This window comes from Dipteris shenzhenensis, chromosome 4 (assembly GCF_047967505.1).
Source record: "Dipteris shenzhenensis isolate YYH24624 ecotype China chromosome 4, Dip_SZ_1.0, whole genome shotgun sequence".
Taxonomy (NCBI): Eukaryota; Viridiplantae; Streptophyta; class Polypodiopsida; order Gleicheniales; family Dipteridaceae; genus Dipteris; species Dipteris shenzhenensis.
The window spans coordinates 4,308,925-4,381,013 of NC_141599.1; the positions used below are offsets into that span (position 1 = coordinate 4,308,925).

The 72,089-nt window shown below is 43.9% G+C and overlaps 3 protein-coding genes across 3 annotated transcripts; all 3 read left to right on the forward strand.

The window, feature by feature from the left end:
- The first annotated feature begins 5,134 nt into the window (after positions 1-5,134).
- LOC147902352 (tubby-like F-box protein 3) lies at positions 5,135-31,502 on the forward strand. The gene is made up of 4 exons (XM_087373429.1): positions 5,135-5,946; positions 21,465-21,552; positions 30,206-30,335; positions 30,458-31,502. The coding sequence occupies exons 1-4, from the start codon at positions 5,587-5,589 to the stop codon at positions 31,128-31,130; spliced, it is 1,251 nt and encodes a 416-aa protein (XP_087229555.1). The 5' UTR covers positions 5,135-5,586; the 3' UTR covers positions 31,131-31,502.
- On the forward strand, positions 23,554-26,093 carry LOC147902353 (uncharacterized). The gene is made up of 3 exons (XM_087373170.1): positions 23,554-23,831; positions 23,946-24,125; positions 25,952-26,093. Exons 1-3 carry the CDS (start codon positions 23,554-23,556, stop codon positions 26,091-26,093), a joined length of 600 nt encoding a protein of 199 aa, XP_087229296.1.
- A 17,485-nt stretch (positions 31,503-48,987) lies between the features above and the next one.
- On the forward strand, positions 48,988-52,087 carry LOC147902354 (pentatricopeptide repeat-containing protein At2g13600-like). Its single transcript, XM_087373125.1, has 2 exons — positions 48,988-49,304; positions 49,445-52,087. Exons 1-2 carry the CDS (start codon positions 49,289-49,291, stop codon positions 51,121-51,123), a joined length of 1,695 nt encoding a protein of 564 aa, XP_087229251.1. The 5' UTR covers positions 48,988-49,288; the 3' UTR covers positions 51,124-52,087.
- The last annotated feature ends 20,002 nt before the right edge of the window (positions 52,088-72,089 follow it).

The window sequence follows — 72,089 nt, forward strand, 5'->3', positions numbered from 1 at the left end:
GATGACAGCTATCCTAATGTACTCTAGTTCGTGGCTCAGTTAGTATGCCACCTTAGTTAGCTGAGTTTGGTTTGAGACCCACATATAGGGTTCTTCTATTTCTTTGTACTATAGTTCTTTTGGCTTTCACAACTAAGAAGAGGAAGACTGTTTTCAGCATCCACCTTTGTCTGTATTCCCCCATTGTGTATGTGAGAAAGCCGCAAGTGAGACTCCTTCCTTCTCTCCCACTATCTTCACAAGCTTCACTACTAATAGCTATGAGTTTGTTATTGCATTGGATGCTTGATGTATTTCTTTGAATTCATAAGGCGTTCTTTCCTTCTTTGAATTTGCAAGTACAATCAATTGTGTCTTCTTTGACATATCAAAATTAGACAATCGCTCTCTTATTTCTCCTTTTCCATAGTCATACTTAAAAATGAATTTAGAGCAACTCCTCTAAAACAAGCAATTGACAAACAAAGGAAAAATTTCCCTTAATAATCCAAAAAACGAGGACATGTTGAAATGCCTTCTAGAATTTTTTCCAAATTTTGGTACGACCAATTGCTAGGCATTTTTTTCGACCACATTATGTGCCCACCCATGGCAAAATAAACCTCATGGCACAAATTGTCTTCAAAGACTAATAAACAATTGCACTTATGTGTTGCTAATGTATGGGCTTTGCTAAGTAATTCATTAGCATCCTATGCATTGATTGTGGATACACTTCAGTGCTTCAACCAAATATTTGGATTGGCATTTGCTTTGTTTTGCTATGACGGGATGAATCTCTCCATAAAGGCAACAATAGGGAAGTGTAGGCATCAAGATACAAAGTACTTACTCATCAATGAATCACCTGATGCTTTCACAATTACTCCTTTGTCATGTTTAAAAGGGAAACGTGAGTACATTGTGTGGTCCCAAGAAGATGAAAATCTCTTGCAAAAATTGGTAAGAACAAATGCAAACTTGCCCACAAAAGAAGCTGTTCATATGCTCTCCATTCAAGTAGGCAAAAACGAGTACACTCTTCAAGGTACACTAAACAAAATCTACAAGACGAGAAGGATTATTTTGCAACTTGTTGCAGCTATTGCCATGTCTAACGTGGAAGAGCAACCATCACCTTTCCAATGCAACAACCACAATGTTCATACCAAACAAAGAGAAGACAAGAGCACGGCCACACACAAGAGAAAGAGAACTCCACTAACACTCCAAGAACAATACGCAAACAAAATCTTGGATACTCCTAGTTTCTCATGCTATTGTTGCATATGTTGAAAATTCATTATGAAGATGAAAAGACTAACTATAGACATGGCAATATTCCTCGAACAGAAAGGGATAAAGACATCCTCCACAAGAGAACCCAATAGGCTCTTGTGCTCTCTATGCCACAAATAAGTAAAAAAGCACGCACTGCCTCTGTTGTCATCCTTGAACATGAAAATGGCTAGAAAAATATTCTACATGAGCAAACTCAATGACGTTGAGGCACGCTGATGTCCATTAGAATACCATTTGTGCAAATTCAAGAGTTGACATATGAAGGACAATATGGGTTGCATGGAAGTGTTGTCAATGTCATTGCATACCTTGACAGAGCCGAATCCATATTGCCGTAGCTTTTAAGCAACAACGGTACAGTTGCAGTCGCAATTAAATGCAAACTCTCGTACAAGCATAGCTACATGAGTGGCCTACTCAAGCCAACTTTCACAATGCTTTCTTTGAATGAGCTTTTAGGAACACCACTATACAAAGATTACAAGGTTAGCATGAACCGAACTTGGGAAAATCATATAAAGCTAATTCAAGCACAAGAGAGAGAAGATGTTGACCAACCCAACAACCAAATTTCAGTAAATGTGGATGACAACGAGGTCAACATGGACACTTTGGTACATGGGATCTATACAAACCAGCAACAAGTGGTTGACTTTGAAGGCCAAACCATTGCTATTGCTTCTTTGTAGGGTTTCTCTCCCGTAAGCATATTCAAAGACAAACATTGCGAAGAGCTCGCTTACACAAGGTTGTTCTATGGCACAATCCACGAAACTACAATCTCCCTAATCAGAGTTCTCTTACCAAGACATTGCCTCTTGGGAACTAACAAATGTGGATGGGCAATTTGCATTTTGCATAGACAACCTTTTCTTCAAAAAAATGAAAATCTTGGTTCGCCAAGTTTTATTGTCCTCGTGTGTCCGCATGTGCAAAGCGTAGACAAGGAGAGGAACAATTCAAGTAAAAGATGCACTTTTGGACACGAACATTGAGAAGTTACTGCAATCAAACATAGCTTATCGAGACTTCACTCATCTCCATACCTCGGGGGACTACAAGTTCCACCTAAAGAAAAACATTTTTTCAATGTTGAGGCAATTGGGGCCACCAACCTCTTTTGTGACGGTATCCGTTGGCAGAGAAAACATGGACTCTATTGATGGATTGCCTCCACAAACTGAATCCTAGACTAGAGGAGCAGGTGAACAGAAACCCAAACATTAAAGCACACCACCTCATATGTTCTGATCCAGTAACAACAGCTCAGTATTATGTCCACCGTTTCCAAGCATTGAAGAACTTGCTCAAGAAAGACGCTACCATTCTTGGGAAGGTAGTCGATTTCTTCTTCATGATAGAGTTTTAGGATAGGGGGATCTAGCACGATCATAGCCGATTGTGGATTGAAAATGTGCCTATCTTTGGCATATCAAAAAATTTAGAGATCGAAGCATTTGTCGACAGGTTTATCAATACTGACATATCTACATTTCCCTTTGAAAGGAGCGAAATCCAAACGCACAAACACCACAAAACATGTTTCAAAAGAAGGAAAGACTGTTGCTACGGGTTTCCTTGCCCTCCCATGGTAAAGACTCAAATACTCCTCCCTTTTAAGGATTCCTCCAGCAACAACGTTCTAAAGAACAACATGAAACACATCAAACTACTTCTCGCGCAAGACAACATGTTGTTGCTAGACTATAATTCATTCTTGCACAATCTGAATCTAACACATGATGAATACATACTAGCTCTTTGATCGTCGATCTCTCAACTAGCATTGTTTTTTAAAAGACATCCAAAAGCTATATTCACAAACAACTTCAACCATGCATTGTTAGGACTATGGGAGGCCAATAGGGACGTACAATTCATACTCAATCCCCATGGAGCTGAAGCATATTGCACATTATACATAACCGAAATAGACAAAGAAACAACAGAGGCAGTCAAGGTGGCCCTAGCACAAAGTGCAAGTTCTAAAGTGCCACCAAATGAACGAATACGTTGCATTGGCAATGCAAGACTCAATATGCAACACATAAGCTCCCAATAAGTAGTGTACTTAGCACTCTCCTTACCACTCACGAGAGCCACAAGGCAATTTATTTACATTAACACAAACCCTCCTGAAGAAAGAACATTGTTGCTTAAGCGATGATAACAATTACAATGCTTTTACACCTAGAAAGCATTGATGTTTTCTATAGCATCATCGCTAAGTACTTGAAATGAGAAGCAACTCTCCATTCTATTTGTTTGTCAAGCTTTGCTGGTGACTACACAATTGTGGGAGCAAAGGCAAGAAAAAGGAAAACCACAAAAATAGTGAGGTTCAATACTTACAATTAGATCACAAACCTAGAGAACCACTACAGAGAATAATGCCTTCTCTTCTTGCCATACCACAAATAAGAGCCAATGTTGGATCAACAAAACTGTATGTGGCATGACATGTACAAGGCCCACTTACACATCATTAGCACAAACAGAGATAAATTCATCAAACTCATTCCTAAAAATTGCACAAGATCATCAACCATATTTACTCTCTTGTCATCCTCTAACTATGAGTCAACTCACATTAACAACGATGCATATGACATAGGCATTGAAATGAATAATCAAACCAAGGCAAATCAATTTCGCACCACATATTCGTTGACGTACAATTTCTTAACAAACAAGGATTGCTATAGTATGATGATGAAACTAAATATTGAATAGTGCATCCTTCTCAATGGCATGATGCTCAAGAAAAGAATAAAGCCAACCAAACAATTGCCACTTTTCCTTTCAGGAAATGCAGCAACGGGGAAAACATTTAAGGTGATGGCAATAGTCCAAGCACTTCTAAGGCACTACTCGCACAAAGAAAGCTCCGATGTGAGCCTACCAAATGTGCTGTTGCTAGCTTACATAGGCAAAGTTGCATTCAACATCGGAGGCACGACAATTCATTCTGCACTACATCTGCCACTAATGGCATCCCACTACACAAGCCTCTTGGCAGAAAAACTTCAAGATCTATTGCAACTCTACAAAGACTTGAGCTAGTTGTTTTCGATGAGGTTTCCTTGATAGGGCATAGCACATTAGTCGGCTACAGACATGCGCTCAAGGGAGATCAAACACAATCAACTCAAACCATTTGGAGGAATAGATGTTCTCTTATGTGGAGATCTATGTCAAGTTAGCCCAACAAAAGATTCATGGATTTTCATGGGACAAACAATGAACACAGCGATGACATCATCATTCTGGCAAGACAAAGTATCTTTGTACGAACTTCACACTCCAATGTGACAAACAAATAGCCAATACATTAAGATTCTCAACAAAATTAGAGTTGGAGAACAAACGTTGAAAGACATCTCATACATAAACAACCAATATCTCAGAACACCATTGCAAAAACAAAACGTCCCACATTTGTTCTACACCAATGCTACAAAACATGTTCACAACAAATAAATATTCGAATTAATCCAAGAACCCCCACACATTCTACTAGCAAACCTTCACATCCAAGAACCACCAAGAGCGCTTCTTCAATCGTTGGAGACTCTGCTTCATCATATCGATCCAACAACACCAACAACAACAAAAGGGGACTTTAACATCAACCATGTAAGTGTAAGCGCAGCCATAAAAAGTCTTCATGCATGCAACATCATGAAATGACGCAATTGATTGACTAGCCGCAACATCATGAAATGACACAATTGATGGACTAGCAAATGGGTCCACAATCGACCACATTTGGACAAACAACAAAACGAGAGGAGGAACTAATTTCATTTGGTCATGCAGAGAGATACTTAGACATAAACCAAGGGCAGGCCTCTTGAATGTAATTCACCTTGTTTTTAAACACTTAGCTCCTTCCCCGTGTTCTCATCAGAGCTCGCAAGCTCCCCACTTTCCCTTGATCATCAACAATACTGTACTTTGTTCATCCCTTTGTAAACTCGCAGAAACGATGACAATCTCCGTTTTTGCTCGGATCATGCTTCCCTCTTGAATTTCCCCTTTTGCATTTCTACTTCTCCCACAACCGATCTGCTCGAATTCCCCTTCTTCCAACCTTTTCGGAGCCTTTTGCATTCGCCGGCAGCAGCACCTTCTATGAAACGCACTCCTGACCTGGTCAGCGCGCTTCAGATGAATAGTTTATGGTGTGCTTGCTGACAGCACTGCTCAAAATCGGGTTTTTCTTGTGAGTCGTTTGGGGACATATGTTATCGTATGCGCGGAGAGTGATATAAAAGCGTAGCTGTGCGAAATAATTGCCTATCAATGCCCTTCAAAGGTATAATCCGGGAGTTTCAGGAGATGAAAGATGGCATTGGTAGCATCTCCAGAAGAAGCTTCGATGTCAAGTTTTCTTATCATCACAGGTCTCGATCTCTTACTTCGGTTCTCGATGAAAGTCAAGTAAGCAACCAGATTCAACAACAGAGCTGCTGGGCAAATATGCCACCGGAGCTTCTTAGAGATGTGCTTCAACGGGTCGAAGCCAGTGAAGGCTTGTGGCCGTCTCGGAAACACGTAGTAGCTTGTGCTTGCGTCTGCAGGAACTGGAGAGAGATAGCGAAAGAACTCGTGAAGACACCGGAACAGTGTGGCAAGCTGACGTTTCCCATTTCATTGAAGCAGGTGATGCACTCATTCCTGGCCGAAAACACAATCGCAGGGTTTTCTGGCCACGTTTCAATGATTTTGTTTCTTGAAATGGTTTCGTGAGGTGGATTGGCCTAGATAATTGTGCTCGCGTGCTTTTTGCTCTACACCTTAAGCCCCACTTTTCCGAATAAGGCAGAAAAATGTATTCTGTTGACCGCTGGGACTCCAACATGGAAAGCATTCGGTGCTGTCAGCGGGGATTGCAAATCCCATGCTTCAATATTGTGGATGGTATTGTGCGATCCCCTGGGGCTGCATGCAATTATCATTTCTCGACACCTCGTCTACACTGTACAGTAGTCTACATTAAGTAGGTCCGTATGGGAGTACTTGATGTTCTTCGTCCATGTCTTTATGCTTTCCCAGGAGCTTCAACCTGAGATGTCTATAGCGGAGAATCACAGGGTTATGTATAGTGCATGGAATTGTGAATAGTTGCTAACGGCAGGAACTTACGAAGAAACACCATAGAATTGATCTACAAATATATATATATATATATATATAGGCTTTTCTCAGAGACATCATCCAAAGAAAACTTCTCTAGCGGCGTGTGATGTGTCAAAGTGCTGATGAGCTATTCGTAGCACATTGTTCAGCGTAGCCTTCTTCTGACTGATAATAGTGCAAACTTTCTACATGGCCATCTATATATATATATATATATAATGTCTGGTCCTCTATAGCCCTTAGCCGGGTTGTTTGGATAGGATTTTGCCACTGGTGCCCTTTTTATGTCTTACTGGATCTTTGATTGAAGATTTTTCGTTCTGTCCAAGCCGAGTTCTTGCCTTTGATGCCAGCATTTTGCCAAAGAAAGTGGTGCTTGTTTGCTAAGTTGTGTTTCCTTTTATGTCTATGTGAAATGTATTATTGATCCTAGAGCAAAGAGAGAGAGTGACCTTATGTAGGAATTCGTTTAGCTTTGCCAATGCCCTAAGGGCTGAATACAACCATATGAAGGGGCTGGAACCCTCAATGCAAAACTGGAAGGAAACTATACTACCTAGAGGAGGTGAATCCTCACTAGATCTTTGGAGAGGCTGAGGCACCCTGCTGGTCTGCTGCGGTGAGGCCTAACTGCTGCTGAACTGAGGATAGGATGCCCAACTGTGAGATGGAGAATGAAGCTGCCTTTTATAGGCCCCCCTTGGGCGTAAAACTGACCGACCAGCAGCTTCCTGCCACCGACCAAGCTGCTCCCTATTCACCAACCTGCTAATGTGGCACCTGACACTGCCACGTGGCTCTTGCTGATGTCATTGCTGATGTGGCACCTGTGCAGTACGGATTGCTGAGCTGGCTGTTGCTTGCGTGGTGGTCCACGTGGGAGCCAGCTGACATGGCTGCCTGTGGCATTCCTGCTGCGTGCTGATTGGGCAGCCCACGTGGCAGTCCAGCATGCCAGTGACATCCCCTTCTGCTGAAACTAGAACCAATATATGAAACTGCCCTCCCGTCGAGCTGATGGAGGTGATGGGCTGTGGTATACCTGGCTGATAAATCCTGTTCTGGAGACCTCTATCATGAATCCAGAAATGGTTGCTAAGCTCATGAATCCTGATCTGCAGGTACTGAATTCCTGGATCTGGTGCTAACTTCTGGTAAGGATATGTGCTGTGGGTTTATACTCTAGGATGATGCTCCTTGTGGTTTTCCTCAGTGCATATAGCTGATAGGGACGGAGGAAGACTGGGTTTGAGAGAGGCATCTTGGTCTTGTTGTGACTTTGTTGCCTGCTGTAAGACTGTATTCTGCTGTAATACTATTGAACCCCTTGAATGACTGATATCAAAGGTCGAGGCGGAACACCCTTAATCCAATAGATGAACTTGGACCCATGGCTTGGGATTTTGACATCCAAGCCTTGGTGCTGATATTCTGGTCGGACTTTGAACTAGTGCCACCATCGTGCTCCCAAGATGACATCCGCTGCCGGAGTAGGTGCGAGCCTGAGTGGCCGACTGTGTACCCACCTTGATATCTTCAGAGTGGCTGAAGCCACCTGCATATTGCTCTTTATCTGCTGCCCTGGAAACCACACATGACCTCAAGCATAGCCTTTTGGGTATATCAATGGGTAGTATTGTTGTAGGGAAACTCTAGTAAATGTAGATATTGATACGGTAACTTAGGCTGATCCTTCTCAAAGGCCGTAATCATACTGTCTATGGCTTTATTGGCTGCTTCAGTTTGAAGCTTAGTACTGTGGTTCTCAAATAAGGCTGTCCAAAAATGACTTTAAAGTTTAGAATCATTATCGAAGTAATGGATCTAGGTAAGCCATGAAGTCTATAGATATATCAAATGAAAAGTTTGGCTATTTCAGGAGCTCATATATCCTTGTTAATGAACCAAAGGGAGCTTGTTTACTAAGGGGGTCAATTGTAGTGAGTTTTGGTCAAACAAGGCGCTCTTCGCTGATCATACACAAAATCCATTTAATGCTTTTCCCATCTTAATGAAGGTATGGGCTGGGTTGTGGTCGTGGACGTGGGCAAAGTAGACCAAAATCATGGGGTCATGTATTGAAGTGGTACTTTGTCATACCGTGGGGATTCTGGTTGGGTAAGTCGAAGACAAGCAAAAGTTAATAAAGGACCAAGTTTCCACTATGGTGCCATATCCAAAACCACGTATCTAAGGCAGCCTACATGTGAAAAGTGGCCTTGAACTTGAACACCTTGAATTTTTGTGTGAAAATGAGTGCATATAACACTTGGGCAAGCCAAGGGTGTGCCCATGAGTGGGTGTCAAACACATGGAAGACACTAGAAGCGCCCAACTCACACCTATATCCATGGGAAGGGGAGGGAAGAAGAGCATAAGAGTGACACTTTGAGACTTCTTACTTATTTAAAAGTATTGGCATCCCTCCTCAAGTTAGGCCAATGAAAATTGTCTCTAGATTGCTAAGGGCTCCTTGAATACATCTATGACTATCATACAAGTTGTTAGGTTGTTCACTAGGTACCATCCAACTAGCACCAAAGGTTTATGGCACCACCATTCTCGATTACGAACCCACCAACGTTCCTTAGCAATTTTGGTCTATCTATCTGTCCGCCTCAGAATCCAAGCACAGCATGGATCCTGCCAAGCACCATGCTCCCAAGGTATGTTTTAATCCATCTCCACTCTTGGCAACATCTGCACCCATGTGCTTCACCTGAACAAGGAAATCCCAGTGGCTGATCCACATAGATTTCGAAGGCGAAGTGTTTTTCGAGGAACCCTGGACCATAAGCTCCAGACGAGCTCACCAATGAGAGTGAACATGGACCCTTCTTGGAGGTAGCTAACAACGGTCCTCCACATGAGTCCGATTGGATTGCCCCCTTTGAATAGGCACGTTTCAAAAGAACTATCTTGTTTTAACAATATACTCTTTAAAAGAAGGGCTTTATATAGGGGCTGGATGCTCCCTGCTTTAGGCGACCAGCCCACAGACTGGGCTGACCTAATCTGTGGCAGATCTGCAACAGACTGCCGACTGGAGTTTCTCCAAATAAGCCGCCTGGCTGCCACGTGGCAATCCTCATTGCTCACGCCTTTTTGGCACTGCCCCGACCTCCTGCCCTTCTGTCGATCTGATGCTGTCTGCAGGGCCTATAATGCTTGCCCTTATGCAGCCTTTGCAGCTGCGGGGCCCCTGTGCATGTACCGATCTGCTGTCCTGATCTGACAGTATGCTGCTCAGCACCTGTACAGCCTCTGTATAGCCTGCTGTAGCAGGCCTGCGCAGCAGACTCTGTATCCTCTCAGATCTGTCCCTGTGACAGTCCACCTGGACTCTAACCTATGCTGATGGTCTACCTGCCCTCATCTGGAGGCTCAGCGGGGTGACCCTTAAAATACCAACAACCTCATGTTTCAATTGTACACTCATCCAGCTCCTTTGTCCTGACAATGGGTCTATACTTTTTGGTACTCCCCCTTTTTTCATTACTTTACACAAATCCAAGAGGGGCAATGCTAACTTGGCATAATTTCAGATAGAAGTCTTGAAGAAATTGACAAATCCAAGGAGGGGTCAAAATTGTTCTTAAAATAGGTCACTCACATACCTTTTTGAGCTTCTCAAAGTCATGCAGACACCATCTCCAGAAATGATGTGTCCTAGGTAGGTGAGTTCCTGTTTCAAGAATTTACACTTCCTCTCTTTCACAAAGAGTTGCTCTTTTCGAAGTATGGACAACACTCTCCGTAGATGGTGCCTAGATTCTAAAAGAGACTTGCTATAAATCAAGCTATCATCAAGAAAGGCACAACAAACTTTTCGAGATTTTGATGAAAGAGATCATTTATCATCTAATGGCATATTAGTGAGTCCAAATGGAAGCACCAAGAACTCATAATGACTGAATCACATGCGAAACACAGCCTCTTTCCCACATGTCCTTATCTAGTATAGCTTGTTCTCAAATCGATCTTCATCAAGTAGTCTTGATGGTCAATTTATTTAGACCCTTATAGAATATGCATAAACTCATAGATGTGTCTTTTTTCTTAACCAAGAGCACTGGTACACACCATGGTGACTTACTAGTTCTAGTTGGAGGTAATCTTGAAGTTGTCACATAATTTCATCCTCCTTAGTTGAACTGGTCTCATACGAGTGCCTGAACACAGGCTGCACATGTAACAAAGGTGACCCTTAGTAGGTTCTTTTAAAAAGGGCTTGTAAGTGAGTAGCATTCAAGTGGGCAGCCAAATGTTGCCACGTGGCATCTTAGGGAGGCTGTCCCATAAGTCATGTTGCTATTGTTGCTGGGCCCAAACCTATAAAAGGGGGGGGTGTTTCCTGGCTGTTCTCTTTCCAGCTGAGCCTACAATGCTCTTGGCTGTTTGAACTAGGACTGGTTTCCTAGCCTGTTGCTAGTGCAGCCCATCACTAGTGGTAGTTCTACATGTATTTCCAGGTACCAATATAGATCTGCACGCTGTCCTTTCCCATTTTCACTATCTACTGTTATTCCTGCTATTATTCCTGCTTACTTAGGCTGTGAAACTAGAGTAAACTAGCAGGTAGTAGGCTAGCTTCTCTACAGTGGTATCAGAACACTTTTCTAGGGAATTTCATCGGAAAATGTGGTTATTTGATTCTGAAAATTGGAGCACATCATCTTGAGGTTGGGGCCTACCTGTTTGCAATATTCTGTCACGGCCAGGTGTCTAGATCTTCAGATATACACGTGGCAGCCCCTGATTGGACCAGGATTCAATGTGCTCAGAATTGAACAATTCTTACATCATTGTGTTCAGCCTGATCAGCAGATCAATAGCCCTCAAGAAATTCCAGGGTTTGAGTCAGCATTACTCAGGTTCTATGAGCGCTGCCAGTTTCACTGATTCTGCTGTGAATTAGGGTTTTACTGAACCAAGTGGCGATTTTCCTGCATAGATGGATTCGACCCAGCTGATTATACTCCTGTATCAAGTTTCAGACTGATCAGAGTTCATTCACTCCTGAAATTGCCTCGAAATGTGTTCCAGCAGGTACTAAATCAGGGTTTTCTTAGCCTCACTACCATCTAATTTGGGGCTTTTCAGCATTTCCTGTATAATTTGAGTTGTCTCAGCTGCTGCAAGCTTTGCACCAAGGTGGAGGTCCATCAGAGACCATTTTCCCCATCAGGTACCTCGAAATCTGCTCCAGCAGGTGCATTTCTAGCTTTCTGGAGTTATGGTTTCTCTGAAATTTGGGGCTTCCTAGTTTTCCATGCTAAATGGTTCTATTCTTTGCTATATAACCCTAAATGGAACACTGGGTTGGAGATTGGAGCCCTAGATCTGTCCATTTGGTCAAATTGTGAGCTGTCCAGTCAGCATTTGCCACGTGGCAGTGAACTCTCTGCCCTGGACAGTTATAATCTACTGTTCAGACACCAACAATGTTCTAACAGTGCTTTTATATGCTCCTGTGTACTTTTGGATCCTAAACAATGCTTAGATTGGTCTTTGATCTTCTCTATGGCTCCCAAGAGAGTTGGATCCCAATCAAGGAAGATACCAGTAGAAGATGACCCACACGTGGAGAATGTTGGTGGTTGATGCAATAACATCATGGGGTATTGCCATGGATGGAGACCTAATGATTGATAAGGATCAAAATGTCATTCCTGCTGCCAAGTGAGCAAGCTTAAATGGAGGGACCTTCTCAAGTGCAGACTGCTCTAGGTATGGAACCTCAAGGAGGTGGTCCACTTGATCCCATAATACAGGCACTTCGAGAAGTTACAAATGAAATAAAAGCAAATGGAGTGAGGATGCAAAACTCATTTGCCACACTCAGCAGGAAATTGGACCAGATCAAGAAGGTTCAGATACATGAGGGGAAGAGACCTTTGGAGCAGTTTTGTGGGGATTCAGATGATGAAGAAGAAGTTCCTAATCAGGATACTACTGGAAGACCAGTGGGTGTCATGGCTTCTGCAAGAACTGCCCAGCCAAATGTCCACCAATGCAAGGAGCTTTCACGAAACACTCCTACTATGGAAAACAGTCATGAAGTGGATGTTTTATGTCACAGATTCAATGGATATAAGTCTCTACGACCTGATCTTAGGGCTGTGAGGCCTTGTCCCCAATCCAAACAGTGAAATCTGTTGAGGCTAAGGGTCTTTCTCATCAAGACAAGGATATCAAGGATAAGATTATTCTATCAAAGTTCAAGGGGGATACCTGCACTCCTATGGAAGACTATTTCCTGTTCTATCCTAGGAGTGATCAAAGCAAAATCAGATTTGCAGCCCTACACATGGAGGACTATGCTCATTCCTGGAGGAGGAATCTTCAAAACGAGGGGTCACTATTCAATCTTGGGAGGAATTTAAGGAGCAGATGTTTCAGAAATTCGTATCCTCTATTGCTAGATATAAGCTTGTTTTCCAATGGTATGACTTATCTCAGCAAGGTTCTGTGAGGAACTATAATAAACAGTTTTGGAAATTGTCCTTGTTTGCTCATGGTATTGATGAGAGAAGTAGGCTGCTCAAATTCATCTATGGACTTCATCCAAGCATTGCTGCTGATGTGACAGCCCTCAAACCTCTTACTCTCAAGGAAGCAATGCGTTTGGCAGAACTTTCTGAACCTAAGTACAGTTTGAAGGAGAAAGGATTGGGCATTAGGCACATGGACAGTAGGCCTAGCAACAAGAGCGATTTTCCATTGGTTCCCAAGCAAGTACCCCCTACTACAGCATCCATTCCTATCCCGAGATATCCTACTGTTTATGGCAGCAATGGGGCCAAGGTGAAATCTCTCAGGTTAGGAGATATGCATACCTCTAGTACACGTAGGTCTAAGGACCCCAAGGACAGGAAGGATAGAGTGGTCAAGCGATTGTCACAAGCTATTATAGAGGACAGAAAGAAGAAGAATTTATGCTAATTATGTGGAGAGAAATGGACTCCAGACCATAAGAATGTGTGTAAAGCCAAATCAGGTGCCAAACTGAGTATGATCTTAGAGCTTGATGATGACCCTTCTTATGAATACTGCAGAGGTTGAATTCCATGACTGTGTAGGTGATGATCATGGAGACAATGATGTTTCTCATGATTCCAAACGTGAATGTGGAGAGAAATGGGCTCCAGACCATAAGAATGTGTGTAAAGCCAAATGAGGTGCCAAACTGAGTATGATCTTAGAGCTTGATGATGACCCTTCTTATGAAGACACTACTGCAGAGGTTGAATTCCATGACTGTGTAGGTGATGATCATGGAGACAATGATGTTTCCATGATTCCAAACGTGAACCCTCTTTTCCATTCGACCCAGATTGGTGTATTGTTTCTAATACCACGACTGATGGTGAATTGCAGTCCAAATATTCACGTAAATGCCATCAATGGAGGGTTGAGGTAATTGATGATCACTTAGGGGTGGACAGAGAATCAGATGGGAACTCTTGTGTGGATGATGACGAGTTGTTTTGGGATACCCAATCTGTTACTTACAGCATCTCTCCAGAGGCATTTATGGGGTCTCATAATGCCCATACACTTAGGCTACAAGGGACAATCAAAGGCAGATCAGTCCACATATTGGTTGACAGTGGGAGTACTCACAGCTTCATAAATTCCAAATCTGTTGAGGCAGTAAGATTACAGCCCACCACTATTGACCATGGCTTGCAGGTACAAGTGGCTAATGGAAAAAGAAAGAAAGAAAGAAATTTTATTAGAGTCTTCGGAAGACCGATGGGTCTATTAGACTGAAAGAAAACCTGATACAAATCACAGTAAGGGTGGAGCTACTAATACGAGCATCATCACCCGTGCTGAATCCTAAGTCTGATCATACATAATCAAATACATCTGGGTGTGACAATGAAAAGAAAAAAGACTGGAGCGGAGTGGAATCCTCCGTATGTCATGTCGCCCTGGCTGGTGCGTAGCTGGTGATGGGATGTTGGCGTCGGTCAAGGGGTGCCGTGCATCTCGGTCTCCTGGACGAGGCTCGACGCAAGACCAGAGCCACCGTGACTCCCGTGGGACGTATCCCGGGTCTAAACAATGATGGGAGGTCCTCCAGAGTGATCAGTGTGTCCCCTCGATGTCTCGTGTGTCGTGCTGCGGTCGTCAGGTCGGGGTCTCTGTCACGTCTGCGGCTAGAGACTAGACGATCAATGTCACTTGATGGGAAGAACTCTGTGATCCTGCTCTGAGAGGTGTCTGATGATATGGCCAAGCCCCGTCGCCTGAGTAAGTACACTCTGTGTTGGACCCCCTCGTGAATGAAGGCCATGAGGCATCTTTGATTTGGGTAGGCGAGGAATCTGGAAAGGAGCCCGGAGCTGTCTCTGAAGAGACAGTGGTAACGACCTCGGATCTCTGTTGGTTCCAAGGAGGGACACCTTGCACATGTGAAATTGATTCTGGAAGTTCTCAGATTCCATCAACTCTTTGCCAAGATGAGCAAGTGTACTTTCATGGCTAGTGAGGTGGAGTATTTGGGTCATATTCTGGGCAGCAAGGGGATAAAGGTGGACCCTAATAAAGTGAGATGCATCGTGGAGTGGCCTCAGCCAGCCAATGTGATTCAGCTCAGAGGATTTCTTGGTCTTGCTTCATTCTATAGAAGGTTTATAAAGCATTTTGCCAAGATAGCTGCACCTCTTACAGACTTGCTAAAGAAGGATTCTTTTAGATGGACTCTTGAGGCAGAAAAGAGTTTTCAGCACTTGAAGCTTGCCCTATCTTTAGCTCCTATGTTGGTATGCCCAGACTTCTCTCTTCCTTTCACCATTGAAGCTGATGCTAGTGGGAGATGAATTGGTGCTGTCCTAAAGCAGCCAAATGGAGTAATTGCTTGTGAGAGCAGGAAATTGGATGACAAGGAGTTATCCTACCACATTTATGAGCAAGAGATGCTGGCTATACTCCATGCTATAGAAAAGTGGCACCACTATGTTTATGGGTAGCTTATAGGCTGAATTTTCCACGAGAAAAATTTTCCCTTTATACCACAGCAAACCATTGTGTAGCTTGTAGTTGGGATGGTTCTCACAAGAGGGGTTTTGTAGGTCCTGAAATATGAGTGCGGCTTCATTATCTGAAAGATATTCCTCTTGTATACCATGGATCCATTCTTTATAAACCTCTGAATTGGAACTCAAAGTACATGCCCACATTCTTGAAAGTGAATCAGCCACAATATTCTCCTTCCCTGCCTTATATTCAATCTCAAAATCATAACTTTGAACTTTGGAAAGCCATCTCTTTTGCTTTGGGGAAAGACTAGCTTGGGACAGGAAATATTTGAGGGTCCTATGGTCTGTCCTTACCTTGAAATGACTCTGGTTTTACAGGAGATGCACTCTTCTCCAATGGCAGGGCACATAGGGCTGTACAAAACATATGACAAAGTTAGGCAGAGTTTCATATGGAAGGAGCTATGGAGAGATGTTTACAGATTTGTCCAATGTTGCAAGCCATGCCAACAAAACAGGGACTTAAATCTCAGACCAGCAGGACTATTGCAGCCCCTACCCATTCCTGAGGGTAAATGGTCCCACATTACTATGGACTTCATGACAGGCTTACCTGTCACAGCAAAGGGATGGAATAGTATATTTGTGGTGGTGGACAGACTAAGCAAGCACACTTCATTCCCACTAAGACACAATATTCAGCATCTATGGCGGCTGCTCGGTTTATGGTGAAAGTGTTTAAATTACATGGCATGCCACAAGAGATAGTAAGTGATCGTGATGCCAAATTTATGGGACAGTTTTGGCAACAATTATTCACAGCTATGGGTACTCATCTTTCTCCTAGCACAGCCTACCATCCCCAAACTGATGGACAAACAGATAGTTGATAGGTGGCTAGAAGAGTATCTCAGGCATTACTGTTTTGATGCTCAGTCCACATGGGACAAATGACTGCATCTGGCTGAATCCTGCTATAACAGCACCAAACATTCTTCTATTGGGATGAGCCCTTTTGAGGCTTTGTATGGCTATAAGGTACATATTCCATCTACCGTTTTTGATGAGGCTATGACCAATCAACAAGCTATTGATGATTGGACCCATATGGCAGCTATTCTCTAGTTGTGTAAGGAGGACATGGTCAAAGCTCAAGCTCGAATAAAGGAGTATGCAGATGAGCATCGTAGGAGGATATTCTTTGGAGAAGGAGATCATGTTTTCCTCAGGCTTCCTAAGACTAGGCATGCTTCATTAAAGGGAAATACCAATAGTAAGTTGGCTCATCGTTATTATGGTCCTTATAGGGCACTACAAAAGATTGGGAATGTAGCCTACAGATTGCAGCTTCCTCCTTCAGCAAGAATTCACAATGTTTTTCATGTGTCTCTCTTGAAGAAATATTCGGGTCCCTTAGACCAGGTTATAGAGGAGCTTCCACCGATTGATGAGGAAGGACGAACACAGTATATACCTGAGAGAATCATTGGATTCAGGGACAAAGTTCTCAGGAATAGATCCTATACTGAGTACTTCATTAAATGGCAAGGATTACCAGATGAGGAGTCATCTTGGCAGCCAGCTTCTATTTATCTACTGTTATCCCTGCTAATATTTCTGCTTACTTAGGCTGTGAAACTAGAGTAAACCAGCAGGCACTAGGCTAGCTTCTCTACAACACATTTGGCACAAGTTCACTCTTATGGTCAACGTTCTGCCTAGGAGGCAGACTCAAGGGAACTTCCTTTGCCATTTTAACCATAGGTCCATGAAGATCTCCTTGAAGAGCCAACAGCTTTCCATTATATTGAAAGTGAATTACATGGATCTTAGTGAAGAACCACTGCATCTCGAGCAACATGTCTACCATATTTAATCTCATAACATGAAAGGACATCTCCTTGGAGTTGTTTTGGGTCTCCACATTAAGACTTGGGACCATCTCCTCCCAGGATTTTTAGGCACCATGTGCAGATTGACTATGTAATAGTGGCTACTAGGAACCACAAGGATGTTGAGCTCTGCACAAGAGAACCATCAATAACATTATTATTATTATTATTTTTTTCCCGAAAAAACAGTGCTAATTATATTACTTCGAGAACAAGATACAAGAGGTCAGCTTATAGCTGACGGGCTGCGTTCACAAATCGGACGCAGCCCTAAAAGGTAGCAAAATAAACCATCCTCTCACGGAGGGATAAGACGAGTATGAATGAACAGCCATCGGGGTGGTGAGTAATGCCACCGAAGGCCCTGCGTAGTCTGCGCGAAGAAGAGGCCATGTGTGTCCCAAGCCCGGAGGAAGCGTCTCCGCTTCTCCTGACCGGCCCGGGAGTCTCCCTGAATCTGGTCCCATTGGCCTCTGAGAGTATGAATAATCTCACTCCAAATCTCCGCCATGATCTGGGCAGTCGATAAGGAGGTGCCACCTAGGATCTGCGCGCAGCGCGAAGTCCAGATGTGCCACCCTGTGATGCTGCTAATAATCTCCCAGACTGGCTGCCTCTCCCGGACTCCTGTATCAACCTCTGCTAGGTGCTGTGGGAGACCCTCGAGCGGTCCCCACGTCCCCTGTGTAATAAGGAAAGTGGGGTCCTGCTGGCATGCCTCGAATAAGTGATGAAGACCAGGTGCGGTGCTGCACCAACAGAACGCGCCCCAAGTGATCAATCCTAGCTCTGGTGCTGCGCGAGTAAGAATCCCAAAAGTCCACCTCCACACTTCCTGGGCGCGAGTGCAGCTCCACAGGTAGTGTTTTGGTGTCTCCTCATCCGCATGGCAAATCTGGCAGCAACCGTCCTGGCCTATCTGCCTCAACCAGCTCCCCACTGGAAGACCTTTGTGGGCAAGAAGCCACAGGAAGTATGAGATCTTGTGCGGTCGCCAGCTCTCCCACAAGGCCTTCCAGAATGCCTGCAAAAAGAACCTGGAAATACCCTGTGCGTACCAGCTGGGTCGCTGGGTGGGGGGGCGGCTCTGCATCCTCCCGAGAACTCTCTTGCCCAGAGTCGTACTGTAGGCGAAGAAGGAGGTCGGTCCCTGTCCTGTCATAATCTCTGGCCCCATCAATAACATTATGAGTACTGTTTTCATCTAATGAGCATGAAGTGAATTCCTATTAATTCGACCCAGCATGCGGATCAAATCATGGGGTCCAAACACATTAACATTAAAATGCAATGCTCACAACTAGTATCAGAAGAGAATTATCTGGAGTCGCACTATCTACCAAGTGGATAGTTGCTTTGCCCTTATGCTTGCTGCGTTTGAAACTAAGTCTGATTGAGGTGAGATACTGAGTACATTCATTTTTGCCTTCGAATTCAAGTAGAGTTTTCAAAAGTGAGTGGTATCACACATTCTTCCTCAAATTGCTGAAGTCTTTCCGACTTGAATATGAGATTCCCTTGATATCCAAGGAAGGTAGCTTTGAGGAGATCTGCAACAACTTTGACAGGATTCTCCTCACTTCGGTGAACTCACTACCATAATAAGGCATCACCTTCAAGTTCAAGATTGTAATGATAATTTATGTTGCTCTCTTATTTCTCAAGTACATAAATATACCTCAAAATGCCTTGTCCAATCTATAAGTTTATCTGGCTCTCTTCATTTGTCATATTTTGTCAATCCTCTTGCTTCTCTCAAACCTAGAATTGTCACGAGCTGGCTGCTCGGTCTCAAGCTCCATAAGATGACTTATTTTGTGGATATACATGCATTTGCAATGCTTCTGGAACATCGTCAAAAAAAAAAGGAAAGAAGAAGATGAAGAAGAAATAAAAGAAGAGCCAGATGATTCCATGTTAAACCAAACTAACCGAAGAGTATTATTTTTTTGTAGAGATTGTGAAAGGGTTTGTGGGTAGCTATGAACATTCTCACCAAGGTTAGTGCTAGCCTTTGTCACGACTGAGTCTACCCTTCACCTCCAGATTGCCGACAGAAACTCAGTACAAACACCTTTGTATAAATGGATGGGTGTTTGTATAAATGGATGCTCAAGTATGTGTGGGTGTGTGGGATTTGTATGTGTAAGAGCATATGTTTATACTATGGTCTACACCCACCCAGTGTTGGGCATTTGATGACGTCAGTGGGGATGTCATAGTAGCTAGTGCCTGCTATGCATGATGGAGTTTATGGTTTCCACCTTATGAGTGACTATCATGAGGTGGAAACTACTCTATGTTGCGTTTTTAGAGGACGAGTTTGGGCATGTTCCTGGATTCATCTAGATATAAGGTTTTGTAAAAGACATTAATAAAGGTTATAGAGTCTATGGGCTTAAATGGCAATGTAATATTGTGTTAAAGGATTTTGCAATAGGGAAGTTACATTATCATTTAAGGGATTTGTAGTAGGGAATTTAAGAACTATGAGACGTCCTGAGGTCTAGGGGTCGTATTAGTTATTGGCCATAGGCTTTGGAGTTATTTCATTTGTATAGTAGCACCTGACAGCGTAATACCTTATGTGAGTAGTACTTCTCACATCAGGGTTGAGCTTTTGTAACACTAGTCTGGTAGCAAAACAAGACATAAAAGTGTCCTTTTGATGTTTTGGAAAAAAATCCACAACTTGATCTAGATATATTTTTTGAGGATCACCTCTCTTGAGTTTAAGGTAGGCTTATAAGACTATTTTTTAAAAATATAAGGAACATTAAAAAGCATCACACAAGATTACAAAGTGCCCACAAAAGTATAGTGACGTAGTATTTTGTCCAAGGAGGATTTAAAATAGGTTTCACAGCACATCTTGCTTTATATTTTCAAAGTATCCATAAGTGTCTACTTGTAATAATTTTTTGTTGTTATCACTTGTCCATGGCTATATCCACTATATAAGTATAATTAAGGTTCCTAAGATATTATTAATCCTTGTATCTTGAAATTAGCATAAATTGCAGTGTAACCAACAATCAAAATAAGGTTTGAATTTGATGTTGTAAATCATATTAGGTCCCCTAAAAACTCATTCTACTCCATAATATCAGTTTGGAACTTATTATACATGTCAAGTAATGTGCAAAAGATTAAATTTGCCTAGCTATCAACATTTAAAAAATTTAATATTGAGTCCATAAATCATTGTAAGTATGACTAAATAACTTTAAAAGCAAGCTAAACATATGTGTTATAGTTATTATTAGACTAGAGACTTAAAAACTATGAAAAAACTTTTTCTAATGAAAGAGTATGGCCATTTAATCTAAAAGTTTAGAAAACATCTTGAAATTTCGGTGACAGCATTGACCTTAAAACTTTAGGTAAAACTTAAATTCATAGATGTGTGTTCAAATGCATGCAGCATAATAATTCCAAGTTTTTCTCAGCACATTGCTATTATGATCAATAATAAAAAATCCACAATGCCTCATCAATGTTTTATAATAATTCTAGGAAGTGACCTAGTTAACAAGAGATAAAAGTGTCCTAGGACATTTTTCTATTCTTCTACCCAACTAGTTTTCAAGGATTTCCACTAGGGCTTTGCGAGATCTATCCCTTTTTTCAATGGAGCAGTTGTACAATAGACTGCAATATAGGTGGCCTACAGGTAGTAGGACAGAAGCAGTTTGCACAGCATCAGGCACTCCAGCAGAGTTAGCCACCGGTTTTATGGATATGACAGGTTGGCTGAGCTGGCGGTTGGCCAGCTCAACAGCTTGTCCAGCTTAACATTCTGCTAACCAGGTCCATCCTCTATAGGCTGATTATAGACTAGGGGAGGGGGACGGGCACCAATGGGCCAAAAGTTCCATTCATTCCAGTTGCAGTTCAGCAATGAAGTCTAACCTACAATAGCCATCAGTGAGCAGCAATTAAGGCCATCAGCATGAAGCTCAAGACAATAATTTTGAAGCGTCAACTATCTGGGGGCCTTCCTAATTAACCAACAAGGTTCCAACAAGGAAGAACAAATTTTCTCTGTGTATGGTGGGGATTGCAACACTATTATGTGGTATATGTTAAAAGTTTGATGCTTCTTTCTAGTTGACATGCCATCTGTAATGTAATGTCTGATGTATGTTTGTATTTGCAGCCTGGGCCCAGGGACAATACTGTCCAGTGTTTTATAAAGCGGGACAGGACTTCTGCAACCTATTATCTATATCTTGGGCTAAATGCAAGTAAGCTTTCCTTTTGGCCTACAACCTCCATCTCTTATGTTCCTCTGCTGAAATGCCAATGGTTTATATTTTGTCTTTGAGCAGTTCTTCGGCTTATAGTGTAATAGAATCTTGATGTTGGAAAGGTCACCTCCCCATCTGTAAGCCCCCATATGAGGAGAGCATGGGGGAGGGAGACCTAGGGCAGTACCCAACAGAAACAGAGAGAAAAGGGCTGCCACATAGACAGCATCATGGCTGTCATGTGGGCAGCACATCTAGATCTGTTATGTGCAGGACAGAGGGCCAGAAAAGTGCGGAAGTATGGCTGGGACAGATTGGGATGGATCTAGACAGGAGGCGCACTGTCTGCAGTAAGTTTTGGGGGGGACTGGACCCTGTATTTATAGGGCATCTGCCCTTGAAAGATGGGCCAAGGGCCCTTGTAATGAGTGCCCCAAAAGGGCAGCCCACAGTCCCATAAATGGGGAACTGTGGGGTCGGTTTTCTGTACAGACTGAGTCGGTTTCTGTAACAGACTGAGTCGGTTTTTTTGGCCAGGCCTTGGGGCCTATATAAAGAGGCCATTTAGCCTCATTTCAGCATCATCTGGAGCAGCAATTCCATCAGCAGAAGGAGCAGCAGCAGGGCTTTCTTTGGGCCTACAGTCAGGAGGAGAAAGAAGTGCCTTGTGCTGCAGACTTAGCTTGCAGGAAGCTGCCCACCTAGACTGGTTTCCAGACAGCAAGGTGGAGAAGATCATTCTAGACGGAAAGTCTACTCACGCTCGAGGTGGAGCACGCGGACTCTAGTCTAGAGATAGCCAGCAGATAGGAGGAGGACTTTTGTGGTAAGATCAGAGGACCACACCATTGGTGGGACTCTGGATCTGTCTCTTTTGTATTGTGTCCATAGTTGTGGACGGAAATATATTATTTGGTGGTCTTCTATCTGATTGGTTCATTGTCTATTGATGAGTCTGCACACCTATTGTATGCACATAAGTAAAGAAGTTTGTGATTCCTTACCCACACTGCACACTGTGTGAGCTCCTGGGCATTATTTCTGCTGCGTGTACCCTCTGTTGGGTATTTTCTAACATGGTATCAGAGCCCAAGTAGGAGGCTCACAGGTGTGGGAGCCTGAAGGCAGGGACCTTGCTGAAGGACGACCCTGATTCAGAAGCTCTAGGGAATCGACTTCCACGACTGGAGGATTGTGCCCTTGCGAGAAGGAGGGTGACTCAGGTTCAGTCAGGTGCGTTCAGAGTTCTGGGTTACTGCATTTGAGTTTGGTTGATTTTGCTGTGTGGTATATACAGCAGAGATGTCGACAGCCTCTTCAGCCCCTGCTATCCCTTCCTCCTCCTCCAGTTTTCTCTCTTTCACTATCCCTAACTTTGGAGAGTCCGGGAACCTGGACGGGACCAATTACCCGATCTGGAAAGTGAAGATCCGGAGTCATTTAGTGGCTCGGAAGTTGTGGAAGCTGACCACAGGAGAGGAGTCGAAGCCGGCAGACATGGTGGACAGTAAAGGGAAGGTACTCATGGCAGTAGACAGAGAGGAGCTTGAAGCTTGGGAAGAAAGAGATGCCCATGCCCTGGCAATAATCATAGGGACTACGGCGGACTCTGTTCTTCCGCATATCCAGCTGGCCGAGACGTCAGTAGAGGCGTGGGCCACCCTGAAGGATCTGTACGAGACAAATAATACCTCCCGGATCGTGCTTCTTCAGCATCAACTCTACAATCTTGATATGGAAGAAGGCGATACGGTGCATGATCATCTGACGAAGGTCAAGGTGGTACGGGATCAGTTAGCAGCGATTGGTCAGAAGACAGACTCATGCCATCTGGCCTTGATGGTACTGAGGAGATTGCCTCGGAGTTTCAAGAGCTTTGTTACAGCTGTGACAGCAGGACAGAGGACCAAACCTTTGACATTTGAGGAGTTGTGTCCCTTACTGCTACAGGAGGAAGCTCGGGAGAAGCTCTACAACGGGGACAAAGACGACAAGGCGATGTTGGTGAAGGATTCCGCAGGTAAGGGAAAGGGCAAGCCTAACAGTGGCAAGTCCAATAAAGATGATTCTGATGACGAGGGGACTTCGAAGAGGAAGCACAAGAAGAAGTGTTTCTATTGTGATACGCCCGGACATTTTGCAAAGGACTGCAGAAAGAAAAAGGCGGATCTGAAAAACAAACAGGAGTCTGACCCAGATTCAGAGGGAAAGGCCAAAGCTAATGTGGTAATCGAAGAATTGTTCCTGGTGACATCACCGAGTGTTACCGAGGTCAGGTATGTTGATCCCGAAATCACAGTAAGGATGTCTGACATAGAGAGTTGGGTCGACGAGGAGTTAGATGCCTTTGTGAAGGTGAAGGACAGTATGGAGCGCTTGGTACCTTCCAGGTGTGTAGCTGTTGACACTGACACGAGGGTGGATTCCATGGAAAGCCCTGGGGTCTCATGGTCAGATGGATGCTGGACTTCAGAAGGGGACAGTACAGGATTACACAGGATCTTGGCGGGTGCCTCATTGAGGTACAGGGTTTGCTTTCAGAGCGAACATTCATCCAGAACAATAGTCTGGTATGTATTTGATATTCTGCATTTGAGCCTTTCTAGTATGCTGTGGAGAGATTCTGCTCTTCATTTGTCTCAGGTGATAAGAAATTGGAAGGAATTGGCCTTCTTCGAAGGCAGAAGGGGAAGTTTTGGTGCTTCTTCAAATCTCGGACGCAGATTGCTAGAAGGTGGTGGACAAAGAGTACTGAAGCCAGAAGAATACCTGCTTGAGAACTCAGCGAGAGTTCGTGGTCCAGGTTATCTGGATAAATTCATTGGTTACAGACCTTGCCAAAGGAAGGACGGGTTGAAACAAACCCTCAGAGCATGGTGCCTGGAAGACTCTAGGTTGTTCACTCATTATGAGGGGGACGACTGGAAGATCGTGACGGCTGGGTTGCTCGAGTTCAGAGGCGGGAATGGGACTGAAGGAGGTGGTACCAGGAGGTGCTACCAGAGATGGACCTGTGTACCAGGATGGTGTGCGGAAGCGGAACCGGACCTGGTGGAGCAGGAGCCACTGGATGCAAAGCTAGGAAAAGATTTCGACACCGAAAGGTTCCAGAGGTCTACGACCAGGGAGTTACTGGAGCATCTTCATCGACGTGTTGGCATTGGGCTGAGATGTGTCGGTGAGAGGGGGTGTTGGAAAGGTCACCTCCCCATCTGTACGCCCCCATATGAGGAGAGCATGGGGGAGGGAGACCTAGGGCAGTACCCAACAGAAACAGAGAGAAAAGGGCTGCCACATAGACAGCATCATGGCTGTCATGTGGGCAGCACATCTAGATCTGTTATGTGCAGGACAGAGGGCCAGAAAAGTGCGGAAGTATGGCTGGGACAGATTGGGATGGATCTAGACAGGAGGCGCACTGTCTGCAGTAAGTTTTGGGGGGGACTGGACCCTGTATTTATAGGGCATCTGCCCTTGAAAGATGGGCCAAGGGCCCTTGTAATGAGTGCCCCAAAAGGGCAGCCCACAGTCCCATAAATGGGGAACTGTGGGGTCGGTTTTCTGTACAGACTGAGTCGGTTTCTGTAACAGACTGAGTCGGTTTTTTTGGCCAGGCCTTGGGGCCTATATAAAGAGGCCATTTAGCCTCATTTCAGCATCATCTGGAGCAGCAATTCCATCAGCAGAAGGAGCAGCAGCAGGGCTTTCTTTGGGCCTACAGTCAGGAGGAGAAAGAAGTGCCTTGTGCTGCAGACTTAGCTTGCAGGAAGCTGCCCACCTAGACTGGTTTCCAGACAGCAAGGTGGAGAAGATCATTCTAGACGGAAAGTCTACTCACGCTCGAGGTGGAGCACGCGGACTCTAGTCTAGAGATAGCCAGCAGATAGGAGAAGGACTTTTGTGGTAAGATCAGAGGACCACACCATTGGTGGGACTCTGGATCCGTCTCTTTTGTATTGTGTCCATAGTTGTGGACGGAAATATATTATTTGGTGGTTTCTCTATCTGATTGGTTCATTGTCTATTGATGAGTATGCACACCTATTGTATGCACATAAGTAAAGAAGTTTGTGATTCCACACCCACACTGCACACTGTGTGAGCTCCTGGGCATTATTTCTGCTGCGTGTACCCTCTGTTGGGTATTTTCTAACACTTGAATCGAGTTTGTTATTGTAAATTTGTGAACCTACATCAACGCTCAATTTGCACTGGTGCTTGCCTATGTTTTTGTCAAAAGTCATCACTGTGCCATGTGAAAGAGTTTTCTCTCATGCATGCATGGTTTTTGCTGTTTAGCTTTGAAGATTTGGTCTTGTTGCCGAAAGGTCATTGTATTTTCAAGCTCCACCATGTGTACGATTTTTTGTTCATGCATGCACGGTATTTGTGTTAGTGATCAATGTCCCCAAGCCCCCGATTTGAGGGGACAAGAGGCATTAGATCATAGGGGGCTGGGGGGAACTGTTGTGCAGCAGCAGGGCAGCAAGGAGCCTGCTTGGCAGGGCCAGAATGTGCAGGAGCAGCAGGAGAAATGAACCCCCTGGGAGCCCCTTATATAGGTTGCCCGGGTGGGGGTCGGTTGGGGCCTGCGAAAGGCTGACTGGCAGGTCAGCCGGGCAGCCAGCCATAAAGGGCTGGCCTCCAGCCCTAGGAGCTGAGTAGGGGGTCGGCCATTTTGTAGGGCTACCTGCCCCTGTAAAAGCCCCTCCTTCCCCCTCATTTCACTCATCCAAGCTTGCTGAATCCTTCCACCACAGGCAGCACATCCAGGAGGAGAAGTAGAGAGAGGTCTCAGTCCAGTTTGTCCGAGCCTTGCGGGATGGTCTTTTGTGCTCACCATTGAGCTAGTTTTTCCCACTAATTGGTGGACTCAAGGGGAGGATCCTGGTGCCCGTAGATGAATATGAACTCAAAGCATGGGAGGATAAATATGCCCAAGCCCTTGCCATGATCATAGTGACCACTGCAGTTGCTATTATTTCTCATATCTAGATGGCAGATACGTCAGTGGAGGTGCGGGCTATTCTGAAGGATTTATGTGAGACCGACAACACATCTCGTATTTTCAATCTTGAGCATCATCTCTACAACATGAACATGAATGAACGAGATACCGTCCATGACCACTTGACAAAGGTCAAAGAGATAAGAGATCAACTAGCTTCCATTAGTCAGAAGGTGGACTCATGTCAGTTAGTACTGATGACACTTAGCATGCTACCAAGGAGCTTTAAGAGTTTCGTCTAATCTGTCACAACTGTCATTGTCACATCAAGGAGAATGGACAGGTGGTGGCCCAAGAAGTCGAGGAGAATGGGTTAAACCGGCTACATGCCTTAATAGTACATGGGGACCATGGATGCTCAAAGTTGTGGCATGCGATGTCAACTATGGCACTCTTACAAAAAGGTAGAAGGCAAACATGGTGGATGGGCTTCCACCAATTATAGGCATTGACAGATTCTGAAGAGCTTACTTGGAGGGCAAGCAACACCAAGAGAGATTCCCACATGAGGCCACATCAAGGGCCAAGGGACCGTTGGAGTTGGTTCATTCCGACATATGCGGGCCCATGTCAACAAACTCATTTGCTGGTCTGTGTTACTCTTTGCTATTCATTGATGATTCTAGTCGTATGACTTGGGTTTATTGCTTGGCTAAGAAATTTTAAGCTTTCGAGAAATTCATACGCCAAGGTAGAAAGGGAGATAGGGAAGGATTTTGCATTGGTCCGGGGTGTGGAGAAGGGGGCGGGGGGGGGGGGGTCACCTCCTCTGAGCTCAATACTTTCTTCAAGAAGCACGGGATCAAGCGCTAGCTCACCACAGCCCGCACATCTCAGCAAAATGGGGTCACTGAACGGAAGCAGTGAACAATCACAAAGATGGGCTTGACCATGTTGACAGGGAAGAACCTCTCTAAAGCTTATTGGGGTGAAGCCGTGAACACTGCTGTTCACATCCTCAACAGGATCAGGACCAAGGCCGTTGAAGACAAGACCCCTTATGAAGAATACTATGGTTAGAACCGACTATCTCTCGTTTAAGGATTTTCGGTTCTAATGCTTTTCGTACATGTGCATAAGGACAAAAGGGCAAAGCTGAAATCCAAGAGCAAGAGGGGTATTTTCGGCGGGTATAGTGAAGAATCGAAGGCTTACCACCTCTTCAATCCGGTGAAGCGAGGGATACTCATGAGCCAAGACGTGGTTAGAGCCCCAGCCCACAGGAGGAGATTCAAGAAGTTCCAGCTCTACCCCCAGCCAAGTCGGAGGAGCTAGAGGCGGAGCAGGATGCATTGGAGCTACCTTCAAAGACACCCTGTAGAGAAAAAGTTACCATGTGGTATCTGAGAACCTTGCAAGACTCATGGGTCACAGACATCCCTGAGAGTAGTTTTGGAGTTTGACGGTCTCAACGTAATATGAAGACTCCTTGCTCAAACTTTGCCATGGTGGCTCAGATCGACGAGGCAAGATCCTTTGAGGAGGCAAATGATATTTGAGAGTGGCAGGCTGCCATGAAGGCAAAGATAGACGCTATCTGAAGAATGACACCTGGGACTTGGTGGATAGGCCTTTGAAGCGGAAGGCTATCTGTACCAAGTGGGTGTGTAAACTTAAGTTCAAGTCTGATGGGAGCTTGGACAAGTATAAGGACAGATTGGTGGTGAAAGGCTATACTCAATCAGAGGGACTTGACTTTGACGAGACCTTTGCCCCCAGAGCCTGTATGGTCACTATTCGGACAGTGATTGCTTTCGCTGCCCATCGCGGTTGGTCCGTATTTCAGATGGACGTCAGCATTCTTGAACGGAACCCTGGACGAGGAGGTATATGTGTTTTAGCCACCTGGTTTTCAGGTTCTAGGGCCCGCTTTGAAGGTATGCAAACTGAAAAAGGCTTTGTACGGGCTGAAACAGGCCTGGAGAGTATGGTACCAGCGCATCAATGAGTTCTTTTTCAAGATCAGGTTGAATCGAAGTCCATCAGATGCAAATCTCTCTCTCTTTTTAGAGGGGGGCAAAAGGCTAATACTGATTCTATACGTGGATGATCTAATCCTTACCGGTGCCCACACAAGGAAGATCTCTCAGGTTAAGAGGCTGCTCATGAAGGAGTTCGAAATGAAAGAGGGGGGATTACTCTAGTATTTCCTTTGGATTGAACAAGGACAGCATTTTCATTTCGTAGTAGAAGTACTGTCGAGATACTGAAACGGTTTGAGATGGAGGATTGCAAGGAGGCTGTGACACGGATGGAGGTCGGGTAGAAGTTGATTATTCAAGACTCTTCAGATTTGGTGAATGCCAGTAGGTATTGAAGATTGGTAGGCAGGTTGCTCCACCTAACCAACACCATGCTAGACATTTCGTTTGCCATTGGGCTATTGTGTCGGTTTTATGCAAAACCCAGGGAGAATTATTGGAAGGCAGGTCTATGACTGCTACTGTATCCGAAAGTTACTTGCATGTACGGGATTGCGCACACCACATGGAATGAGCTAGGTGGATTGTATGATTCAGATTGGGCAGATGATATTGACACCAAGCGTTTGACAACAAGGTATTGTTTTGTGCTTGCATCAGGGGCCATCTCCTGGCTGAGCAAGAAGCAACCCTCAGCTGCCCTTTCTTCCACAGAGGCAGGGTACCGAGCTGCTTGCACTGCAGCATGTGAGACGTTGTGGGTTAGGTGGATCCTCGAGGACATGGATGTGACTCAAGAGGCGGCGACGGTGGTCATGTGTGAATTGTGACAACCAGAGCTGCATCGCCATCGCGAAGAAGCCAGTGTTTCATGCATGAACGGAGAACTTTTATCAAACCTTTTCACAAAGGCACTCCCACGGGAGCAGATGGGGCACCTCATTTGACGCATGGGGATCAGCCCACAATGGCGTGCTGTGCCATTGGAATTTGGAGGGCGTGAAAGAAATTAATGTCCCCACTTGTGAGCCCCCGATTTGAGGGGACAACAGGGATCATAGGGGGCTGGGGGGGAATGTTGTGCAGCAGCAGGGCAGCAAGGAGGCTGCTTGGCAGTGCCAGAATGTGCAGGAGCAGCAGGAGAAATGAACCCCTGCCAGGGGGGGTCGGTTGGGGCCTGCAAAAGGCGGCCATAAAGGGCTGGCCTCCAGCCCTAGGAGCCGACTAGGGGGTCGGCCATTTTCCAATAAAAGCACCCCTTCCCCCTCACTTCACTCATCCAAGCTTGCTGAAGCCTTCCAAGTTCCACTACAAGCAGCGCATCCAGAGAGGTCTCAGTCCAGGTTGTCCCCACCTTGCTGGATGGTCTTTTGTGCTCACCATTGATCTAGTTTTTCTTACTGATTGGTGGACGAATATATTGTGAGTTCTCTCCTTTCTCTGATCTATTCTATGTGCTGTGTAGTCTGAGTGAGGTGAGCATTCTTGTGATCAAGAGACTTAAGTCTATTTGGAGCTGAAGGTTATCCTGAGGATTGAGTGATTCTCTCCTGTTTCCAACAATTTGTTGTTGTGCTATCTAGCCTAAAGTTGGGTGGTCTTATTTATAAAGCTTGTGTTCTAGCTGGATCAACTAGTATACATTTTAAATACATTTCACCTCATTTTTCATTGTGTATCAGTATATGCAATCCTAGTCTGATGCACTTGTGGCTTGCAGCTTTGGGCGAGAGTGGAAAGTTTCTGTTGGCTGCTCGAAAGGTTCGTCGTGCTACGAGTGCGGATTATATTATTTCGCTCAATGCAGATGATATGTCCAGAGGAAGCAACACATATGTAGGAAAACTCAGGTGAATTTTATGTTAGTCAGTCACTTACCATGAATGTTTCTTCTAGTTTTTGAAGGTATGTCTGAACGCTGCTTGATATTCAATGGATCACTTGTTTATGGGATGGCATGGTTTTTTTGCAGGTCAAACTTTTTAGGCACCAAGTTCACAGTATATGATAGCCAGCCTCCTCATAGTGGGGCAGTCGCATCTACTAATAAAGCAGGTCGACGAGTTGGGTCGAAACAGGTTTCTCCTCGTGTCCCTGCTGGAAGCTATAATGTGGCTCATATTGCCTATGAATTGAATGTACTTGGAACAAGAGGCCCAAGACGGATGCATTGCATCATGCACTCAATTCCAGCTTCAGCAATGGAGCCAGGAGGGATGGCTCCTACCCCAATGGAATTCTCTGGTGCTACTCTAGACTATTCTTTGTCCTCACTCCCCTCCTTTGGTTCAAAATCTTCTGTTTCAGATTTCAGCACTACTGATGTAGAAGCTTTAAGGAATGGGTTTTCGAAAGACGGGTCACTTATCCTCAAGAACAAGGCTCCAAGGTGGCATGAGCAGCTTCAGTGCTGGTGTCTTAACTTTCGAGGGCGTGTCACTGTTGCTTCTGTGAAGAATTTCCAGCTGGTAGCTGCTGCTGAGCCTGCACAATCTTTGTCTCAGAGTGACCATGACAAGGTGTTACTCCAGTTCGGAAAAGTTGGCAAAGATGTGTTTACTATGGATTATCGGTACCCCTTATCTGCTTTTCAGTCCTTTGCAATATGCCTCAGTAGCTTCGATACTAAGCTTGCTTGTGAATGACAATTTATTTTTGGAGTGAGTTAAGATCAGTTTTCTTTTGTGCTTTTTTTATTTCAAAATTTGGGACGTATTTAGTTAGTAAATTATAGATGTTGTGAAACATCCACCTGGTTGAAGTAAGTGAATTATGTATCCTGTACCTTAAGCATCCCATCATCTCGATAGGGTGGGTATTTTCCTTTCTACATGTCTCGGATACGGCAGAAGCGCACAAATATCTGTGGACACTGTATGTGTACCAGACTTGCCATTTGATGATGCCCAGTAGCTAACTTCTGGACATCTTCTAATGCTTGTATATATAATACTTGTGCCTCAGATATGAAGCTTCCATGGAAATTTGGTCTCATGCCAAACACTAAATTGTGGAAGATTTTTCCCTACATACATAAATACTCAAAAGTAGACTATCTCTTTCCCCCCCGCCCCTCTTCCTCTCTCTCTCTCTCTGTGCGCAAATTTGTTGCACAGCTGTGGACTTTCTGCATTTTTCATTTAGTTAATCTTTGCATGCTACGTGATTTCTTATGTATTTTCGACATGCCGATATAGCTCAGGAAACTTCAGTTGTTTGTATCTAATTTCCATCTTGCAAAATTAGCAATGGTGAGAAGCCAAATGGTGATGAGGTGACTAATACAACAGAGAGAATGGTAAGAAAAACATATGCTGATTTGCTTATACAGTGGGTTCTTGAACCGCATGTACATCACCGGGTTGTCATCATTCAGGCCTTGCAAAATCAGTCTTCCTCAGTACAGAAAAGTAGTGGAGTTCAAATTCAGGGACAACTTTCCCAATGGATGGTGTCATTGGAAGAATTTGGCACCAAAAGCCAAAATGGAATGTTGATGTATTTGCAACTGTGTCAAGAGGTATGTCTCGTTCATGCATTTTGCCGTGTCTCAAAGATGTATATATGGACATACATGAGATTGAGGCATTGACCAGAGAACCGTGGGTGACTTTTATGTTAGGCCTTTTAACACACAGACATACACTGGACGCCAGAAAAGGGCTGGTAACTCATATATTTCATCAACACACCTTGCAGCAGTCATGACTTCTATAACCCACTCTTTTAATTTTCGCTTTTGCAAACAAGAATAATGATCAAAGGGGACTCATACACAAGGAACACTCCAGTATGGCACAAAGTAGGAACACCTCTGCTCCTTAAAAACATTAGCTTTCCTACACCTTTTACAACAAAAACAGCTCGCATGTCGTATTTTGAGTTTTCGACCCTCTTTCTTATCGATTTAGACCTCATAGAATGTCGTATATCTTGATCTCAGCTTCGCAACGATAACAAAAACTCCTAAATCCGAGTTACGGATCAAAAGTTATCTCGAATATAGTGATTGTTACTCTTTTGGGAAGGCACGATTGCTTTTTTTATATGCATGCTCTTTACCCATGCCTCCACTGCCCTATCTACCATTAGTTCCACAATCAACAATCAGTTCCTATCTTCACGCAAGTAAAGATCTAGTCTTAGCGTGCAAAACATAACTTGAGATGTATAATAGTATCATTTCCACCTAGTTCCTATCACTAGCAGTTCAAAATTGGGGTCCTCAAAATCTACTTATAATTTTTGCCTAGACTTAAGTTGTAGACATTCATGTCTAGTAGTCTTCAAAAGTTGATGTAGTGAGTTGGCGTATGTTGACTCCTTTGTAGTAGTGTTTGTAGGCCATGTTTTTTTCTCTTTGTCGTTCGCCCGTCTTGTAGTGATCATTGTTAGTTGAACAATATATTTCTTAAGCCGGTATGTATTTACTTTATTCTTCTACAAGGTGTGGTCTAAGTTCACCAAGTGGTATGAGCTATTAGGGAATTGTTTTTGCACTCAAAAAGGACCTTTCCATTTTGTTTGAAACTTAGTCTTGAATGTGTTATCTAGCTTGTTGTTATAACAGAGCACCCTTACCAATCTTCTTGTTCTTGATCTTCTCATTAGCTCTTTACTGATTTTGCTCTTGTGTCTTTTGATAGTGCTCTAATGCTTGCATCCAAGCCAACTCCATCGTTTGCAATTTTTAAAGGGGAATCCTGAAGTAATGCTAAGGCTCCTCATTTATCTTCATCAAGAATCTCAGTATTGGCACCTCTACCTCAATAGGCACCAAAGCTTCAACTCTAGCGATAAGGTGGAAAGGAGAGAACCAGGTGCTTCCTTCCATTGCAATCCTGTGAGCGCATAAGTAAGCTCCAAATCCCATGTTTTCTTGTGAGGTTGAATCATCTTGCTAATCAAGATTGTTAGTTCATCATTGAAATTTTCATTCATTCCATTACATTGTGGATAGTAATGAGTGGCATACTTGTGTTTGATTTTCATCTTTCCACATAAAATATTTATCAACTTGCTGTGAAATCTAGGTCCTCTATCTAGCAAAATCTCCAATGGTATGCCAAACCAACATCAAATTTCCTCATACACGAACTTGCATACTTCCTTTGCATTCACTACTTCAATTGGTTTGGCTTTTGCCATTCGGATAAGTAGTCAATGGTTGTAATTAAGCATTATTTCCCACGAGCACAGTCATCGGCAATGGTCCAATGGCATATGTTCCCCACCTTTCAAAAAGGGTGTAAGCAAGCATGATGTTCCTTGGTTCAGGATTTAACACCCTTTTTCCCATTCTCTGGCATTGGAAACAGGATCTACACCAATGTTGCACATGCTTTTGAATAGAAGGCCATACATAACCCTCCAATAATATTTTCTGTAATGTGATTTTAAAACGCAAATTGTCCTCCACACTCTCCCTCATGATTGGTTTTCAATATTTGATAAATCTCCTCTTTTTAAGGAACCCTTCTCAATACCAAATCAGGTCCTTTCATGCAAAGAACATCACCAATAATGTAAAATTTTTGGCATTTCTTCACAAACTAATACATCCCTTGTTTTGTCATACTTGAAGGTACTCTTTCCGTCATTAGAAACGCTTCCTCCTTAGCAAGATACTCCCTCCGACGATATAATGGTCCATCCATCTTGGTTGCAAATACCATCCCCACAATGGCTTACTGAGCTACTTCATGAGCATTACGGGTCTGTTCTCTATCCAATGCTGAACGTTCCAAGCTTCAGAGTGTCCTAACAGCTCTTGACCTCTCAAACCCAAGCTTTGAGATGCATATGCTTTGTTTGCCATACTTGCTTCACTATCAACAAAGCATTCCCTTTAATGATAAGTCTTCGTATTCTAAGTTTAAGGCATACCTTGAGACTTTGACACACAAAGCTGAGTACTCTCCTTCATTTGTTACTTTTGGTGTGCATCTCCTCCACACAAATATCATAGACACCATCCCTCTAGTGGAAACTCCTCTAGAAAGAACCATCAAACCAAAGAACATGAGCATTTGTGAGCCAAGTTACCTCCTTGCTTGCACTTGGTTGTTCTTCCTCCTTCACCAAGATTGGGCCTTCCTTATGTGTGAGAAGATCAGCCAAGGAAGCTCGAGTGGACTTCTCGATTAAGAATGTGAAGTCAAATTCCTACTCAATTATCCACTTTATCATGTTTTTTGAAAGACTAGTACTGTTGAGTAGGAGGGGTAAAAGTGTGTAGCTGGTAAACACAACAAATGGTTTGGGCAACAAATGAGATCTAAATCTACTGCATGCATAAACCAAACTTGATAGCACAAGCTCTACCTATGTGTACTTTTTTTCGCCTTAGTTTTTACCCTATTAGCATAGTACACTTGCTTCATACATCTGGATTCATTTCCTTTTTGTAAGAGAATTTCTTCGATTGCATTTGGCCCCATGGACATGTTGACTTATAATGGTATGTCAAATTTAGGAGCTTTCACAATTGAAATCTCTCCAGATGTCTTCTTGACTTTGCCAAACACCTCCTCACACTCTTCATCCCATTGAAGAGGATCCTTCTTGACTGCTTGCTGAAGTGGATAAAGCAACTATGACAAAAAAGGCATAAACTTGGACATATATTTCACCTTTTGAATGAATAGGTGCCCCCAATGAGTTTTATTCAAGGATTAATTAAGGGCAGGATTAACATAAGCGATAGGGGTCCCTAATCGGCGCTGCAAGGCACTATTAATCGAAGGCTTAATCGTATGTAGTACCCTAATCGAAGGCTTCCTCTCGAAAATTCTAGCTCCTTCCGTCACCGCCTTCCTTCTCTATATATCCGTCACCTTGCTCACTCACTCACTCTCTCTCTCTCTCTCTCTCTCCCCCCGACCTCCCACCACCCTGCTGCGCCCTCTGCCTCGGTCTCTTGTAGCTCCTCCACTACCTCCTGTCTGCGATGCAGCCCTCTCTATCGCATTGCTTCTTAAGCTCTCGCTCCATCTACTGCTCCCCCCGTTACTGCTCCGTCGATCCGGCTCCTTGCTGCTCCGCCTCCCGCCTCCCTGCTTCGACCTCCCACCTCCCTGCTGCTCCACCCTCCCGTCTCCCTACTACACCCTCATGTCTGGGCCTTCGCCTCCTTGCTACTCCATCCTCCCGCCCCCTTGCTCCACCCTCTGCCTAGGCCTCTCCCACCTCTTGTCACCCGTTCATCTTGGGCTCCCACTCCGCCCCTATTGGCCTCCCATCGCCCCTCCTCCACTCCCGCTACCCTCTCTACCTCGGCTGCCTCTTGCCCTCTAGTCCTCCACCTGGTTGGCTACCCGCTTGGCTGCCTCCTGCCCTCTAGTCCTCCACCTGGCTGGTTGCCCGTTGGCTACCTCCCACTTACACACTACATCATCCCATCCTTCAGCCTCTTTCAGTCTCCCCCTCAACCCTACCTCTCCACTCCTCGCTCTTAGAGTCTCCACTCCCCATTCCTAGCCTCTTCGCTTTCAGTGATGAAGCGTGCATGGGCTGATGGGCCCACATGAGGGGTTGCAAAGATTGCGATGCCCCACGTACTTGCCAATACAAAAACATAGAAATAGTTTTAAATCAGCATCAAAAGATTGGAAAAGGAGAGTGAGAGAATGACAAAGAAATGAACAAGGGAAGAAACAAGAAAGATGACAGGCTTCCAAAATAACTTACTAAGATGATAGGCTTCCAAAATAACTTACTCTAGAGGACGTGAACATATGTGCCAACAAGAGTGGACTTGGTGTGGACAACAAAGCAATAACGAAGACTAGTACAGTATCTACCTCAATGGCCACCATCCTCATCATCTCATCACCACCCACCTCCACCTCCACCTTGGGATCCTCATCATTGACCTCGACAGCTATAGTAGGAGCCTCTCCCTAGATAGCCATATCGACTACTACACCGACGACTGTGCCATCACCCAGTTCACAGTCCCTAGATATGCATTCTGGTTTACAGTACCCTTTCTCTTCCCTCTCTCCTCTCCCTCTGAGCCATCCTTCTTTCCAGTACTCTACTAGAATCCCCTCATCATTGATATCCCCACTCTCTGCTCATCTCACACTACCATCCCTCTAGTGGAGACTCCTCTAGAAAGAACCATCAAACCAAAAAACATGAGCATTTGCGAGCCAAGTTACCTCCTTGCTTGTACTAGGTTGTTCCTCCTCCTTCACCAAGATTGGGCCTTCCTTATGTGTGAGAAGATCAACCAAGGAAGCTTGAGTGGACTTCTCGATTAAGAATGTGAAGTCAAATTCCTACTCAATTATCCACTTTATAATGCTTTTTGAAAGATTAGTACTGTTGAGCAGGAGGGGTAAAAGTGTGTAGCTGGTAAACACAACAAATCGTTTGGGTAAAAAATAAGCTCTAAATCTACTGCATGCATAAACCAAACTTGATAGCATAAGCTCTACCTATGTGTACTTTTTTTCACCTCAATTTTTACCCTACTAGCATAGTACACTGGCCTCATATATCTGGATTCATTTCCTTTTTGGATGAGAATTGCTTCGATTGCATTTGGCCTCATGGACAGGTTGACATATAATGGTTTGTCAATGACAAATTCAAAAGCTTTCACACTTGAAATCTCTCTAGGTGTCTTCTTTGACTTTGCCAAACACCTCACACTCTTCATCCCCTTGAAGAGGATCCTTCTTGACTGCCTATTGAAGTGGATAAAGCAACTATGACAATAAAGGCAGAAACTTGGACTTTTATTTCACCTTTTGAATGAATAGGCGCCCCTGATGAGTTTTATTCGGGCAGGATTAACATAAGGGATAGGGTTCCCTAATCGGCGCTGCAAGGCTCTCTCTCTCTCTCTCTTTGACCTCCCTTCGCCTCGGCCTCTTGTAGCTCCTCATGTCTGCTACCTCATGTCTGCACTGCAGCCCCCTCTGATCGTGCTGCTGCTTCAGCTCCCGCTCCTTCTACTGCTCCCCCCGTTGCTGCTTCGTCAATCCGACTCCTTGCTGCTCCGCCTCCCACCTCCTTGCTCTAGCCTCCTGCCTTCCTGCTGCTGCTCCACCCTCCCGTCTCCCTACTACGCCCCCCTGTCTGGGCCTTCGCCTCCTTGCTGCTCCATCCTCCTGCCTCCTTGCTCTGCCCTACGCCTAGGCCTCTCCCACCTCTTGTCACCCCTCCGTCTTGGCCTCCCGCTCTGCCCCTACTGGCCTCCCATCGCCCCTCGTCCACTCCCGCTGCCCTCTCCACCTTGGCTGCCTCCTACCCTCTAGTCCTCCACCTGGCTGGTTGCCCGCTTGGCTACCTCCTACCCTCTAGTCCTCCACCTGGCTGCCTGTCCACTGGCTACCTCCCACTTACACACTACATCATCCCGTCCTTCAGCCTCTTGCAGCCACTAGCCTCTTTCAATCTCCCCCTCAACCCTGCCTCTCCACTCCTCGCTCTTAGAGTCTCCACTCCCCATTCCTAGCCTCTTCGCTTTCAGTGATGAAGCCTGCATGGGCTGATGGGCCCACATGAGGGGTTGCAAAGATTGCGATGCCCCACGTACCTGCCAATACAAAAACAAAGAAATAGTTTTGAATTAGCATCAAGATTCAAAAGATGGGAAAAGGCGAGCCAGAGAATGACAAAGAAAAGGACAAGGGAAGAAACAAGAAAGATGACAGGCTTCCAAAATAACTTGCTCTAGAGGACGTGAACATACATGTCAACACGAGTGGACTTGGTGTGGATAACAAAGCAATAACGAAGACTAGTACAGTATCTACCTCGGTGGGGCCACCATCCTCATCATCATCACCAGCCACCTCCACCTTGGGATCCTCATCATTGACACCCCGACAGCTACAGTAGGAGCCTCTCCTTGGACAGCCATATTGACTACTACACCGACGATTGTGCCGTCACCCGGTTTACAGTACCCTTTCTCTTCCCTCTCTCCTCTCCCTCTGAGCCATCCTTCTTTCCAATACTCTACTGGAATCCCCTACTCTCTGCTCATCTCACCAACTCACAACCCACCATCGAGCCCCACCTCTCTACCTTTGCACCCACCCTCTACCGATCCGAGATCTCGAGAGGTCCGAGCTACTCATTGGTAGACCCACTAGATCTATGGGAGTCGCTCCTCATAGAGGTACGTAGCATTCGGGCGCGCGAGGTGGAGTTGACCCGATTTGCGCAGGTGCAGACCCGTTTCACCCAAGAGCAGGTGATTGTTATTCAAGAGCAAGCCAGTCTCATACAGGAGCTCAAATAGAACATCGTGGAGCTCAGGAAGGAGTTTTCTTCTTGAGTGTGGCCTCGGGTGGTACACCTGTAGTAGCAGCCGTGGAGGCTCCGATAGCTACCATGCAGTCGACCATAGTAGAGATGTCCAACTGGGTAGATGCTATGAAGCGGGAACCTGCAAAGGCAACTATTTTGGCTACCCTTCTGGAACTGTAGCAGAGGGCCGATCCCACGGACAGAGAATGCACCGATGGGCAATGCAACAACCTTTGTGGAGAGCACACTAGGGGTTCCTTACCATGCTATTGTGGGAGCATGGCAAGTGGGGAGAGATTCCAACAGAGAGTAGCCTCTTGGTATATGCTTCGGGGACACTCAGGCACGCCTAGCAGCTTTGCATCATCGATTGGCTCTACAGGATCACCAGACTATATCTATGGATGAGGACCTAACTCCTTTACAAATAGAGGAGAGATGTGCCCTTTTGTAGCTACGTGATGCAGCTCGCAAAGAGGGGAAGTGGGCAGTAGTGTGGGATGGACGTCTCATTACCAGACCCCGCGCTGGCCACCTGACCGATCCTCCACATAGGGGGTGGGGTCTATGAGACTCAGGATACTGAGACCCTTGCTTGCACCATTTGGAACTATAATGGTACCCTCTGATATGAGCCTGGGAATTTCTCGGAGTCATACACAGGAAAAGGCATAGTCTTCTACACAGAGACACATCAGAGCCTAGAGCGCCCCTTACTAATGGTCAGTGGGTCAGTGGATAGACTTGGGAGTCAGCCTACAAGGGGGAGACGAGGGATACAAGTAGAGTACGGAGATTAGGAGGACTAACAGTCTTATATAGATCATCTCTTATTGAGGCGATTCAGTGGAGAGGAGAGATCCACATTCTAGGTTTTTTTGGATCCAACTACGATGCACCACCAGCCGTGATCTCTTCATAGTGACATGCTACTTCCCACCAGAGACCTCACATTTTTCTAGGGTAGTATGAGAGGAGCCTAAGACATCACCATATACACCCCTCTATCATGATATCATGGATTTGTTGAGCCGCAAAGATGTACTCCTAGTGGGGTCTTCAACACAAGGATAGGAGCACGCTAGGTCCCACTACTAGATTTTCGAGAGGATGCTATTTACTTCCTGACATAGATTTGGTTGACGCTGACATATCACGAGTGTCTGTTGATAGATGGGCCCCTATCACTTCTTACAGACATACACTACTGGATCTAGGTACGGCACACGATCTCATTATCTATAATGGTCTTGAGCGGCGATTGGCCTCCTCCATCGGCTTCCCTTGCTTTCCGAGGGGGTCTAGCATAGTTGATTATATCTTGGGATCCCCTGCCTTCACATCACATATCACAGACTTCTCCATCTCACCACCACCACCTAGGGCTGATCACACATATCTTTTCTTCAATATCACCACCCCCCGCCTTGCTCTACCACCCACCATACCACCCGCCTACACCACCTATCATAACATACACTTTGACCACAACCTCTCACCCATATACTCTACATGGCTCTACACTTTACTCACCTATTTTGACAACATACCCCTCCTAGAAAATCGAGCCACGTTGATTAGCTGATCATTGCATGAAGCTGTCCTCCATGCCTTCCCGTACACCACACGTTCTAACTGTCCATCGCCTTTAGGGTCCGTGCCATGTAATAGGTGGTACGATGATGAGTGTAAGGCTCTTCACCGACAACTCCGATTCAAATCCCGACATGGCCTACCAAGTGAACTAGACACATTATGCCAAAACGAGGAATTACTGAACATCCTTTTTCAGTAATAATTCCAAAGACTTTTGGCAACAGTTTCTTGAACGGCGGTCCCCCTCACCACTCACATACACTCAAGTCTGGCACAACTACACCCACACACTTTATGACATCCCAGACCAACCCATAGTTGATCTCTCACACATACCACAACCTACCTCTTGCACTCTTTTCACTAACAGGGGCATCAAAGCTGCGGTCATGAAGCTTCATAATGGTCGAGCGAAGGATCATGAGGGATTATGCACCAAGTTTGTTGCATACGGGATTGATATCCTAGCCCCTATCCTAGCAAAGCTATTTAATGAAGCAATTGATCTCGGCTTCCCACACACTTGGACCCTCAACACTATCACACCTATCCACAAGGTAGGGGATCCCATGGATCCAAGTAACTACAGGACCATTATGATCGGGCATGTCATGTCCAAGATATAAGATATGGAGGTCAATTGCTATGCAGAGATGCAAGGACTCAGAGCATATGGACAGGCAGGCTTTCAACGTGACCGCGGGACCATGGATTAAATCCTAACCCTTAGGATTGTCATAGAGGAGGTCAAGACACAAATGTTGGTAAACTGAAAAGAAAGCATGGAGTGAACACAAACTCAGAATTCTTGCTTATGGAATGAAGAAAGGTGAGGTCCTTAAGTAGGCACCTCTTACATGATCACTAACATCACTGATGACCTTTGAGCTCCACAATCATCTCCTCAATCTGCTCCTAGATTCTCTCAATCATCCTATGTGGCTTCTATCACCACCTAACTGTGCCTCTAGCACACACACATAGAAACCAAGGTGTGCCTGAGGCATACACCTTGAGATATCCCAACAAAACCCCCCCTCAAGGAAATGCCTCAGGCTATGTCAAGGATACAACTAGCACAAGGTGTCACATGCCATCTCATGGTGGTCATGGATCTATCAATGGCTAGGATCTCAAGCTAGCAAGGGTTCCCATGGGTGTAAGGAAAAAAAAAGGGATACAAAAGACCTTCCAATGGTTATCTCCCCTGCATGTACATGCACACAATGTCTACAGGAGGTACCATGGAGCAAAAACACATACACATGGCCTACATCATATGGTGACTAGAGGTGTTTACAAAACACAATAGTTTATTTTATTCATTTTGGAGGACTATCCAGGCTGAGTACCTTGATTCAACATATATATGGAGATGATTCAAAAAGCATAATCTTCAAAGGATGCCTCATCTTGTGGAGGCACATCAACTGAAAGTAGATTGGCATTTTCTGACTTTGAAGTTGCTTCCTTTTTGGCTCTACAAAACTTTTCATGATGATTGTTTTTGCCACAGTGTTTGCATGGATTGATCTTGAAGTAGTCTTTTAGAGGTGGTTAGTCTTCCCACAATGATTGCAAGGTGAAAACTTGCCCTTCTGGATTTTTATGGCATAGGCTGTGTCATTGCCTCTCCGGAGTTCCATGTGCCTTTCTTCTTCTTGAAGAGCAGAGATAAGACCTTCAAAAGTGGTAACAACATGATCATAATCTTCAGGCATACTCTTGAGCAATACTGCCATAGCATCATCTGTAGTGATAGGAGAGTTGATAGAAGCAAGTTGAGTCATGAGACTCCGCATGTAATTGACATGGGTAGCCAAAGGAGTGCCACTAACCATCTTCAATTTAAAGAAAGCAATCTTAAGTGATAATTTTGAGATGTGAGAGCTAGCACCAAAAATAATGTCAAGCTTCTGCCAAGCTTCTGAAGGAGACTCTAAGTCAGAGATGTGATGAATATAGTCATCTCCTAAAGCAAGAGCAATGATGCCATATGCTTTTTCCTCTCTAGCAGGATCTCTTGTCGGGTGTGTCGGAGCTGAGGATTCTCCAGCATTGGAGGCTGTTGAAGAAGAAGTTGAAGCCGGTTGGACAAGCCCCTAGAGGTTTTCCCTCATCAATGCAAATTTAACCTTCATCTGCCATGTGTGGAAGCCCTTACCATTGAACTTATCTATATTTAATATGGTAGCCATGAGAGGGTCTAACCCAGGAATTGGGCAGTGTCTTCTCTCTTACAAGGCTAGAAAAACAACGGAAAAGCTTCAAAGTATAACCATTTAATGTAGCAAAGACTTGTGACCAAATTTCAATCAATGATGCTTTCACTTACATGCTTCACAGAGGTGGCTAAATGAAAGTTTTCCAAGCAAATCCAGGTGTAACAACTCAAAGCAAAGCTGGAGCCACAGTTGTACTGATGCTATTTAACACTTTAAAACATTAGAAATGCTAAAGTAGCATCTAATGTAGCATCAAACTCACAACCTTGACAAAACTGTCCAAAACAGAGGCCTGAACTTGGAGGGCTTGTATCTCACTCTCCAAAGCAAAGAAAAAGGGACTTTCTGAAGGAAAAGAAAGCTCATATACCAAAGAAGATCCACTGAGGAGGAGAGGCACAAATTTGCGTCACGTCGCCATAGCTAGCTTCTTCAAAGTCGACTGGTTTTTCTTTGTTTTCTCCTTGAATATGTAGCCATTGCTACTCAGATTTCAACACAAGATAGCCCAAGGATGGAGAAGCTTCCCCTGAAAGGAATTAGAGAAAGGTGGAGCAGGCACAGAGTAAAACGTAGAATAGAGATTCGATGATCTGCACGAAATGGCGACCAATAGAAATGATGATACTTCAATTCCTTACAGGTGAAGGTTCGCCCCTTTGAGAGGTATCTCCAGTAGGAAGGGCTTGGAGAATGGAGGAGAAACAGAGGAGAACAAGCTTTAGGAAGACTTGGGAAGAAGGGGAAGAAATGGTAAAGATGAAGAAGAAGAAGATGATGTGGCACAAATGGGCTCAAGGGGGATCAAAGGGCTCTGATACCATGTTGGTAAACTGAAAAGAAAGCATGGAGTGAACACAAACTCAGAATTCTTACTTATGGAATGAAGAAAGGTGAGGTCCTTAAGTAGGCACCTCTTACATGATCACTGACATCACTGATGACCTCTGAGCTCCACAATCATCTCCTCAATCTGCTCCTAGATCCTCTCAATCATCCTATGTGGCTTCTATCACCACCTAACTGTGCTTATGGACACCTAACTGTGCCTCTAGCACACACACATAGAAACCAAGGTGTGCCTGAGGCATAGACCTTGAGATATCCCAACAACAAAGACAGAGGGTATATTGTTGCTTTGTGGATTTCTGCAAAGCCTTTGATACAGTACCTCAATCATGCCTCATCAAGAGGTTACAGGAGCTAGGGTATGGAGCGGAGATAGTTTGAGCTATTATGGCACTTTACGAGAGGGTTTTCGGCAGGGTTCGCGGATGGCCAGATGAGATCCTAAGCACCATTGGGGTCAAACAAGGTTGTCCACTCTCACTGACCTTGTTTGGCCTATACATAGACGAGCTTGTCTTTTATGAGGACACTAGGAGGTGTTGGTTGTTCTCTCGCCAGTTAGTTGCTCCAGATCCTTTTGTACACTAATGATGTGGTGCTCTTATCCTTGTTCTTACTGAGGAGCTCCATAGACATCTAGATGCACTACTGGATTTTTGCAAGTCTCATGACTTCAGGGTCAACCTGGGTAAAACCAAGGTTTTGATCTTCAACACTTGTAGAGCAGCTGCACACAGAGAGCAGTTTACTTTTGACAAGGCATCAGTTGAGATCCTTTCATCATACACATACTTGAAAGTTCTATTTTCAACACCTATCTTCATGATGAGACCGGTGATGTAGGCTCGCCTGAGTATATGTTACACTTCCTTGGCCCGACTGGAGAGACAGTGCTTCCACTCGCACTTTCACGACCCACGGACCAAGGTTCTCCTTTTCGACTCCTTGGTTTGACCTACGGGCATGTATGGTAGCACTTCTTGGGGACCAGACCTCTTCGACACAGTGGACTCAATTGGAGAGATTACTGGTCCTTCTACTCTCACGGATGATAATGGAGCAAGCCATCTGTCCCTCATTTGATCATCTAGGCTGAGTTTGGGGCATCTCCTCTACAGTTAGATGCGACATTCCAAACTATCACTTATCTCTATCGCATGCACACGTACGGCTCATGTACCACAGGGCGATGCAGGCTACCTTGGTTGGCACTAGCATCTTCTATGGCACTAGCAGCTCAAGGTGATCAAAGATGTTGGTACGCACGCACATGCGGGTGCTTTTATTCATGAGGCAATTTGACATAGAGACCATCTCATCAGATCGAGGTGACACGAGCAGAGGACTCTGCCTGGCCCATCCTAGAGTACGATCACAAAGTTCTTCTAGGCAAAGTAGGTTGCTATCTCAGCCACAGTTAGTAGGAGAGGTAGAGACCCTAAGACCGAGATGTGACCTAATAGAGGACAGACGCACATATCACACTCACTGACATCTCTCTCTTCAGACCTAGGGTGTAGCTGACTGGGGTTACAGTGGTGCTCATCAGACGTCGGGTAGCAGCCAGGAGGGCATGACAAGTTACTCATCCAGATAACAGACATCAATCCATTATGGGCTTCTTGCCTACACTACCTAGTCCGCCGTTGGGTGTATCTTGATGTTCTATATGCCTATTGTATTGCATTGGATCAGACTATGTCTCCACATGAGGATGATGATGCCAGGATGGCTGCATAGGTTTATGGTGGACATGTACTATGATATCATTGACTATGTCTGCATAGATTTCTAGCATGGGTTAGGTTGCTCGCTTAGTAGCTCACCCTTTTGCTCATTGTATCAGGTTTTTCTTTCGTCTCATAGACCCATCGGTCTTTAGCAGACTTTAATAAACTCACTCTCTCTCTCTCTCTCTCTCACACACACACACACACACACACACACACACACACACACACACACACACATGCATGCACACACACACACACACAAAACCAATATTAAGATCACTTATTCTACACACACACACACACACACACACACACTTATCCCACTGACCACATAACCACATACACACACATGCACATCATCCTCTAGAGATACAATTACCCCCTTGTTCTAGGACCTCTCCCAAGTGGGTGATTCACTTATGAACTTTGGTAATAATAAATTCCCCCCTTTTTTCTAGGAATATTGTAAGTGATGGTTATGCTTACGTTAAGAAATGATCTCAAAATCTAGTTAATAAATATTCCCCCTTGTTCTAGAATTTTGTGTAACGTATAAGCCTCTAAAATGACCATTCTTATTAGGCTTATTAGTTGTATGGTCAAGGATCACCACATTGGTATGTTCAAACTCTGTATTGATAACTTTGGATTTCTTTTTAAGGTTCTTTCCTTTTCTTTTTTAATGAAACAATGTAATAATAGTAAACTCCTCAAACATTGACTGCACCCCATATGATAAAAATTCATTATAGTGGTACCAATGGATAAAATTCTTTTAATATTTTTTCTTTAACTAATGTAGGCGTAATTTCTTCCCCCCTAATCCCTTTTACACGTGCTATACTAGATCATTAGAACCCCCTTTTTACTCGCACTTATTACCCATGCCCTTCCTATTGGTTTAAACTAAACTACTCCCACATACTATTAATTTTCTAGTTTCTAATTCTCGTAAACTAACAAGCTATACAAATTTTGACACCTATAGTACATAAACCTAACCTAGAACGCTTTTATTAATTTTCTATTTTTTAATGTTGGTAAACTAACAATCTATACGAATTTTGACACCTATACGTAAACCTAACCTATAGACCACCTAAAAGCATAATGAAACCACCACTACTCACGACAAAACTAAACCCGCTATCCTAACTTTTTGTTGACACACCACACTTGTTTTACTCCCATGCACATAACCTTGACCCCATAATTATTTCAAATACAACCCACCATAGTATAACGTATCTTTGCCCATAACCTTGACCCCATAATACAACCCACTTTTTGACACACCACCTTGAATTGCTTTCCTCAGTTGCTCTTACACTATATTCGCCACGGGTGGTTTGCTTCTCCCTCGATGGACTACTTGGCTCCTCTACCCGACTGCTCACTGATACTCAGCCTTTCTTAGATAGCACGATTGGTGCCGACCCACTGTCACGGTTCTTTTGTCTTTGCCTCCCTCTTGTTCCCTTACTTCTCCTGTCAAGCTGCCTCGTCTCTACGTCTCCATACCAAGTTTGCATTCTTCGCCAACCTCTACGTGAAGATGCCTGGCTTCTTGCTCTTCTCTTCATGATCATCTCATGACCAGCGTCTGTCTCTTGGTACAGCGCATGGTAATACAGTAGCTGTGCTCACCCTTGGACACGGATGGATGCTTAGATTGTTCATAATGGTCTCCACCTGGCTGTCTAGTCGTTGACGAGCAGAATGTACAATAGCCTCCCCAGCACCGTGCATTTATTGTCGTCTGTAAGCTCTATATGCCTGAGTGCTTCAAGAAAACTATCCAACGATCTGTGAGTGTATTCCACGTCTGACAGCAGTTTTACTTTCATCTACGGAGCGCCAGCATTTGCTGAGTAATTCTGTTGCTCTATTATCTTTTGTGGAATGCATCTCTTGTTTGGTCACTTTAGGAACTCAGTCGGAGAGCGCGCTCTCTCTCTCTCTCTCTTTCATATATATGGTTTTTAATTTACTTTATTGGATCTATATATTTTAAGTTGAGTCTTTATTTATAGGCACCTTGTCCTTATTTAGGTGTGTGTATATATATATATATATATATATATATATATATATATATATATATATATATATATATATATATATATATATAAGTTTCATTTACGTTTATTTCCACTTTGTTTTCAATTTGTTCTTCTAGTACATGAAATATTTTGTGGATTCTTTGATTTTTCTTAGACTGTTTCTTCTTCCATGTAGTTGGTACTCATTTATGGTTGCATCCCCATATTTTATTAATAATACCTTTTCTCTTTCGTTTTCCTTTAGACTCTTTTAATTTTGTTTTGGCTAAAATATTTCTTTTAATGTCTCCATTAATATGTATATGTATATGCTTTTTTATATATTCTTTTAAGTAAGTTATTTATATACTTATTTAGTTATTACACTCTTTTTAACACTTTGATTGTCTACTTAATTTCTTTTTTTCCTTTTTTCTAAATCTCTAAGTAAATTTAGTTGATTATTCTAACCTTTTATCTCCTACCCAATCCTCCCTCTCGCTTTGGCTAAAAAACTTTTTAAATTCTTTATTCAAAGTAAATTATTTAATCATGTTCTTCTTTCTAAGCTATAATTCTCCTTTGGCACATCAATTTTTTTCTTCATTCATTTGCTTTTTCCTTTATTAAAACATGGGCTTTTATTCATTTAATAATTTGCAAACACACACACAATTGTGCACCTACTTAGAATTGTCCCCAATTATGCTCTAATGATCCCTTTTAGGTTTTTTTTAAAAATAAAACAAATAAAAGAAAAGCTTTACATGATGGTCTTTTAACGTAATTGCTAAGTATCTTGTCTAAAATATTTATAGCGTATGGGTGTGGAATACCCCCCATGCTCAAAAGATTTTTTTAAAATATACTTTTGATACTAATGATTCATGTTTTATGGGTGTGGAATACCCCCCTTTTCTAAAACAATTTCTCAATTAAGGGAGTGGAGTACCCCCCTAAGATTGGTGCTTTTTTTACATTGGCACAGACTACCCCCCAAGATGTGTGCTTCACTTTGATTACTACACTTAGAGGCAAGGGGAAATGTCTAACGGTTTCTTGTTCACAAGGGTATGGATGACTCCCCTACATGAATTCATTTACTCTTTTTTAACCACCCATCTTACACTCACACATAATCATTGGGTCTCTCAAATCTTGATTATTAACTAACCCCCTCTTTTTATAATCTTGTTTACCTTGGTGATGGACCACACCCCTAACTTGGTTGATAACTGAATTTGATAGGAAATTCCGGTGAAGAACTCAAACAAATTCCATAGGACCACTAGGATGTCCATAATCACAGACCCTGCCAAAATGGCCTATATTTCTCAAAAGATGGAGGATGCACGAAGGGAAATGGAAACTATTGGACAAAATAGAACTATATCATTTTTGTATCGAAAAGCAAAATGCGAGAAATAGTATATAACTTATGGCATCCGATTTTCTTCCTTTGGTATACATTTAGAAGCTTTCGGTAGCTCAAAAGTATCTTTTGTATAAGCAATAACAAGCTCGGGAACACAGACATTACTTGTCATCCTACATGATGCCAAATTTATTCTAACAAATACTTGACAATGAGGTGTCCTACTACATTTGAGATGGACATGTAAGTTGTTCTCCAAACTTACATATTGATGGTTAGCCCTTGTGGGGTGGACGGATGTGCGGGCGGACCCATGCTTGTGCGACGGATGGGGGCACACACACACACACACACACACACAAGTTTGTGCTATCATTGTGTGGTGATTGGTACATGCACACTCACTGGGTCTACACGCGAGAGAGTGGAGAGGCTCTTTCCCAAGAAAAGGCGCGCTGAGGGCCTTTCCATCTGTCACGGGAGCTTTCCGTGATGGAAACCAGTGCCCAGCGTCAATTCGCTTCTTTCAGCCTACGCTGCTGGTTCATCGTGGGGGCTGAGAGATTATGAAACACGGCGAGGGTAACGGAAACCATCATCAGTCTTCAACATACGAAGAAGGTAATTGGATGCCGGATCAAAAGCCCTGCACCTTCGCATCTCTCTTGAGACGCTGCGGAAGAGCCAAGGCTCTGCCTGACGGTAGACGTGTACATGCTTACCTTACCAGGTATGGTTACGATTGCAACACTTTTCTGGGAAATTGTCTCATCCAACTTTATGGAAATTGCCTGAAAGCCAAAGATGCCCAAGCAGTCTTCAACATATTGCCTAACCGCAATATATACTCGTGGAACATTCTGATTCTAGCATATGTCCAAAATGGGAACGTGGAGGATGCACGAGCTGTGTTTGAGCAACTACCTGAGCCTGATCTGTATTCATGGAATACATTGCTCAAAGCTTATGCTGAAGGTGGAAATGTAGAAGATGCACAAGCCATCTTTGACCGAATCCCCAGTCCTGATACGTGTTCATGGAATACACTTCTGAAAGCCTACGGAGAGAAGGGAAATTTAGAAAGTGCAAGGATAATTTTTAGCAGTATGCCTAAACATGATGTTGTTTCTTGGAGTGCCATGATTTCTGCTTGTGCACGTAATGGACACTCCAATGAGGCTTTGGCTGTTTTTAATCATATGCAGCATCACCGTATTGAACCTGAAAGGATTACCTTTGTAAGTGTTCTTGACGCGTGCGCCAGCCTATCGTGCCTACGTCAAGGGCATGAGGTCCACGTTGCCATCAGTCACAGAGGATACGAGCAAGATGATGTTGTAGGAACTGCCCTCATCAATATGTATGGGAAGTACGGTGCTGTTCATGACGCAAGCTACGTGTTTCACAAGATACTTCATCGAGATGTGGTGTCGTGGACAGCCATGATTTCTGCATGTGCCCAGAATGGACATGCCAATGAAGCTCTGGATCTTTTTGCTGAGATGCAGTTTGAAGATATTGAGCCAAACAGGGTCACATTTGTTTGCATTATCGATGCATGCGCCAACCTGATATCTGTAAAAGAGGGTAGGATGGTGCACGTTTTTATTGCTGAGTGGGGATATGAGCAAGATGTTACCGTAGGGAATGCACTTGTTAACATGTATGGCAAGTGTAGCAGCCTCGAAGATGCGAGGAGCACTTTTGGCAGGATGTTGCATCGTGATGTGGTCTCTTGGAGTTCCCTTATTGCTGCATGTGCCCAGAACGATTGTAGTCAGGAGGCTCTGGACCTCTTCTGTCAGATGCAGCTGGAATGTGTTCAGCCAAATGAGATCACATATGTTTGTGTTCTTGATGCATGTGCTAATCTTGCATCCTTGAAAAAGGGGAAGGAAATCCATACTGGCATTGTTGACAGCAGATATGAAAAGAACGTAGCTGTAGGAAATGCTTTCATCAATATGTATGGCAAGTGTGGAAGTCAAATGAATGCAAAGAACGTGTTTGCAAGAATGTCTCATCAAGACGTAATCTCTTGGAATGCCATGATTGCATCACTTGCCCACAATGGGCATGGCGAGGAGGCCTTGGATCTCTTTCAACAGATGCTGCTTGCAGGTCTCAAGCCAGACGAAATCACCTTCATCGCTGTCCTCACTGCATGCAGTCATACTGGACAGGTTGATGACGGGAGATGTTTCTTTGTGTCCATCAACAGAGACCATGGCATAACACACACTGCAGAGCATTATGCATGCATGATTGATCTCCTTGGACGGGCAGGTCACTTGGATGAGGCAGAAGATTTGATCTTTAATACGCCACTGGAAAGAGATGCTGTGGCATGGTCATGTTTGCTCTCTGCCTGCAGACTTCATGGTGATGTGAAACGGGGACTATGGGCTGCAAATCAATGGTTTGAACTGGATCCAAAGAATGCTGCACCTTATATCGTCCTGTCCAATATCTATGCTACAGACGGAAGGTGGGATGATGTTTCAAGTCTGAGAGAGGCTTTGAAGAATGCTGCCCTGAACCTTGTATAGTAGGTTGGTGCCATGCTGAGTTTTCAGATTACCATAATTTGCATGCAATTGCCGAGGGACACATTGACAATGTGGGAGAAACATAGGACCATTTAGTCTATTATAAGCTATAAGTGTGGCCACAGCTGGTCTCAAGGACATTAAAGCTTCCATAGCCCTTTCGAAACTTCACAGGGATGATAAGTAGGGATGGACAGTATGCCAGATAGGGAGAAGGACGAAGGTCTTGGAAAACTATGATTCACATATGGGATGTGTTCCTGACACGCCTAGCCATACTTCCCTTATCCCTGGTCTTTTCATGGCACACACAAAGCTGACATGGCCTAAACTGCTTTGGCGGAGATGGAAAGAGAATGGATCAAGCGAAAGCTATGAGTGATAAATGTGCTGATGAAGGAGCTGTGAATCTCCAGTTGCTTTACTTCTACTTAAAGATAGGTGGCAACAATTGCTGTAAGCATTATAGGTACAGTTCTGTGGACATAACTAGATCATAGTGGTGCTCGTAGCAGTGCCAAACAAGGGGAAAATTTTGCTCATTAAGTGAAGCCATTTTGATTACCCCTTTGTAGTGCTTTACATCAGCCCCATATATGGGCCTGTTTATGCCAATTGTGCTGGCCAAATTTAGCATCCCACCTTTCTTCAGATCCAGCCCACATAGCTGCACATGCAGACCACACACTTTACATTCATGCTCCTCTATATGCTGTCCATAAAGAAGCCATACATGCTGCCTGCATGGATGGCAGCTCTTGAGCCATCCATTTGTGCCCAGTTGACACCCCTCTCATGCTTTCACACAGCACCTCTGACACCGGATTCACAATCATATTTTGAGGGATATGATTATAACAGATCGAAAAGCAAATGGTTTGGACTGCCAAAGGTGAACATCTTGGGAGCCATCTCCTTTTGTCAATCAGTACCCATAATTGTTGCCTATTAAATGCTGCTTACTTTGCTGCCAATTATTCAGGTGTTCTATTGAATGATGTTTGTTAAGGCATGCGTCCTTGGTGACCTTTTTGGATGTCTATTTTAGGAGGTTTGGATGCACTTTGATTGCTATTTCTGCCTTCATTTTACTCTCATGCTGTCATTTTGAGGACAAAATCGTTTTCCAAGCAAGGAGGGCTTGTAACCTTGACAGTAGATGGATATAGCTCATTTGTAGTGCTATTTTGAGCACTTGGGACCTAGATATGCTGGCACGTGGCATAGTTATAATTGTCATGTACACGTGTAATTAATAAGCAGTCATTGTGCGCAGCTACCATGTGCCACTCAGTAGCAGGGATTATCTGGTCTAGTGGATCCTCTCATGGATGGTGTGGCACACGTTTGCCTAGGACTGCCACAGGGACAGCAACCATGGAGCAGACATGAGAAGAGAAGGGAACAACTTATGGGGCTATCATAGAGCAGCCACATCTGGGAGCAAACAGTCTAGAATGTGTCCATTTGTCAGCAAAAGAATCGTTATGTCAACAATACTTGGCATGACATTACCCCTAGGGGGGGTGTCTTGTGTTAGGAAACTAGGAGACTAGGCAATGGTCACTCGTTAGTGGGGTTCGAGTGACCCTAGGAGCTAGTAGTGTCTAGTTAGGACATTTTAGGGCAGTTAGTACTAGCCCTAGGCCCCAAGTGGATGAGTGGACTAGCACATAATTAGTATGTGACCAGTGGGCATGGGTTGGCAGTGGACGCTTTTTGTAGTGCATTGAGACGCAGCCACTCAATTGGCATCCGGAGGTTCGGGATCAAGAGGGACTCGTGCTTGGGCATTGGATGCACATCGGTTGGGCTCAATGGGATAGTGGCCCAGCTAGGTCGTTTGGGACTTGGAGCCACCTTCCCATGGAGGTAGAGTCACACGAGCATGCACTCTCTCATTTGAGGAGGCTAGGCACTTGGATGGTAGAGATTGACGCAATAATCCTGGAGGTATAGTGGGAGGGATTATGTAGTGCATTGGGCCCCCATCACTGTACGCACAATTTTTGAGGACTAGGTGCCTCAGAGGATCTAGTTTTTGCGGCAGACCCTTGGCTCTTACCGGTGCAAACTTTACAAAGTGGGGCCTAGGGGCCTTCTCCAGGCCAAGACTGCGAGGGACCTTGAGGTTGACAATGGTTGACACAAATAGTCTCCACACAATATCACAAATAGTCAATGTTGGTTTTAATGAGGTGAAGCGAATTTAGACACTTGAAAAAAGGGAAGGGCTAAATAGTTGTTCATATAATTTTGTTGAACAATATAGTGAAGGCAATGGTTGTAATGAGGTGAAGCAAATTTAGACACATAGGCTATTGTATGTCAATGTGTCCATGTGTGGAGACTTTTTGTTGAAATGCAATGTTATCTTTTTGAAGAACCTAATAACTATTTCTTTATTAATTTACAGGAAATTAGGTAGCCATGGATCATGTATAGTTACATAGACAATCTTTCCATTTCTTTGCTGACATGCACGGATCATGCATGGCAATATCTCCGTCTGTTTGTTGACATGCATGAATCATGCATAGCTACATTGACAATCTCTCCATCTATTCACAAGAAAAGGAATATTGTTTTGCTTTGATTTAGTAATGTTGAATTATGGCACTATGCGGAAGTATTATAGTATCTTTGTATTTGAAGAGTAGGTCGAAACATCAAGTGCTGTGTTGAAGCGATAGTAGAGTTTGAGCAATGCTTGTGAGGAACTTTGTGTAAAACTATAGTAGCGATTGATCTTTTAAAAAAATAGTTGGATCAACATGACACTATTAGAGATTGTATTTACTCATCTTATGTATGGTGGTGTATACATTCTTTCAAAGAGAAAACTTATTATTTGATAAATGTGCCTTTTTTATCTTGATATTGGCATTAAGGCGGATTTATAAATGTTAGGCCTTAGCTATTGATTCCCATGCCTTTGCCCTCATCTATTGAGCAATCAATATTACGAATAACTTTAGGCTCCCACTTTCAAATTAGATGATGAGGATCTTGAAGAGGTAGAAGTCTTACCATACATCGACTCCTTGATGATGCCTCCTAACTCACCACTTCATAATTTTCTTGATTTGAAGTCTCGACATGTCATTGCAAGAGTTACCAAAGAATGCCACATTTTGGCATGCACTTTGCAATAAAAGAATGATAGGGATATTAATACCCCTCCTCCACCCTCACCAAAACTATTGCAAAAGTAATGAGATTACGCTAGATAAAGCATGCAATCATTCAATAGATACCAAAGGAGAAATGCTATAATGTCTACAATAGATAAGGTGAACAACTCACAATCTTACACATGGTAGCCAAAAGATACAAACAGATCAAATATCCCATGTACTCGTCATCATTCCATGTATATAAACTATTAAATAACAACCATACATATACAAGAGAATAATATAAGATTTTTGTTAAACTTTATTCTCATAATTTAATGCCAAAGAGCTTTCCAATCATCTAGTCTTTACACTCGACAAGAAGATGGGCCAACACACACATTAACATTCTCAATAACAAGATCGATACAATACTAGCACAACCATAAAACACCTCAATGACAGATTCTAAGATACATGGTCAAGCTCCTCGTGAGAGGTGTGACGTCACGTCGCCCCTGGCTGCCCCGTTGTCTTCGCCCCCTCTGGACTCCCTTGCCCTCCCGGCCACCTCTTTTGCTCTTGCTACCCCTCCTGCACCTACTACTCTGCCCCCACCTAATCCTTCCTCTCTTGCCTCTGCTGCCTCCCCGCTCGCTTGCTGCGCCCCCCTCCGCTCGCTGTGCCTCTCCCGCCACCCCTCTTCCCTTTGCCTCTGCCTTCTCTTCCTTCATCTCCTCCACCTTTGCCCCCCGCCAACTCCGCCTCTTCTGCCCCCCGCGCCCTTCTCCTCTCCCCCTCTGCCTCCTCTCTGCCCTCTTGCCTCTCCTCGCCTTCTTCTCTCCTCCCCTCCTCCTCTCCCCCCTCGCCTTCTCGCCCTCCTTCCTCTTCCACCCTCCGCCCTCCTTGCCTTCATTCTTCCTCTTCTGTCCTTGCCCCCTCCTTCGCCCCGCCTCGTCTCTGCCTCCCCCTCTGACGCTTTTTCCCCCTTTTTTTCTGTCCTTGCCTTTTCTGTAGTGGGAGCACTTGTGCTTGTGAAGGTAAAAGAAAAACCTTGGTGGTGACCCTTGGTCTGGCCAGAGGGGCTCTATGGCAGCACCCTCAAATCCAACAACTGTTAAGGTTCTTCTTGTGAAGATAGTAGGAGAGAGGGAAGAAGTCTCACTTGCGGCTTTCTCACATACACAATGGGGGAATACACACACGGGTGGAGGCTGAAAAACAGTTTCCCTCTTCTTAGTTGTGAAAGCCAAAATAACTCTAGTACAAAGAAAATAGAAGAACCCTATATGTGGGTCTCAAACCAAACTCAACTAACTAAGGTGGCATACTAACTGAGCCACAAACTAGAGTAGATAAGGATAGCTGTCATCCAGCTATTATTTGTGGGTGGTGTACCAACCGCATCTGCAGCTAAAAAGTCGGTGACATAAATGCACAACGGTCACCCTGGCATATCGCGAGTGGAGCTCGATATCTCAACACTCCCCCTCGAGCTCAATCCCAATTCTTGCACACCAAGCAGGCCTCTGAACTTGCGCAGCTTCTCTGCGCCCAATGCCTTCGTGAATATGTCAGCGACCTGATCCTCTGTGCTGACATAAACTAGATCAATAAGACCTAGTAAAACCTTCTCCCGCACATAGTGATAATGCACCTCAATGTGCTTTGTTCTAGCATGATAGAGTGGGTTATTTGCTTGTAGACTGATGCATATCATAAAGTAGCCTATGCAACCAAGCTACCTCACATGCAACCATTGCTGCACCCCTGTACTCAGCCTCTGTGCTCGACAAGGCAACTGTAGGCTGTTTCTTGCTGCTCCAGGTGACTGCAACACTCCCAAAAGAGAACACATATCCACTGGTAGATCGTCTATCAGAAGTACTACCAGCCCAATCAGCATCAGTGTATCCATGCAATTGTATCTGAACCCCAGCCTCATAAAATAGTCCATACTGCAATGTGGACTTCACATACCTGAGTATGCGTCTAGCCGCATCCAAATGCGGTTTTCTTGGAGCCTGCATAAATTGACTTACCAATCCAACAGCATAGCTTAAATCTGGCCTGGTAATAGTCATATAAATTAGACTTCCTACTATGCGTCTGTACATAGTAGGGTCTTCCAGAAGCTCACCTGCATCTGTGCTCAGCTTCACATTCTGCTCCAAAGGAACTGAAATAGGCTTACAACCTGTCATCCCATATTTGGACAGCATGTCCAATCCATACTGCCTCTACAAGAGCTGTATCAAATCCCACTTGGTGATCTAATCACCTCAATGCCCAAGAAATAACGCAGCTCTCCCAGATCCTTCATCTCAAACTTCTGCTTCAATAGCATTTTCACATGAAGGATATCTTCATCACTATCACCTGTGATGATCAAATCATCAACATAAATGACAAGCAGCATAATACCTTTCTCTGTTTTTCTCACATAGAGTGAGAAATCTGCCTTGGAAATCTGAAAGCCAATAGTGACAAGATATTGTCCTATCTTGTCAGACCATGCTCTAGGTGCTTGCTTCAAGCCATACAAGGCTTTCTTCAACTTGCAAACAAACTCAGGATGAATAGCATGAACATAACCTGGTGGCTGCTCCATAAAGACCTCTTCTTGCAAATCACCATACAAGAAGGCATTCTTTACATCCATCTAATGTAAAGACCATCCCTTTGATGCAGCCATAGCAATGACCGCTCTTACAGTTGCCATCCTTGCAACCGGACTAAATGTTTCTTCATAATCAATGCCATATGTCTGTGCATACCCCTTGACAACTAATCTTGCCTTGTATCTGTTCACAGAACCATTTGCATTGTGCTTGATCTTATAAACCCACTTACAGCCAATTGCATTCTTGTCTTTAGGCAAAGGCAACAATTCCCATGTAGCATTTGCTTCCAAGGCATCCATTTCTTCATCCATGGCTTTCTCCCATTTTTCATTTCCCATGGCTTGCTCAAAAGAAGTGGGTTCTGGTTCCTGTATCACTTTGACCATATAGGCATAGTGAATGGCTGTAAATCCATCATATTTCAGCCTATCCATAGGATACCTAGCTCTGGTAGACCTGCGCAAAATAGGCTCACTTCCAGGTGCTCTCAAAACATCCCTCGTCTTCCTTACTCCAGATGTAACAAGAGAAGGAATACCCAACTCATCATCAATGCTTTGTTCTGAGCCATTGATTCACCATCCACATAAGAGTGACCTGCATTCACATCAAACATGGGCTGATCTACTTCTCTTTTCCTTTTTGTGATACCTGCGTACCACTATCTGCATTGCTTTGAGGAGATTCTCCTGATCTCAATGTGCCTGTCCATGGCAAAGTATGTGAACCACTGCTAGAGGACACTGCAGGTCCACTGATATTTTGTGATTGTTGCTGTGAATTCTGTGCAGCATTACCATTTTGTGCATCTACATCAATCATCACATTTACTGGTTTATACTAGCTGCTCATCTCATAAAAAACAACATCTCTGCTCACTGTAAACTTACAGGTAGAAGGGTTATAGCATCTATACCCTTTCTGCTGCAGAGAATAACCATTAAAGACGCACTTCTCAGCTTTTGGATCCAACTTGGACCTCAATTCATCTGGCACATGAACATAGGCAATGCAGTAAAAAATTTTCAAATGAGAAATGTCTGGTTTCCTACCAGTATACATCTCCTCTAGCGTCATGCCATGTATTACTGCAGTGGGAGTCCTGTTCATTATGTAAACTGTTGTAGCAACTGCTTCAGCCCAATAATAATCTGGTAGATCTTTTTCATTTAGCATGGCCTGAGATACCTCTCCAATATGCCTGTTTTTCCTTTCTACAAGTCCATTTTGCTGTGGGGTATGACTGCATGAATATTGTTGCTTTATGCCATGCTCCTGCAGGAACCTTGCAAACTCATTTGAGAGGTACTCTCCCCCTCCATCTGACCTTAGGCATTTTATTTGCAGGCCTGTTTCTTTTTCAACCATAGCTTTAAAAGCTTTGAAGTGCCCAAACACTTCACTTTTCTTTTTCATAAAATACACCCAAACTTTTCTGCTGAAGTCATCAATAAAAGTGACAAAATAGTGATAGCCTCCAATAGATGCAGCTTTAGTAGTCCACACATCAGAGTGGATTAATTCCAATGGCTTTTTACTCTCTTGAACATGCCTAAGAAATGGTTTCCTTGCCTGTTTTCCAAATTGACAGGCTTCACAAACCTTATGCATTTCTGCAACCTTGAATTTAGGCAATCCTCTGCAACAATATTTTGGGCTTGCATTGATTTAAGTCGCTATATATTAACATGACCAATGCATTTATGCCAGATATCAATATCTGCAACTACACCGGTCCCATGTGCAAACATTGCTGCACTCAATTCAGGCATGTCCACATCCAACGTAAACATCCTGCCCTTCTTCTTTCCTTTTGCTATCAAGCGACCGTTATTTTTCATATCCTCAAAAAAGCATCCATGAGGATTAAATCTGACCTGCAAGCCCTGCTCAACCATTTGACCAACAGAAACCAAGTTCTTGGTGATGTTCGGGACATGAAATACATCAGACAGGTATTTCTTTTTCCCATCCTACAAAGACAAAGGAATTTTACCAATCTGCACAATAGGATGTGCAATATCATCACCAGTCTCCACAAATCCTGGTTTTTCCATTTTCCTTGCATCCTGCATCCATTCTGCATGACCTGTCATGTGGTTTGACGCACCTGAGTCAACATACCACACATCATTTCGTTCTTCTGCACTTGTCACAGAATTGGTCATGTGCTGCACCATAAATAGATGCTCATTTCTGTCATCACCCTGTCTACTAGAAGATGCATAATTGCCTTGCTACAATTTTCCATTCATAATTTCATTCTGCTTTTTGCAGCAGTCCTTAGCCATATGACCCATTTTACCATAGTAGTAGCATTCAACATTGTTGTTTGCATTTTGGCCTCTCTACCATCCACCACGGCCTGTTTGGCTCCCCCTGCCTCTAGAGTTACCACGTCCTCCTCCATAGGACTGGTTTTCTTGAGTTTGCTGCATATTCTGATTTCTACCATGGCCTACAGATCGGCCTCCTCTTCCTCTGCCTCTACCTCTTCCAGCATTTGAGTAGAAGACAGTTTCTTTTGAAGTTCCTCCTGAAGAAGATGCACCCCCATTTCTCTGCTCTTCAGAAACTAGAAGAGCAAACAACGCTTCAAAATCAGGAAATTTTTCACGGACGGCAATGGATGTCCGAAACTGTGCATAATCCTTTCCTAGACCATTCACGGTCACAGAAACTAGATCATCATCTTCCACTGGCGATCCAATGGAAGCAAGTGCATCTGCAATTTTCTTCACCTTCATGTGGTAGTCATTTATGCTCAAATTTTCTCTCTGCACTTGCAACTCCTGTTTGAGCTGCATTTTCCTGGCTTGCGTATTTGTGCTGTACAATTTTGCCAAAGTATCCCATGCCTCCTTTGGCGTACTTGCATCCTAAATATGCAAGTACTTGCACAATCATAGAATCCGAAATACTGATAGACAGCCAGTACATAATTTTTCTGGCTCTCTCATGCCATCCTTTAAATGCCTGCATTTCCTATTGATTGGGAACATTAGGAGGAACCGGTTCTTCTTCATTTCCTGTAATGAACTCCCAATAGCCTTTTCCCATAAGGAAATTTGTCATTCTAAACTTCCATGCTTGGAAGTTGTTCTTGTCAAGCTTTTCAGTGACAATCTGTGAAAGAGAATCAGACGCCATTACAGAACACTACAAAATATTCTGTCACTGGAAAAAACACAGCTTTTGCCTCACACGGGCAGATCTGCAAAACTGATGAAAGTGGTATTTGACCACACAGTCACTTCCTAGTGACGATTTTGCATCAACAGGCAACAAGCATGATTCTGCAACTCCCAATATCTCTGCACACAGGCATACGATGCAATTTCTGCGGCAACTTTTCACCGACCAGCCGAGCAGTGGTCGCACAGCAAAAACAAGGCCTTTTTCTGAGTGCCTGTGAAGAACTTCCGCCTTCAAAACGGGCCCCAAAATGGCCTCGAATCAGAAAAATAACGTCACCACAGGCTTCACCCTTTTCTGCTGCATTTACTGCGCTCTCGCCACACCACAAAGGGCATCTCAATCTGAGACAGTGTACTCTTGCACTTCTGGCTGTGCTACCTGCAGAGATTTGCTCCCAAACTCCAAAAAGGAAAGCAACACTGGTCCTCTTACCAGGACACCGCAAACTTGGTTTGCTTTCTTGAGCTCCTTACCACGAACAAGGCTCTGATACCATGTGAAGATAGTGGGAGAGAGGGAAGGAGTCTCACTTGCAGCTTTCTCACATACACAATGAGGGAATACACACATAGGTGGAGGCTGAAAAACAGTTTTCCTCTTCTTAGTTGTGAAAGCCAAAAGAACTCTAGTATAAAGAAAATAGAAGAACCCTATATGTGGGTCTCAAACCAAACTCAACTGACTAAGGTGGCATACTAACTGAGCCACAAACTAGAGTAGATAAGGATAGCTGTCATCCAGCTATTATTCGTGGGCAGTGTACCAACCGCATCTGCAACTAAAAAGTCGGTGACATAAATGCACAACGGTCCCCCTGGCATATGGAGCTCGATATCTCAACACTTCTTTCCCCAGCCGACAAGCAATAGGTACAGTAGGCAGTTTAGTCCCTCCGGGAGAAGGCACTCGTGGGCAGAATTGTGGGCCTCACACCTACATAGAGACACGTGTGAGAGTGGATCTAGGCGAGCTTGTCATTAGAGGGAGACCACATCTATGGATGAGGCGTTTTCCTCATCCAGCTGAGCTCCCCCGCCTTGACACTTGTGGAGCAGAGCCCCATACTCCTTGGCCCCGTACCTTGTCTACCTCTTTCCTTGGTATCCTGGGTTCACAGTGGAGGACATGGATACAACACACCATGTTCATGGTTTTCGGTTACACTCCACTTCCCAGGGCTCCCCAAGGAGTATCGAGCCATCCTCCCCTCCATTGGTCGGGCATTTGGCATAGCTTTTGAGTCCCCGCCAGAGATGATCGCCATCGTTCTAGCCGATGATGGAGTCCCCAAGATTAGAATAGTGGTGGAGAGCCCGGGTTACCAAGCCAGTGTCTTCGATGCAGACAAATGGGCCACCTCGTAGAGATTACCGCCGTGGCCTCCCCGGTGCGCCTCCCCCCCCTCCTCCGCAGAGTAGGCAGTATTGACATCACAGCAAAGCAGCAAATTGCCTCAGTCCTAGAGAGTGTTCGGTGCAAGCTTCTCTATTGGAGCTCAGCCAAACTCTCCCTAGCAGGGCGCGCCCTAGTGGCAAACTAGGTCCTTGCAATGGCCTGGTATATCGCCTCTTGCTGGTGCTTTCACAGAGGATGCATTGGGTAGCTATGACGGTTAGGACATAACTTCCTTTGGGTAGGCTCAAATGGCACAAGGAGCACTAGGGCTTGAGTAGCTTGGCAGATGGTGCCGTAGGCACTGGGAGGCTTGGGTGTCATTGACCCGGAGATGCAGAGCAGGGCCCTGCTTGGCAACTTGGTGGTTTATGGCCTCACCCTAGGTGCAGAGCCCTGGAAGCTCCTCTTACAGCAAGGGCTTATGAGGAACACCCCACGCACTGGAGCCTTCACATAGATGGATCTTCTCAGAGGCCCCCCTTACAGGGAAGGGCTCCCCCTTAATGAGGAGTCTTCACAGGGTATGGCAAAGACTAGTAGGGGTCTCATTTGTGCTCCCAGATGTAGAGGGGAGTTTGAGCAGAAGCCCCTTATATGGCACCTAGAGATTAGAGATCAGGAGGGACGTATGCTCAGACAACGGACTCACATTGGTTGGGCATAGTGGGACAGTGGGCAAGCGAGGTCCTTTGGCCGTTGGAGCAGACTACCTATGGAGATAGAGGCGAGGCTTGATGCCCTAGCGCATTTGTGAGGGGTTGGGCAGCGGATGGGCGAGATTGAATATGAGATTGCTCTCAACGGAAGCAGAACGGAAGAGGGAGAGAGAGAAACAGAGAGCCAACAAGTTTTTGGTGGGTGCAGAACACCTTAATCTTCTTTTTTCATTCATTTGTATATGTGTTTGAGTATTGTACATAACCGGGGTAAAGGCATAGTGACCTTTAACCCCATATCCTTTCTCTTAAAAGACAACGTGCCTTTAAGGGAGAACAACCAGTGAGCATACTATCCAATGCCCATCAATACACTACAATACTCAAACTGCTGACTAGGTAGACTCTTTGTTAGCATATATGCAAGGTTATTATTTGTATGAACCTTGACAAGCTCTATGCGCTTGTCCTCAAGTACCTCCCTGATGAAATGGTATCTGACCTCAATGTGTTTGGTCTTTGCATGAAAGACCGGATTCCCTGCTAGTTGAGTAGCACTCATGGAATCACCATGCAATGTCGGTACACCTGTATGAATCCCCAAATCTCCCACTAGCTGATCATGCCATATAGCCTCCTTGCAACCCTCTGTGGTTGGAACATACTCAGCCTCTGTGGTAGACAAAGCAATGCACTTTTGTGCGTGAGACATCCACGACACTGCACCACCTACAAAGGTGAACACATAACCAGAAGTGGATCTCCTACTATCCACATGCCTGCATAGTCTGAATCTGTGTACCCAAGTACACACATATCTCCTCTACCAAAGCAGATGTACATCTTCTTGGTACCCTTCATGTACCTCATGATGCACTTAATTGCCTCCCAATGCCTCTTTCTTGGATTAGCCATATATCGGCTAACAACTCCCACTGCAAATGCAATGGCTGGTCTAGTAGGTATCATAGCATACATAAGACTCCCAACTGCTGATGCATAAGGAACCTTGGTCATCATGGCCCTCTCCTCATCTGATTTGGGACTATTTGTATGACTCAGTTTCACATATGGAGGCAATGTAGTACTCACTGCCTTCCCCCCCTCCATATTGAAACGTTGCAATACTTTTGTAACATACTCCTTTTGTGAAAGCCAAAGGAGTTTCCTACTCTGATCATGCCTGATGCGCATACCAAGAATATGACCTACAAGTCCCAAATCCTTCATATCAAAGGCCTCATGCAACTTGGCCTTTAATGCATCTAGCTCTGCTAGCCAATAGCATATCATCCACATATAGTGCCAGGAGTATCAGGCTATTATCCTTAGCCCTTTTAGTGTAGAGGCAGTGATCAATTTCACTCCTAAAACCTTGGGACTAAATGAAAGCATCAAACTTCTGATACCATTCTCTAGGCACTTGCTTAAGACCATAGAGACTCTTTTTCAGCTTGCAAACTAAATTCTCTTTGCCCTTTTCTTCAAAGCCTTCCAGCTGCACTATGTAAATTTCCTCATGCAGATCCCCTGTGCAAGAAAGTTGTCTTGACATCCATCTACATAAGCTCCATATCCTCTGCTGCCACTAGTCCAAGCATGCATCTAAGTGTGGTCATCTTCACAACCGAAGAGAATATCTCATCAAAGTCCACGCCCTTCTCTTGCTTGAACCTTTTAGCGACCAAATGGGCGTTGTACCTAGGCATATCATCACCTGTGACCTTCATCTTGTAGACCCATTTACATGGCAATGCTTTCTTTCCATGTGGCAAAGAAACCAAGTCCCAAGTCTTATTCTTCATAAGTGAACTCATCTTTGATTGCATAGCATACTCCCATTTGCATTGATCCTCGCGCATCATAGCCTCTCTGTAGCAAGAAGGTTCCCCGCAATCAGTAAGCATCACATAGTCTACCCCTGGAACAAACCTATCAGGCGGTCTAGACACTGTAGTTGATCTTCTCAAGGGCATTTCAAGTTGCTGTCCCACCTGCATATCAGCCACATTTGGCTCATCATTTCCACCGATAGTTGATCCATCATCTACCCTTGATTGTATACCTATGGGAGTACTTGGTGGTACCATTTTTTGCACATTTGGTGCATGGACAGCTTGCTGTTTATCAACATATGCAAGTGGATTCACGTCCTGGAAAGTGATTCTCCTCATTTCCACATCCAGCATGGGTGCCTTATGCATCTTCTTCTCATTGAAGGCTACATCATGGCTGCATATGATCTTCTTTGCTTCTGGATCTCAGAGACGATAGCCCATCTCTCCACTTTCACCATAACCCAGAAAGATGCATTTCCTAGACTTAGGATCTAGCTTCTTTTGAAGCTCTTTTGGCACATGTGCATATGCCTCACACCCAAATATACGCAAATGAGAGTAAGAGGGCTTCTTGCCACTCTATGTCTCTTTAGGAATACCACCATCCAAACTCTTACTAGGTGATCTATTGATCACATGCACTACAGTCTTCATTGCCTTAGCCCAAAAACCACTAGAAAGACTTGCATTGGAAAGCATGCATTGCAACCTTTCTTGAATGGTACGGTTCATCTTTTTTGAAACTGGATTTTGGTCTGGAGTATAAGGGGATGTGAGCTCCCTCTTAATCCCACGTGTATCACATAAATGCTAAAAGTCATGAGAGAGATACTTTGCACCATTGTTAGAGTCCGTAGGCATTTAAGCGTTCTACTTGACTGATTCTCAACCAAGGCCAGCCATTTCTAAAATACCTGGAACACATCACTCTTCTGAGCTATAGCATAAGCCCACACTTTCCTAGTTGCATCATCAATGAATGTCACATAGTATTCAGCCCCGCCTAATGACTGTGTAGGCATGGGACCACATACGTCTGAATGCACCAAATCAAGCTTTTCAAACTCTTTCTTTCTCCTTATTTTATGGGCTGATTTAGTCTGCTTCCCATAGAGACAGTGCTCACAAAATTCAAAATCAGAGAAACTCAAATGTGGTACATAACCCAAACGGCATAAGAGTTTCATCCCATTTTGGCTCATATGGCCCAACCGGCAATGCCATAAAGAAGTGTTTGGCTGCTCGATTTTTGCAACAACATGATCAATTACCCTTGATACATGTAAGGGATACGAAGTCCCACAGTTGGCACCCCTGGCCAAAAGTATTGAGCCCTTCTGAATTTTCCAACTCTTAGAACCAAAGATGGTCTGAAAACTAGCATTATCTAGCTGACCTGTTGAAATGAGACTCTTGGTCAGCTTAGGCACATGTCTCACATTTTTCAAAATAAATGCAGACCCATTTGCAAAAGAAAACTTTATGTCACCTACTACCACTATGTCACATGCATAGTCATTTCCAAGATGCACACAAGCGATCTTTCCACTGTCGTAAGTGGAGAACCATTCCCTATGGGGAGTAACATGGAATGAAGCACCAGAATCCAAAATCCAATCTTGGGAATATGCATCATCTGAAGTGGTAAGCAACTCTGTAAATAAACTAGACATGAAGAGAATGTCATTGTCACTATCATGTGTGACTGCATTGATCTCCTCGATCTGATTTGCACCACAATTTGCATTCTTTTTCTTATCCTTTTTCTCTCTTTTTAGCTTGTAGCAATCCTTTTTCATGTGGCCCTTCTTGCCACAATAGTGACACTCAATGTTTCGTGCCCTGGACTTGCTACGGGACTTCACTCTTTCTTGAAACTTCCCCCTAGACTGTGATCTGCCCCTTTGCACATTTAAGGCTGCATCCTGCTTGTTGCCTTCCATTGACTTTCGTCTAATCTCCTTAGCCAACAAGCTACCAACCACATCATTAAAGTTCAATACTCCACTAGGTGCAGAGTTACTAATAGCAGTACGGAAAGTATCCCATGAGGATGGTAATGAGCATAAGAGAAATATTGCCCTCATTTCCGCATCAAAATTCAACTTTTTAGCTTGAAGTTGACTAAAAGTGATATTAAATTCATTCAAGTGCAAAGCTATGGATACTCCCTCCTTCATGTGTAGCTCAAACAATCTCTTCATGAGATAGACTTTGATTGAGGTAGTCTCTTTCTCATATGTAGCACATAGCTTTTTCCATAAAGCTTCCGTAGTCTTTTCAATGACTACTGTGAAATAAACTATCTCTCCAAGATGAAGTCTAATGGTAGAATTTTCCAATGCATCCAACTCATTCCATTCATCTGTGGACATAGTTGTAGGCTTAGCTGCAATCCCTTGCAAGGGTTTTATCTGCTTCTTTTGAATAAGCACATCCCTTATCTGTTCTTTCCACAAAGAAAAGTTTGTCCCATCAAACTTTTTAATGCTAAAAAACTCCTTTTTAGACATGGAAGAGGATGCCATGATGCAAATAAAGGGAAATCCCAAATGCTAGTGCATGCAAGAGAGAATCACACCAAATACTAGGTGCATCCAAATGTGTATGCCACAATAGAGTGAAATATCACCAAAACTCAAAGCTCAAAGCATCAAAAGATACAACTAACTCATGTGCATGTACTATGCATCCATATGAGCAAATCTAGCCCAAAAAAAATGCCAACTACAATGGCAATCCAAAATGCCGATAAGTGCCAAATGGCTCAAGCATAAACATCGTCCATGGGCATATGCATCAAAAGTATCTTATCCAAGAGAGCATAACACTATTAATGCATCAACTACAATGTGTCAAAGCTGTCCCTCAGCATAAAATAGCATCCATGTGCAAAGCACCCATAAAAAATAGCATCCCACAAGGCAATCTGGGCCTATTAGCACATCCAATAAGGATTGCAATGTATACAAATGGCCTATAAATCATCCATTGCAACCCAATGCACACCACGAATGAGCACACATGGCTCAAACTACAACCAGAGTGATCTGCATAAGGTATGCTCAAGAAATCATGGTCCCACGGCAATGACCGCTACTAAAAATAGAACTTGAGATGCCTCAAAACGTGGGTGCCATTGCATAATCGGACTTAGCAAGACGATCTGCAAATATCTCTTTTCTATTGGAACTCCAAAATCCCAACCGATGAGTGAGAAATGGGAGTCAACACTTATCCATTGCCATGTGGCATAAAACTAAGGTTTCAAAACCTTAGAATGAAAAATGCATAACAGAGAGACGAAATCAAATACACGGAGATCTATAACTCTGAAAATACTCCATCGAATCATGCAAGAACTGACAGGTAGGGGTTTTTAGGCATCTGAAATGCAATGGGATAGACGGCTTTGAAAACTGTGGTCCCAATCATTGGGTCCAACACACGGACTAGAAAACGTTTTTGGAAACTGAACTGTTTGTAAACTCCACCAAAGTGCGAATGATGAGCAACATAGAAGTTTTAGGACCTCCTGAGTCCACCGGAACTGACAGATTTGCAAATGGTTGCTCGAAACTTGAGTTCCAACACCCGGGCAGAAAAACATTGAAACTGACACAGTGAGTCAGAAATTCAACGAAATGATCCCAAATTCAATAATGAAGGTGTTTCCAAGCTCTTGAAGTGAAATGGACACCAAAAGCAGGCAATGGTTGCCTCTACAAGTCAATACGGAGTCTCTGTCATTGAACGGAACAGGGAAAAGCTTTTAAAAATAACTTTTTCTTTGAAAACACTTAACAGGCTCTCAAAACCACTTCGCAAAACCAAAGTGACTTTTCCAAAGGTTCCTTCAAGGTCTGTGCACACTCTGATGTAAGTAAAATCACCCACAAAGCTTCCCACAGAGCTTCTCCTTTCTCCCACAGAGCTACTGAGCTTCCAGGCATTCATGCACGCACAGCTAGATTACCCGGGCTCTGATACTAGTTGAGAGTGTTCTCAATAGAAGCAGAACAGAAGAGGGAGAGAGAGAAATAGAGAGCCACACAAGTTTTTGGTGGGTTCAGAACACCCTAATTTTCTTTTTTCATTCATTTATATATGTATTTGAGTATTGTACATAACCAGAGTAAAGGCATAGTGACCTTTAACCCCCATAGAATCAACCATTCCAGAGTCCTGATGGGAAGGACTTCACGCTTGGAGAGACAGCAGATGGTTGGCACAGTTTTCCCGTACTGGTGTTCCCTTGAGGATGTTGATGTAGCATGGCAGCACGCACCCTAGCTTCTTCCATGTAGGACCTAGAGGCAACCACTCACTGAGAGCGACCCCGAGATGGATGGGAGTCTTGATGGGATACACCGGTAGATGATTAGAGTGGTGGGACGTTTAGGGAAGGAGTGGCACATTGATCATCCCAGTATCTCAGAGCAGGATGCGTCTAGATGCTGCCTTTGGCTATGGTAGGGTAGACCCTTAAGGGAGGTCCAGTGGGATCCGAGAGAGTGGTTATGGCCCTGCAGGGTGGGCCTAGCTGAGTAGGTGGATGAGGTGCCCTTCTTCTCCTACACCATAGGGATTGGTAGGAGGCTTCAGATGGACTCGTTGAGGTGGACCCCTTTGAGAGACAGACATTGGGTGACCCAGAGAGTGCCCCGAGATGTGCGCTCCAGGTTTTGGATGTAGTTGTGGTCGAAGATCTCTTACTTCTTCTAGCTAGCTGCCCACAGAGGCTTGTCCATCAGACCATTGTTGGAGTAGATGCGAGTGGAGGGACATTGCGACTGCTGCTCCGATGGTGTCCTGGAGACTATCCCACATTGCCTGTGGAGTTGTTGTAGGATCTGGATGGGAGCCCTCAGGATCATGACACTTATGCAGAGCCTTGATAGAGATTACACCTGGGGGATTGTGGATTGGTTAATAGAGGGAGGGCACACATTTCAGATTGATGAGATCTCCCCAGCCTGCCAGATATAGGGTCAGAGCATTCAGAGAATTGCACTCCACGAGGCAGTCCCCCCTGATAGTCTAGCTCTTCCTTCTCCTATGGAGGACATTGTTTGGGAGGTGGTAGCTAGCATCACAGCTTGGAACATTTGGGTGGCTCATTGTAGTCTTGTGATGGTGGGTGAGCACCCGGTTCCACCCGCAGCTACCCTAGTTGTCATATAGTAGGATATCATTTACACTCTATGGTCCACCTAGGAGCGTGGGACTTCAGGCGACTATTGAGAGGCATGCTCATTTTTGCAAGGCTTGTCCTACAGGTGTTTTCTACATCTTCACTCCACGAGGGATTCCATGGCTGTATAGCCCCCCCACTTGGGTGTTAGCCCCAGTTCCAGAGATCCCCTAGGTAGTGAGCTGGGTTTGTCTAGAATAGGCCAGTTTCTTTCTTTCAGCCTTTTTCGGTTTTTCCCATACTCAGCACCTTCGGGGCTGCTATCTTGTATGAAATCTTTCAAGCATTAATAGAAGGTTCCTCTCTTTGAAAAAAAAAAAAAACACCTCAATGACTATCTTCACACTCGTCATCCACAAATAGGCTATGGACACCTGAATATTCTGGGCTCCATACCACTTGTCTTTCACCATGGCTCTAGCCATTCCTTTAGCATATGAAGGCAAAACACTACAAGCAACAAAATTCAAAGAAGTATAAGTTCAAATAGGAAAGCAAGGAATACAGTGACCAATCTGTTATCCCTACAAGGTCTCTTGCCAAATGATGCCTAGTAACACATATGTAGCCACAATTAGAAAGGCAAGACACTAACCTGGCATGACCTCATGAGAGGGCTATGCTACAACCCATCTCTAGGACTAGTCCTCTTGGCACACACAGCAAACTCAGAAGCATAGAAACAATCCATATGAATGCTCTACCCTAACACCCTGAGTTGGTGCACTTGAAGAAACTACATGAGTTTGTTGAGCTCTAGCATGTCGTGCATCCATGTCATCACTCACCCACACCTGATGCATGCTAAAGGAAGGACAACTCTCTGCCATGAACATAGGTTGCATGGCTCCATTGCAACATGAAATAGTAACATAGAAATACAAAGCTACACAATAGTAACAATGATAACTATTCCAACAGAAAATGTTTTCAATAATAGAGATGAAATAGATGTACATACCAGCATAACCTCCCCATAATGTTTAATGAATTCATACTCGTTCTCATCCAGAACCACCACTCTTCTTACTACTTGAAGTTCCTAGACTCTTATAATCTCTCCATCTATGTTGAGTAGGGGCTTGGAAATGTATTGTGGCAGTTTAAACGATCATATAAATCAAGGTAAGAAGGCATACACTTGTCAACTAACATTTTAATGTCTTATGGCAAGCCATCCACTATCTTCCAAACTGGAAGCGGCTATGGCTAAACTATACTTGACATGATGCTCAGAAAGCATAGGTAATGTAGAATCAATACCCAACTCCTCTCCAATGGGAAAGTCCAAGAAAATTTAATCTGCGGCCCACTTAATATTCTTTCCCTTTTTCTTATGTTTCTTAGAAGGGTCACATGCTCGCAAGAAAAAGTCATGTATCCTAACATACATATCATTCTTTTTCTCAAGTGCAATGTCTTGACCCATCATGATGTAGTCTCCCATGGACAATCCATATAGATGGATCCTCTATTTAGGGTTATATATAAGGTTGTATATATATGTGTGTGAGGGTCACAAATTGAAAATAAATGGAGTGAAAATTTTCACCATCCTTTTAGCTACTTCTAAATATGATTCATGAAATGAATGGAATATTCATAGGAATCCATTGGCAAATATATGCAAAAATTTTAGTCTACCAAAGTCCCTATCTATATCTTGTCCAATTAAAATCTATTCACATTTAGTCAAAATATCATCAGTGTCATTGAGAACTTCAGCTAAAGAAACCCTTGGTGGCAGAGATGATGTTTGCTCTACATCCACCACTACCAACATAAAAAAGAAAGAAATGTTAAGCTCCATATGATTATACTCTTTTAACATTCTATACTTCATGTAGCTTTCTTAAATCATAGAACAAACACCAACCTTCTTTATAATCATTCTTCTTCTTGTTTCACAATTATAACCTTCCTGGAGTGTCTTGACCCTTGGGTGGTTCATCACTCTTTTTGGTGGAAGAATATTTGCATATAGACATCAAGCTCACGTGTAAGTACATTACTACCAAGAACAGTTGGCAAGCTCTCACTATGAGCAGCCATGCATGGACATAGGATATCTCAATGTAGTAGGTGTGACAATCTCTACTCAACCCTTGCCAAGTCATGGGAGCTCACCTATCTTGCTTTCATTTTTAAATAGGTGAGGTATATAAATCATCTTCAATGAAATAAATTATTAATTTTTATGCACATTAGTGATGTATTAGTATAACATAAAGGGACATTACTAAAAATAATCAAAGAAGTGTTTACCTGAAAACACACCGGTGGCTTGCCTGATATGTCTTCTTAGCACCCACATTTTCCCCCTTCCCAATACCTTTCAATTCACTTGATGGTCTTATCTTTAGAAATGTGAATATAAACTTTCTTCCATCCAATTTGATGTCATCATAATATTAACTTAGAGTATAGTTTGGAGAGAGTGCAGACAACTACCCAATGTTTGCCACAGTCTTGGGCCCCTCAACTAAAACAATAGCATGGTCTTCTATCTTCTCTAAGACTATCTCCTGAGACAAATTTCTTTATTTTGAAAAAAAAAAATACATGATGAAATTAACACAATCAACATTTTGAATGGAAGGACAATCATACCGAATATAGAATAAGTCTGGAGCTCACCATTTGTATGGAATATTTGCAGGAGGCATGTGACACATATTTTACATGGTCGTGCTAGCCTCCAGTAAAGATAGATATTGACTTTTATGCTTCTCAGCATCCCACTTCTTTGAACTACAAAAAAATGTATCCTCTATTTCCTCTTCCTCCCTTGAACTTTACAAATCTTTTGCTAAACCATAGCCTTTTAAAAGGGAAAAAAAAAGGGTGGAGTAGCCACCTAGGAGGCCATGATATCGTAGCCTCCTTGAAGGATATTCCACCCATTTTCTTTTCCGTACAAAAGGAAATGGTTTGACAAATCCTAG

Bases quoted from the DNA above. Each gene is read 5' to 3' on its own strand.
- LOC147902352 (XM_087373429.1), top strand. From the start codon at position 5,587: ATGCCCTTCAAAGGTATAATCCGGGAGTTTCAGGAGATGAAAGATGGC. The intron at 5,947-21,464 runs GTGATGCACTCA...TTGTATTTGCAG, and splicing joins TTCCCATTTCATTGAAGCAG to CCTGGGCCCAGGGACAATAC. The intron at 30,336-30,457 runs GTGAATTTTATG...GTTTTTTTGCAG, and splicing joins ACATATGTAGGAAAACTCAG to GTCAAACTTTTTAGGCACCA.
- LOC147902353 (XM_087373170.1), top strand. From the start codon at position 23,554: ATGTTGGTGAAGGATTCCGCAGGTAAGGGAAAGGGCAAGCCTAACAGT. The intron at 23,832-23,945 runs GTATGTTGATCC...GGTACCTTCCAG, and splicing joins CCGAGTGTTACCGAGGTCAG to GTGTGTAGCTGTTGACACTG. The intron at 24,126-25,951 runs GTATGTATTTGA...TATTTGTGTTAG, and splicing joins TCATCCAGAACAATAGTCTG to TGATCAATGTCCCCAAGCCC.